The sequence below is a fragment of the Vombatus ursinus genome, unplaced genomic scaffold, assembly GCF_900497805.2.
Source record: "Vombatus ursinus unplaced genomic scaffold, bare-nosed wombat genome assembly UNPS02013931.1, whole genome shotgun sequence".
Classification (NCBI taxonomy): Eukaryota; Metazoa; Chordata; class Mammalia; order Diprotodontia; family Vombatidae; genus Vombatus; species Vombatus ursinus.
In genome coordinates this window covers 2,503,882-2,575,970 of record NW_020953709.1, presented here as the reverse complement: position 1 = coordinate 2,575,970, position 72,089 = coordinate 2,503,882, and the positions used below count along the sequence as shown (strand labels likewise).

Genomic DNA, 72,089 nt, shown 5'->3' with positions numbered 1-72,089 from the left:
GTTGGAATTCCTTCTCTGGGGACCTCTGGGGGAACTCAGAGAGGCTGCCTAACCTCGTTTTAGATTTAGATCCACACAGACTCACATCATCTACCGGGCTGTTAAAATCATTGTCTAGTTCACTTATCCTGCCATACGTCCTCAGGTCAAGATCAAAGAAATTATACCTATTTCTCTTTTCCGCAGATAAATCAGAAGCCCATGGATCCAGGACCCAGGTCCTTCCATTCATCCAACAATGAGTCTACTGCTGTTCCAGAAACCTGATGCCCACCTCAACTGGATCCCTTTTCTCATAGAACTTTCCTGAACTCAGATTTCCTGTGTTCTAAGCAAACATCATCCTGCTCAGATTCCCTGAGCTTGACCTGCTTTTGAAACATGTTCATCCTCGTCTGAACCCCCATGTTCCTCACAATGTCTCACACTTTTTCCACAAGTGTCATACACAGTGTCTGGCACATAGTAGGTGCTTAATAAATGTCAGTTGATTGATTGCTTAATTGATTAAACTTCTCTTTAGGAGACTTTAGAATGAACTCCTAGAAACCTACCCTTTTCTAACCTAACCCCAGGGGTTGCTCTAGAGCACAAGGGGGTCTGTGCTTTCCTCCCTTTTGCATCTAAACAGAAAGGGCTGGAGCTCACAGTATTCTGATTGTGCCCCTTGGGGCCAGTTTGGAACCAGGCTCTCTCTAGCACCCCTAACTTCCCCGTCCCTTCAGGTAGAAGGGGTGGAGTTTAGCCTCTGGGACAAGCACATCCCAGCTCCCAGCAACACCAGGGACAGCAATCAGCTCATTGTTCTAGGGGAAAATGAAGTAAGCTCCAAGTTCAAGTGCTAGGTTCTGCTTGGGAGAGTTATAAAATCTCTGGAAAAATAACCTGGGACTTGATAACACCCAGGGAGGTTTTGTCTTGCTTTGTTTTTTTTTTGTTGTTGTTGTTGTTTGTTTGTTTTTTTGTTCTGTTTTGTTTTTGTCAGTCCAGGTTTAGTGACTTGCCCAGGGTCATACAACTAATAAGTGTCTGAAGTCTGATTTGAACTCAGATCCTCCTGACTCCAGGAATGATTTTCTATCCACACACCATATAGCTGCCCTGCCCAGGAAGCTCTTTTACCTGCCCAGGGTCACATCTGCAGAGTCCTGAAGAGATCTTCTATGACATACAAAACCTCTCAGGGCCACCCTCCCATGCACTCTCTGATACAGATAGGAACATGCCAATAGACAAGAGGAGTAAACACATCTATAAAAAGAGAATCAAGCTTCCAAAATACCATCAGTAGTGGAGATAGAAAAAAAAACACTAGGTCTTTCTCATTCCTGTCTAGACAGAATTAGGGGCAGGAAGTGGCCAGGGTAATCCGGAAGTAGCAGACAGTGAAGGGCCCCAGCTAGGATAGAGGTAACAGAAAATTGGACATTAGGGCAGAGTCAAAGCCACAATGCTAGGACAGTGGAATGAACATCAGGCCAACAACGGGGCCATGTGGGAGAGTTCAGGGGAAGCCCAGGGAGGCGGATGGTTTCCAGGGCCTATACCCCATCAAGGGTACAACTTCAAAGACAAATAAGTTTAGGCGGGTTCTCAAAGTCCCTAGAAGTTTTACCTCAGAGTGGAGTCCTCATGTGTAAAATAAACTGGAGAAGGAAATGACAAACCACTCCAGTAACTTTGCCAAGAAAACCCCAAATAAGGTCACAGAAAGTCAGATGCAACTGAAAAATGACTGAATGAAAAGAATTGCCTCAGGTTGTCAGGCAGCATAGGCCAAGAGAGAGTAGAGGACGGGGAGCTGATGGAGCATCATCTCTCTCTTTTCCTTGCAGGCATACTTGGCCAAGGAGGCCAGTGGAGGGAGTACAGTTGAATGAATGCTTCTTTCTTTACAATAAGGCGGGGACAAGCTAGGCCAAGAGACAGGTGGAGGGAGCAGGATGGAGAGGCATCTTTCCCCACCCCTGCTTTTAGGACAAGGCCAGGCACAGAAACCAGAGCACAGTGGAATGTCATCTCTCTGTCCCCTGAAGGCAAGAAAGGATCCCTGCAAAGAGGAGGAGGCCAGCCTAGGAAACCACTTTTTTTTTTAAAGTATAGTTTGTAATCTAACAACATTGATATTATAAGAGAAATTGTTTTCTAACAACTCTGATACAATGGTTTACCACATTTCACAGTACAAGAATACAATACCATAAACAATATCATGTATCTGAAGCATGAAACAAAACCCATTACCAATCAAGTAGCCTCAATGCATTTGAATGCATTTCCAAATAACACAGAAAATCATTTACCTCATCAACATTGGTACTGTATACTGACCACATCTAAAACCTCATTTAAGTTATCAAGTTTGAAGCAATTACACCTAATTAAAAGAATAATAAAAACAGTTAACATTAATATAGTGTTTTCTCTATGCCAAGCACTGGGTTAAGTACTGTACAAGCGTGCTCTTCATAAAGATATGAGGACGTGTTATTATTATCCTGTTACAGAACAGCAAACTGCAGTAAACAGACATAAGGTATCTTGCTTGGGGTCAGAGAGTAATAAATTTCTTAGTGCCAAATATGACTTAAACGAAATCTGAAGTTATAATCACTGATTGTAGCATTTCAACCTCCAAGGCCCCAGCTACTGATAACTCAAAAGAAAAAATATTATCATTCATAAATCAACATATATGTGAATATAGGTACATATATGTATATACGTGTGTGTGTGTGTGTGTGTGTGTGTGTGTGTGTAAAGATATGTGGTGACATTTCCCAGCTCCAACTAATTGTCTCCTCCACTTCTTTGAAGAGCTGGATCAATTCTCAATCTTCTGCCCTCCTTTACCTATCTTTGAGACTTTTCCAGGTAAGAAGCTGACCTAGACATTTGCTTTCATTTCTCAATATAGACATATTCTTAGAAATACATATAAAGTTTTACAAACAATTTGAATTTCCATGTTTTATCATTAGGCTAAGTGTTTTTAAGGAGTTTAAATGATTTTAAAAATTGAATGAGAGTGATCATGGGGGAAATGCAGAAATGAATGTGAACTATGGAAAAAGTTGTTAGAAAGAGAATTTTCAACTCAGAATAAGAAGTACAAAACTTTGGTCAATTAAAAAAAATCTTTCAAAAATAGAATGGAAAGAAAAAATTACTCCATGAGACAAGAAGATATACAGTCTAAACAGGATTTACTTTATACATTAACAGCAGCTTTAAACTTCTATAAAAATTGCAGCTTATGCTATTGATGTTCATTTTAACCTGCTGAAGCTATAATAATATGGCATAGTGGATGTAGGTATTCAATTATTATTTTTTAAAAATGTCCCATGACACATTTACATAGTGGTACAAAAAATATAAAGCAAGTAATACAACTTCTGGAGTATTAGTTTTGACTGCAAATTGAGGCAATCAGGTGAAAAAATGGTATGAAGGGGTTTATTTAAAAAAATGAAACTATTTTACTGATTTTGCATGAGTTAGGTCATTCAATACTCAGGTTTGGGCAAACCAAGGAATTTCTGATTCTCTTTTAGAACGGAAGAATACATATATGCAATATTTAGAACTGATCATTGTTCTCCTGGCCAAACCTCTGAATTGGGTTTGGGTCTGAACGGCAAACTTGTGGCCTTGCCCCAAGTTGGAATTCCAGTAGACTGCTGTTGGATTAAACCTGTGTACAGAAGCTAGAAAACTATAGATTCAGTGTAATAGAACTGTAGGGTAACCTGTGGGTTCATTTCATACTCTGGTTTTTACACTATAGTTTTTAGACTAGACTGGATCCAGAAACTCAAACCTGCCCAACTCCTGAGGCCAGAGTCATACAGTTAATTCTTGCTTCAGAACTGGCTCCCTACTCGGTAGTTACTTAGCCAAAGGCCTAAGACTATGGCTTCCTTTAGAAGGACATGCTTAGACAAAAGTCTGTCCATTAGTCTCCCCTGAATGGAAAACTAGTGATAGAAAATAGGGCAGTAAGCAGCAGGGCTATCAGCTAGTAGAAGTTCCTTCTTAATTGCCAAAGCTGAATGCATCCTATGGGCCTGGGGCCTCTCCTTGCTCTGGTAGACAGCCTCAGGCCTTTATCAGTGGCTGCACTGAATGTTCCCAGTGGCATGACCAAGGGTGTAGCCCCAATTCTAAGAGCCACACACCCTTCTGTTTATCTTGTCCATAGATCCACTTTTTCTATCTCTTTCTGCCCAGCTGGGCTGAAAAAGTGCCTGACCCTGATCTGCTCAGGATTTGTTGATCAGGACAAGGTTCGTTGCATTTTCCAAATATTTAGGTGAAGGATTGTTGTGGGACCCTCGGCTGCAATTCCTCCTGCTGTTTTCCCCATTTTGTTGTATCCATTCCTCATACAAAGGCTGTTCCCACATTTTTTGTGTTCCACATGTTATCCCTCGTATCTCACGTGAGTCTTATATTCCATGCATTGTCACAATGTCTTGGTGCAAAGTTCGTTAAACCAAGACCCGGGGCAAACTTTTCTTGTTGCCTGTTTTTTATACATATGATCAGTTCAGAATGGCTTTTGTGTTTTAAAAGAATATTTTATTTCATTATTTTTAAATAGCCCAAATGCCATGAAAAGTGAGACAGAGAACAATATTTTGTGCATAGATCCATATCTGGACTCATGCTCTTGAGAGGAATCAGTCAACCAGCATTTGTGAATCAGTTATCATGTGCAAAGCCCTGTGCTAGGCACTGCGGATACAATGACATTCCATGGTCCGTTATGTCTGCAGCTAATCCCAGGCTCCAAATGAAATTGGTGCCAACTAGTTAATTCACATAGACTCACAACATTGATTGGGTTGACATAACATTAAAAGGTAAACTCCAACTACTTAATGAAAAGGGTGAGATGATTAAAAACATCTTTTTAAACAGGTGTTTCCAGATGTCAGTATACTATAATAAAAGACTCATGAAGAAAAAAAAATGAAAAGATCATCATTCATTAAGTGCATGGGTAAAACATAAGGTGCATAATCACATGGTAGGAGTAGTGGTGACTGATGAAGTGCTCGTTTGCTTCATTGGTATGTTTGTGATGCTGGGAGAAATTAGGGAAAAGCTACATGATGAGGAGAGGTGACCAGTGGGAAATTGATGGGAAGATAGAGACAGGAGTCTCCCAGGATGGGCATCTGAGGGCTGTGATCACAATCTATGGAGGGAAAACCCACAGGGGAGAGACCATTGAAAGACTGGGGTGTTGTCAGTCTTACCTTTAGTGACAGCAGTATCAGGAAATGATAAATATTTATTACAGAAAAATTATTTAACTGTGATGTTGGCTTAGTGAGGATGAGAGCAAAGAGTCTGACTTGACCCCAATTCAAGTGTGACAGTTGTGGTATGAGAAAAGTGATTAGTTTTCTATTATATTAATAACCAATTATTAATTGGGGATCCAGTTTTTTTCTTTTTCTTTTATTTCTTTTTCAAGGCCCACCCTACCCCCCTGTCTACTGTTTGATAAAATTGCCCCAAATCTTCCCCACCCATGTAGAAGACCTCATTTCTCTTTAAAGTGTAAGCAGAATTTGATCAAGGAGAATTCTAGCCATAAAGCACTAGACTTATGCCCTTGGAATCCCCCCATTGAAGTCTAGGGCAACTCAGTTCATGAAGGAGAATCTACCCAGAGTGTTCTGGGCTGTAGAGTGCAGTCACTGTAGAGATTTGGCTTGGGGAGAATGGAAATAGTTCTTTGGAAGGCCCAAGACACCTACCTTGACAGAGATCAGAGTCTTGTGGATATCTCATGGAAGGTGTGAAGCCTCCAGGGGCAGAAGGTGTGGAAGATTATTTCCAAACATCTCTTCCTATGCTTAAGTTTTGGAAGTTTCCAAGATGAAGGAAGCAGGTGCAGAGATTCTGGGCAGGACAGTCCCTAGAGACCCTCACTCTCAGACTCTGGTCAACCTATTTGCTCGACTTGCACCCAAGAGGCATGAAGATGGCCCTCCTTTCCTACTCCATCCACAGGGAACACAGAGAATAATAGCCAGGAGGCACAAATGCCCCATAAATATGCCCTGCTCTTACTAGCTTTTGCCTTTGTCTTAAACAAAGTCCTGCTTCATGTCTCACATTCTGCTTTTCCAAGTGAGAGGGACTGTTAAAAATCTGAGCATCCGTTAGGAAAGAAAAATCTTTAGCAACAGAGAACACGCCTACAAATGCATGAAAAACAACTCCCAATCAACTTACAGTGCCCTACTCCCTGGCTCTTTAGAGATATGGGATGTTGGCCGTGGGCCTGGGGAAACTGAGGCTCTTGTTCTCAAGTTTATTTGTGATCCTGTTTGCAGTTTTCTCATTTTGAGTATCACATGGAGAAGAGTCTTTGCCACATAGAAAGAGCCTATGGTCCCATATATAGAAAAGAAGGGGACCTAGTCATAGGGGGTTTCTTCTCCTTGTATTGGAAGTCAAAGCAAATATGTCATAAGATTTTCTTCCAAAGTCCTTCCCTCTGGACTGTTCCAGGACAACAGTAAATGGTTGTTTTTATTTTTCTGATTGATGAAATAGTCATCCATATTTCTGACCGACTGGTTTGTTGCTAGAGTCATGTTTATTTACCCTCACAGCACTGTTTGAAACAAAGACCTGAGTTTGACTATTTCTAGAAGCCTGGTCCTCAGGAAGCTGATTAAAGGTTTTATTAATGTGCAGAGCAGCAAGCAGACAAATAGGGACTATCCATACATACCCTGTATGGCATTTTAAATATTCAGAGATTCCTCCAACAGATGAAAAAACTCATCCATTACAAGAATGTGGGAGACATATCGGGGAGGAAATACACTCAAAGTTGGGGTCAGGTGGCAATACTATACTTCCTAAGAATGGGCTGGTTGACAACCAGTTATTGGTGCCAAATATGGGAGGAAATATTCCTTACTGGATCTATATGTGAAGAAGTTCTAGAGGACACTTACCACTGCTAGGCTTAAGTGAGGTTTGTGTAGAGGAAGTTTCTGCATCTTTATAGAATAAACTGGGGGAAGGATCTAATGATAACTATCTTGGGTACCAGGAAAGAGAACAAATTCAGAGTACTCCAGTCCATCCAGAGTTTCATCCAATCCAAAGCATCAAGCTTCATCTGCCTGACAGAGAGTTACCTGGGGAAAAGGCAAAATGCATATTTTTGCTTATAAACTTTGAGGAGTTTTCAGTCCACTTGATCAAAGTGACTCCATATTGGAGTTCTATCATTATAAGTATAACATTCAAATACATCTGAAACACCAAATAATATAAAGTTTACCATGACCACAAGAGCCATGTCTATCAGACCACTGACACAATTTATTAATTGTACTGAGTTTTCAATCCTTTTATGCCTATATAATATGAACTAGAGGGAAATTTCTCTCAAATATACACCATGTGCAGGCCATGAGCAAGGGATTAACAAATTAAAAATGACCCTGGAATCAAGAATTGTTTTATTTACTATCATTGCAATGTTGCCTATATTTGAGATGATCATTTCTGTAAATAATTTCTCCTTTGAGTAAAGAGATTGCTCCTTTTGAAGGTTTAGAGACTGGGATTCAATACAATCCTTTCAATCTTCATTATTGCTCCAAATCCCTTTACTTTGCTTTCTTTCCTTTCCTTTCCTACTATTTCTTAAACATGTTTTTCAAATTTTAGAGGGGTACATAGTGATTGGACCTGATTTGAGAATTGTCCTTTGGAGGGAATTACAATGAAGTCAGTGATGATTGCATAGGGCTCTCTTTCAGGATATCTCCAAAGTGAGGTATGTGAAATGTTCAATATTTCTGGTTCCTTCTGTGTGTCTTATGAAACCAGCAGGTGGAGTTTTGCTGAGACCTGGACATGGGAAATCTCTGACAACTATTTCCCTTACTCTCATTTTATTCTTTTCCAGTTTCCATGGCAAGTTATTCTTCCCTCAGAGTTCTCCTTCTCAATACTTCCTCTAATTCAATATTCTTGGTTATTTTCTTCTTTTCTGCCAGAATTTCTTCATCTTGTCTTTATTCTGATCACATACATACTCTGTGAATGGAGAAGGTACTGCAACTATCATATGAGTAAAATGTATCTTAAAAGTATTAACTTTGGGGGTTGTTCCTTTTTAAAAGCTAAAAAAAAAAATTCTGTGTGTAGAGTGATCTTTCAGTTTAGGATGAAAATTTGCATTCTTCCTGCTTCTGTGGCTGATTTGACGAAAAAAATAATGGGTTCCTTCAGAACAGAAATAAGTTACATATTAATTTATTTCTAAGAAATAAAATTTTATCAAGTGAATGTAAATGGCAATTAGTTCTGTTTCGGTCAGAAACCCTGACAATCTTCCCCTCTCAGATCTAATTTTTGTACTGGTAAAGAGGACATTCTCTGCCTCATTTCTCGCCTAACCTTAATCACTGAATGGGCATTTCCTCACTCCAACTGAGACCTGTGAAAGACCTTAGCCTGAAAAAGACAAAGTTCCTCCATTGCATCCATGGCTATCTCTAGTGGTCCTGATCTATACCTTGCCATTGGACCCAGGTGGCTCCCAAGAAGAAAGTGAGGCTAGTGATTTTGTACAGCTCTCCCTCACTTAGATCCAATTCACTTGCATGTCATGGAATCACTTCCCTGATGCCATGGTCCTCTCCCAGAACAAAGGACAAACAACAACTACACTTATGGTACACACTGGGCATACAGATATATTCATTATAGCTGCAGTTCTTGACCTCAAAAAACATATCCTAGTATGAGGGGAATAACATATCAAAAGAAGGCTTCAAGGTAGGGATTTTGCATAAGATGTATATATTTGTGAGAAGAGTGGTAGAGAAGAACTCAGGAAAGTTAGGTATAAGAGGTCTAGGAGGTTATGACCAACCAGTGAAAGTAGTTACAGAAGCAAAATGACCTTTCTGGATGAGAAGGCTCTTTAGTTATAGTGGGGCATTCCCTGTTTAGGTCAACAAAGAATTGGTTTGGGAGGATAAAAGAGGACAGCAACTATGAGCTCATTAGTGTTCTTGCCAAAATGCCAGGAAGGGTTGAGAGAGGGAAATACTGATCCTTGGTATGACTCACTTCCTAAGAAGTTCTGAATCATCAAGGCCCCAACTGTCCTCCAAAGTTTCACAGGTTGAAATGGTAGCTGGCAGAGAAAGTCTCCTTCATGCTTGATGGACCTGGTCTCATTGGCCACTCTGCTTCACCCTCCATTAAAGTCAGGGATACAAAGAAATCAGTTCTTGAAATTCTTGTGTTCTTAAAGGAAAAGGAGGAAGCCTATCTTGTACTTGGTTCTCAATTCTTCATGTACCTAAACATATTGCGCTGCTTTCTTTTTCTTTTCATCCTTTCTTTAGCATTTGTGAATATTTAGACGTAGGATACAATAGTTTTTGAACTTTTAAGTATTGAAAGATTGAAAGCTTCATCACTGGTCCCTTCATCCCTTAGAGGTGGTAGCAGAGACAAGAGAAGCAGCCAAGTCATATCTTGGAGGTAATCCAGCAGTGCCTTGACCTGTTAACCAAGAAGAGACCCACTTCAAAGAGTTAGCTGATCTAAATAAGGCAGTAACCAGTCCAAAAATGTTTTGTGTCTAAAAATAGTCTTTCTACTCTTCCCTTTAGAAGATTCCTTCTAACCACAAAGTGGCCTTTTGACGCTGGAACTTTCCACAACCATTAGAGTCCTTTTGGCCATTGGAGACTTCCTGACAGACCTGCACTTTGAGAAAGGTCTCCAGGTCAACCATCCTTCATTGTCTCAGCTCTGCTTCTGAATCTCTGGATTTCCACACTATGCCTAATACCCAAGAGGATCTTCTCCCTGCTCATCTCCTCATTTTTCTGTGCTTTTAGGGGTTGTATTCCTTCATAATATGATAAGCTACTTAAGGTCATTGATTCAATTTTTCTGTCTCTTGGACTTGTGTCCCAAGCTCTTGGCACAGGGCCAGGCGCAAAGTGAGCATTCTAACAAATGTCTGTTGACTTTTTAACAAGTCTACAGATTTAAATCTGGTTATTTGAACCAGAAATGGTAATTCTTCAAGTGGGTCCCCTTTCTTATGCTCTCATGCAGCAAAATGACCAAATGCTACACAAAAATATGTTCCAGTTGCCTTTATGTAATGTGATGCTGTGGGGAGAGGGCTGTTCATACACTATCTGCCTTCTAATGACCCAACTCTGGGAACTCTGGGAACTCTGGAAACAGACAGAATGATTTATTCATTCTTCTACAGGAAAAACTGAGGAGGTAGAAGTGGTTCTGCAAACAGAAGGCTAGTCATGGAGTCACTCCCTGGCTCATCTGAACTGGCTCTTCATAGGAGTTGGTGTTCTCAGGCATGGGGCAATTTTCTGCTTGTTTAGATCAAGCAGTTTGCTGACCTGGTGCTCTGGAGATATATTGGAATCATCTGTTGTGCCTCCAGACTTTGGTGTTCTCACTCAAAGACTGTGTTCCCAGGGGTCCTCTAAGGGTTCTTCTAATTATCTGAATCTCACCATGTTGTAATCTGCTCAATTCCATCTCTAGGTTCTCATTCAACTAAGATCAGAGTGACTTCAGGTACTGTATGCTCAGGCTCACATGGCAGGTTCGGGGTGAGGCAAAAAAGAACAGCCCTTTGTTCTTCCTCATGTCTTTAGTCTCTCAGCCCTTCTTCCCTAAATCAGCACCTGAGGTGGCGGGGGTGGGGGGAATTCTAAATGGCCGATGTAATCCATCTTATCATATCATCCTCATTTTAGGAGCCAATGAGTTATTCTATCCCAAATTTTCTTGCAAAGGTGCTGTCTTGCATGTGTCATATGAGCAGTAGAGAATATCTGTGCAGGCTTCAAAGAGCAGAACCTCAGTTGGCCACCCATTTTTCCTGTTTTCGAATGGGCACATCAGCAAATCAGTTCTCTAAAGTATTGAATTTTTCTTTTAGAGTGGAAAGATGAAGACTCCTGTGCAGTAGAGGGAAAGAAGGGCAGGAGATGAACATTGTTTGAATGTTACTCTTATCCAATCTGGCTCAAGGAGGGAATAACATACTCAGTTAGGTGTAGAAATCTAATTTGCCCTATAGGCAGTAGGAGGGGAAAGGGGAAAAGAAAAGGGAGTGAGGATAGAAGGGAGGGAAGAAGTAGTAAGAGAAAAGGGAAAGAAAAGGATGGGGGCTGATTGAAGGGAGGGCAGATTAAGGAAGAGGGTAATCAAAAGCAAAACACTGGAGAGGAGAGAAAGGGAGAAAGGAGGAAGAAAAGCATAAAGTAAGGGGGAGATACAGGATGGAATGAAAGACACAGAGAGTAATCATAACTGTGAATGTGAATGGGATGAACTCTCCCATAAAATGGAAGCTGATAGCAGAATGGATTGAAAATCATAATCCTACAATATGCTATCTACAAGAAACATATTTGAAACAGTGGGATACCCATAGGGTAAAGGTAAAAGGTTGGAGTAGAATCTATTATACTTCAGCTGAAGTAAGAAAGAAAAAAAAAAGCAGGGGTAGCTATCCTGATCTCAGACAAAGCAAAAGCAAAAATAGAGCTAGTTAAAAGAGATAAGGAAGGAAACTACATCCTGCTAAAAGGCACCATAGACAAAGAAGTAATATCATTGCTAAACATATATGCACCAAGTGGTACAGCATCCAAATTCTTAAAGGAGAAATTCAGGGAGTTAGAAGAAGAAATAGCAAAACTGTACTAGTGGGGACGGCAACCTCCCCCTTTCCGAACTAAATAAATCTAATCACAAAATAAATAAGAAAGAAGTTAAGGAGGTGAACAGAATTTTAGAAAGTTAGATATGATAGACCTCTGGAGAAAATGGAATAGGGATAGAAAGGAATATACCTTTATCTCAGTGGTATGTGGCACCTACACAAAAACTGACCATGTTCTAGGGCATAAAAACCTCACACTCTAATGCAGAAAGGCAAAAATATTGAACACATCCTTTTCTGAAAATGATGCAATAAAAATTAAATGTAATAAAAAGCCATGGGAAGATGGACTAAAAATTATTGGAAACTAAATAATTTAATTCTAAATAATGACTGGATAGGGGGCAGCTAGGTGGCGCAGTAGATACAGCACCAGCCTTAGAGTCAGGAGGACCTGAGTTCAAATCTGGCCTCAGACACATACTAGCTGTGTGACCCTGGGGAAGCCACTTAACCCCAACTGCCTCACCAAAAAAACAAAACAAAACAAAAAAAAAAACCAGAATGACTGGGTCAAACAACAAATCATAGAAATAATTAATAGCTTCATGCAAGAGAATGAATGAAAATAATGAGACAATATACCAAAACCTGTGGGATACAGCAGAAGCAGTTCTTAGTAGAAGTTTTATATCTCTAAATACTTACATGAATGAAACAGTGAAAGAGGAGATTAAGGAATTGGGCATGCAAATAAAAATACTAGAATAAGAAAAAATTAAAAATCCCCAATTAAATATCATATTAGAAATACTGAAACCCAAAGGAGAGACCAATAAAATTGAAATTAAGAAAATTATTGAACTAATAAAAAAAACTAAGAGCTGCTTTTATTTAAAAAAAAACAATAAAATAGATAAACCTTTAGTTAATTTGATTTTAAAACAAAAAAGGAAGCCAAGTTACTAGCATCAAAAGTGAAATGCATGAATTTATCACCAATGAAGAGGAAATTGAAACAATAATTGAGAGGTTTTTTTTCCCCAATGGATGAATATTTACAAAAATATAAATTGCCCAGATTAAAGGAAGAAGAAAAAAATATTTAAATAACCCCACTTCAGAAAAAGAAATTGAATAAGCCATAAATGAACTCCCCAGGAAAAAAATCTTCAGGGCCAAATGGATTTACAAGTGAATTCTATCAACCATTTAAAGAACAATTAATTCCAACACTATATAGACTATATGGGAAAATAGGCAAAGAAGGAGTCCTATGAAATTCTTTTTATGATACAAATATGGTACTGATACCTAATCTGGGAAAAGTCAAAACAGAGAAAGAAAATTATAGAACAATTTCCCTAATGAATATAGATGCAAAAATTTTAAACAAAATGTTAGCAAAAAGATTCCAGTGACTTATCATGAAAATAATACATTAGGACCAGGTAGGATTTATACCAGGAATGCAGAACTGGTTTAATATTAGGAAAACCATCAGCTCAGTTGACTATATCAACAACAAAACTTACAGAAACCATATGATTGTCTCAACAGATGCAGAAAAAAGCTTTTGACAAAATACAACATCCATTCCCATTTAGAAAAAAAACCTGGAGAACACAGTAATAAATGATGTCTTCCTTTAAATGATAAATAGCATCTACCTAAACCACCAGCAAGCATTATAAGTAATGAGGATAAGCTAGAAGCATATCCAATAAGATCAGAGATGAAACAAGAATGTCTATTACCACCACTGTTATTCAAAATTGTACTAGAAATGTTAGCTTTAGCAATAGGAGAAGAAAAATAAATTGAAGGAATTAGAGTAGGCAAAGAAAAACTCACTATTTGACAAAAACAGCTAGGAAAACTGGAAAATAGTATGGCAGAAACTAGGCATAGACCATCATTTGCACCATATGCCAAAATAAAATCAAAATGATACACAATTTAGATTAAAAAGCTGATAGTATAGCCAAACTGTGAGAGCAAAGAATCATTTTTTCTGTCAGATTTGTGGAGAAAGGAAGAATTTATAACCAAACAAGAGATAGTGAACATTATGAAATGCAAAATGGATCATTTTGATTACATTAAATTGAAAAAAATTTGCACAAAAAAAGCCAACGCAACTAAGATTGGGAGGGAAGGAGAAAACTGGGAAAGAATTTTTACAACCAGTGTCTCTGATAAAGGCCTCATTTCTAAAACATATAGAGAATTGAGTCAAATTTATAAGAATACGTGTCATTCCCCAATTGATAAATGATCAAAGGATAGGAACATGCAGTTTTCAGATGAAGACATTAAAGCTATCTATAATCATGTGAAAAGAATGCTCTAAATCACAATGGATCAGAGAAATGCAAATCAAAACAACTCTGAGGTACCACATCTCACCTATCAGATTGGCTAACATGACAAAATAGGAAAATGATAAATGTTGGAGAAGATGTGAAAAAAGTAGAAAACTAATGCACTGGTGGTGGAGTTGTGAACTGATCCAACCATTCTGGAGAACAATTTGGAACTATGCCAAAAGGTCTATAAAATTGTGCATACCCTTTGACCCATTAATACCACTTCTAGGTCTATATCCTAAAGAGATAATACAAATGGGAAAAGGACCCACATGTAATGGAATACTGTTGTGCTATAAGATATGATGAGCAGGCAGACTTCAGGAAAACCTGGAAAAACTTAAATGAACTGATGGTGACTGAAGTGAGCAGAACCAGTAGAACATTGTACACAGTAACAACCACAATATGCAATGATTAGCTTTGACAGGCTCATTTCCTCTCAGCAATGGCTCCAAGACAACTCAAAAGGACTCATGATGCAAAACACTGTCCATATCCAGAAAAAGAACTATGGAGTCTGAAGGGAGATTGACACACATTATTTAATCACTTTGTTTGTTTGTTGTTTGTTTTTTATTGTGCTTTCTCTCATTGGTTCTAATTCTTCTTTACAACATGGCTAACATGAAAATAGTTTCAGTATGAATGTGTATGTAGAACCTGTCTTCGGGTAGAAGGAAGGGAGAGATTGGGAGAAAATTTGGAACTCAAAATCTCAAGGAAGTGAATGTTGAAAACTAAAAAAATATATATATTTTTTTAATTAAAGGAAAAAAAGAAAAACACATATTAACATTAAAAAAAGAATATTCTACTTGAATCAACATGAAAGAAGTAGAACCAATGAGTCAATGTTTTAAAGAGGTTGATGTAATTACAAAGTTAAGAAAAAAGGTTCTAATCAGTAGTGTTGTCTAAAAGAGGGATGGTTTTTGGAGGGAACTGTGTTTTCCATCATTAAAATATTTCAAGCAGAGACTTAGTACTTGCTTGATGGAGACATTGGAGAAAGAATTCTTGATCAGTTACCATATTAGAATTTCCTTCACATTGTTACATTCCATAATAGTGTAATTTTGTGACCGGAAACTATAAATTAAAATTAACAAGTATTTATTCATTACCTGCTCTGGGTAAACCAGTGATAGTTACTTGATATACAAATGTAAAGGACAAATTCCTTCTCTGAAGGAGCTTAAATCACCGTTTCAGTCTTCTTTCTTTTTCATTTAGACCACCTATGGCTTATTTGATCTTCTCCTGACTGATAAGATCCAGTATCCATATGTCTTTCAGATGGGTGGAAGGGATTCCACTAATCACCACACATTCATCCAACTGATGCTCCATTTTGACTGGACTTGGGTGGGACTGGTTCTCTCAGATAATGTGAAAGGGGAAAATTTCTTCAGTGATCTTAAAGAGGAGATGGTCAGGAATGTTCTGTGTGTAGCTTTTAAAGAAAGAGTGCCCCCAAACTTTGACATTTATGAATATTATAAACTTTCTTCTAGGATCACTGTATCATCATCAAATGTGACTTTCATCTATAGAGATACAGACTCTCTTCAAAAACTTGCTAATTCATTTGTTGTTTATGTAGTTTATGGGAAGATATTTGTTGCCTCCACTGCTTGGGATTTTTCTTTTGATACTAGGTTGCAACTGCTTACTCATTTTCATGGTACCATACTATTTTCTCATTCTCAGATGAAGATTCCTGGTTTCACAGATTTTCTAAGTCTGAATCCCAGGGTTAACTGTGAGGACATTTTCCTAAAGACATTCTTTGAGTCAGTCTTTAATTGCAAATTTTTAGGAAAAAAGTCGTGTAGACATATCATATGCAATATGCCCAGAAGGTCTTTCCTCAAGAGATGTATTTTTTCAAGAATTTGACAAGATCATTATGGAACTGAGTTCTAATGTTTACAATGCAGTATATTTAGTGGCTCATGCTCTCCATCAAATGCTCCAGTCTGAGGCAAAAGAGACATCAAAAATTGGAAGAAACCCAGATCTTTCTTGGAAGGTAACATTTCTCTTCCACTTGGGATTACCACATGACACTTACCACATTCATTTGTTACATATCTATTCTACAGATGGTACAGCAATGACCTGAGACTTCAATACTACCTCTTACTCTCTTATTATTTTTTTTTTGTGATTACATTGAATTCTGGGTGAAAACAATGAAATTAGCTCAGATAATAGGCATTTATTTCAACTTTGCGATAGCAACCTTGGTGAGGTTGTTGATGTTCTTTCTTTTACACATCTCTTTGGGGATGAGTCTATGTGGCAGGAGAGTTTCATTAAATCTCTTCCAATTTAGAGCCCTTACAGTAGCCTGGGTCATGACATTGCAAACACCAAGGTGTTTTGTGGGATTTCTAATTCATCAATTTCAACTTCTATCAACATCTATAGTTGAGCAGCAGAATTGATATTTGCACATGGGTACACTTGCTTCAATGATGCATTCAGTTTTAAAATGCAGAGGAATCTGTTATTGGCAACTGTAACCTAGATGTGATTCTTAGTGTTTGAAGGAACTGGTTGCTGTGGTGGAAATGTTGGGAAACTGGGCACATAGGGAGAGATTGTAGCCTAGTAGAGTTTATATTACAACAGAGGACCTCTGATTACAGAATGATCAGGAGTCTAGATTTGGAAAGCATATTCCAAACCAGTTAATGAGAAAATGTCTATGATTTGAAGTTCTAGAAGATCATTCAACCTGGGATAGACAGGACGTTCCAAGATAGCAATTCAATAGTCAAAAAGAGAAATGATCCCAAAGAGGAAGAAAAAGAGGATTTACTTGTATATGGCAAGGATCAGTCCCCAAAAACTCAATCACCAAGTCAGATGTAGACATCATGTATACAGGAGAAGAAATAATAGGCATGTAACAGATTACCAAGACAAAACATGAAATACTCCTGTAGGGATAGTTCCAAGAGAACCAAATATCAGAATTATCTGACTTTGGTAAGGAAATGAGGTTAATAGAAAAGATTATTATTGTTACTTTATGCAGATTTTAGAATGTTTGAAAGACAGTAGTTGAAGAATAGACAAGAATGGAACTCTGGGTGAATGGAAAAATGATAATTGACAATAGAAAAATCTCTGTTCTAGGGGCAGCTAGGTGGCGCAGTGTATAGAGCTCCGGCCTTGAAGTCAGGAGGACATGAGTTCAAATCCAGTCTCAGACATATGACAATTACTAGCTGTGTGACCCTGGGCAAGTCATTTAACCCTGATTGCCTCACCAAAAAGCCAAAAAAAAAATTTCCGTTCAATTATTATTTCTTTGTTTTTTTCTTCCACTCTGAAAGACTTTGTCAATAGAATATAAAAAACAGATAAATAAAACACTAGATAAGTAGTTGTTTGGTCTGGGCGTGAATCAGATAATGAGATCCCTGTAACCAATCTCTCAGTTAGAAAATGAGCTCAATAAACAGACTGGTAGAGGAAAGTCAGACCAGAGCAAAGATAAATGTAGCCCAAGAACCAAGTGTATTTTCTGAGGGCCTTAGGAACTTCGGGTCTGTGCTCATAAATCCAAGGGAGAAGCACTAGCCTTCTGTGAACTGGCTGTTTTATTCATTTAAGATTTTGTTGTTGTTGTTTCTCTTTTAATAACCAGGCAACTCTGGTAATTGACTTAACGCTGGGTATAGAGTCAGGAAGACCTCAATTAAAATTTAGCCTCAGACACCTAAGAGCTATGTGATCTTGGGCAATTCATTTAAATCTATTTGTCTCAGCTTCCTCTACTATAATATGGTGACAATAACTATACCTACCTCTGAGGTTTGTTGTGAGGATAAAAGTAAATCATATTTGTGAATTACCTAGCACAGTGTCTGGTTCATATTAAGTATAAATGCTTATTTTACTAAACAAGACAATTATTTTTATACTTGTCATTTATAAAATAATTACTAATGGTGTCATATCATGTAATTATATTAGATTTATAATGTGAAATATAAGTCAAAATGTAGAATTACATAATAATAATATAAATACCAATATTTCTACTACTTCTATTCCTACTACTACTATTACCAAGGCAACTACTACAAGTACTACTCTGACAACTACTACTAATATTAACTATTGGTTAGCACACTCATCTTTGAATGCTGGTAAACTTCTAGAATAGATTCTTTTACTTAATTTTTTTTTGCTATAAATCAAGGCTTGTTTTATTGTATTGTTGGTTCTCTAGAAAGAAAAATGATCGTCAAGAAACAAAGAAATGGTAAAAAAAAAAAATGTGTCAATAACATTAAACTTAGGAGCCTGTCGTGGGTATTGACTTTTTGAGGAGAGCTGGTGGCTTGTGAAGGAATGGCCTTTTCTGCATTACACTCCCGCTCCAGTAAGACAGATCTTTCCTGCTAATATCTCAAGTTGTCTTGGGCTGGAAATTTGTTTCACTCACTCCTTTTTTTGGTTCTGCCACTCCAGAATTTGTTTTGAGGTATTGTTATTATGTTATTTTGAGGGGAATTTGGGATAGATCAGACAGTCCCCTGCCTGTACTCTGTCATCATGGTTTTGCTCCTAATTTTGTTTTAGAAGGTTATATATCTTTTATTATATTTTGTGCCCCTCTTGCCAAGCTGTTTTTCTTTTATCACACTCATTTTTTATCCAGGTTTTATTCTAAAACTCTTATGTCTTTCTCTACCTTTTGTTTTGTTACGTTATTCTTGTTATGACTGTGTCTAATTTGAATTTTCATTTGAGGCTTTGTTTGTAACTGTTTTGACATCGTTGTCTTCTTTTGAGTTTGTGTCTTGATATTTTCCGTCATTATAGGAGCTTTTTATAGTCAGATTCTTTTGTGTTGTTTGCTTCTTTTCCCAGACTATTTCTTGATTTTGAACTTTAATTCAAAATTGTATTGTGATCGTGGGTAGATGGAGAGGGGAAACTTTCTCAAGGACTAGGCCTTTTTATGCAGTTCTTTTAAGAGCTAGTTCTGAGGGTCTACATGTTATTGGTGCTTCTAAGGTGTTGTTCTCCAGGGAGAAGTGTAGTGACTGCTCTCTTTGTCTGGGATGTGAAAGCAACTCTGTTCTTCTGCAATGACAAGGAAAAACACTGCCCTCTCCTTTTGAACTGTGACCAGGTTTCCTGTTCCTCTCTACCCTGGAAAGCCTTTGGGCTGAGTCCTTGAAGCTACTGCAGCTGCCTCCAGGGCTTTTATTTTTACAATGTCCCTTTTGGTTTAGGCACCAAAAAGGTGTCACAGACCTCTCCTTCCAACCTTGTAAGCTGTTTTGGGCTGAGAAATTGCCTCCTCGTGACCTCTCATTGGCGATGCTGCTCCAGAATTTGATTTGATGCATGTTTCAGGAGAACACTGAGAGAATCCAGCTGGGTTGTTGCCTCTACTCTGCCCTCCTGCCTCTGCATGATAAATATTTCAATGACTTTCTTGTATTTATCCAGGAGACCTAAAGATTATCTGCTGTCCCCCTTTCCCCATTTTCTTCAATTTGTAATACTTATTTACAGGGCACACTAAATATTCCAAGCCATGCTTCCATCTTTTCTCTTCAAAGTTCTTTTTATTCTTTCCTGTAAGATATACTGATCAATTCTTTGTTTTTGTCTCTATATTTCTCTGGCACCTTAAAAGGAGCACAATAATTTTCCCCTTACAAAAGACTTGCTAATTCTTTGTTTGGACGCCTTCAAGAAAGTTAAAGTCACTTTGTCCCAGGAATGTCCAAGTTTTTTGGAAGCTCTGCTCCATTTTTTTGGAATTCCTGGACTTCTCAAGGTTTATATACTTTCATGTAGATGTATACACACACCCATACTACACAAGTTTGCCCAGATACTGACATAAATAGTCTGTCTAGCTAGGAAATATGGTATTAAAAGCTATGTTCATATGACTTTTCCTATATTATACTTTATTTACTTTTTTTATTTATTGTTCCAGGTTAGAAAATTTGTATAATCTAAGCTAGTTTTCTTATATGAATTTCTTCTTCATTTTTAACCATGATGCCAAATTTGCCTGTTATTCTAATTCTCTTTTGATTTCCTACTTTAGACTTCCTATCCCTTATGATGAATGTCATATCTTTTTTGTGTGTTAATTGTTAAAGATGCTGCAGGTCTCCATAGAACTGATAAACTTTATCCTCTTTGGCATCAGTGGTTGAGGCATAGACTTGTATTATTATGATGCTGAGAGCTTTGCCTTTTATTCCAATAGATGTTCTGTCATTTTTGAAATGATACCCTAGTATTGCTTTTCTCATCCTTGTATTTACTTTAGGGGTTATTCCACTTCTTCTAAGATATTCTTGCCCACAGTAGTGTATGTGATGAATACTGGAATTAAACTTTGCTGACAAAGGTCTGTGTAGTCAAAGTTACAATTTTTTCAGTAACAATGCATGGCTGTGAGATTTAGACTCTAAGGAAAGATGAGTGCTGCAGAAGTGATCCTTTTGAATGGTGGTGCTGGAGAAGACTTTTGAGAATCTCTTGGTCAGCAAGGAGATCAAATCAGTCAATACTCGAAGAAATTAATTCAGACTATTCACTGGAATATCAAATCTTGAAGCTGAAGCTTAAATGTTTTGGTTACTTAATGAGAAGATGGGACTCATTGGAAAAGACCTTGATGTTGAAAAAGATTGAAGGTAAATGGAAGAGTGGATGTCAGAGGATGAGATGGAAAAATAGTGTCATGGAAACCATCTTAGACAGACTTTGAGATACAGTTGAAAATAGAAGGGCCAGGCTTGCTATCGTCCATTGGGTCATGAGAGTTGGACAGGCCTCAATGATTTAAAACCAAACATTTTTCCCTGTAATAATGAAATGTTACCACAACGTTCCTCAGTGAAATGAATGTAGACTTTATTTCTCTTTTCAACCTTCTAATTCCACATTTTCAATCACTCTGGGAAATTTTTTTGGAGTATCTTCCATTGAATGATGACATCCAGATCCCATGTGTCCAAAATAATTTTCTAGCTTTTGTTGAAAGCTCTGATTCTCAGAGTTTCCTCAGATTGTGTAAATGTTTCATTTTCTTACAGTTTATCATTATGCCATTTCTTTCATGATTTCTTCCACTGAAATTATTCTCCTTTCTATTTATTTTGCATTACTGATTCTCCAAATTGTTTAGTCTCTTAATCATTTGCAATTGATTTTCCTTCTTTACCTTGAATTGCATCATTATCAATGCCAAATTGTCCTTTATACCTAGGTTTACCTTATCAACCACTTCAGAGACTTACATTGGATATGTTTTAAAAGAGATTTTTGTACAAGGAGTAAACATCAGCCCATCAGTACACATTTCTTAAGCACCCTCTATGTGCTTAGAAATGTGCTGAGATCTGGGAATGCAAATAAAGGAAAATAAAGTCCCAGTTTCTGAGGACCTCACTGTCTAATGGGGAATAAATGTTGAGTTTCTGCTTGTAGAAAGTACTGAGTTCCCTTTGACCGCAGGTTTTAGAAAAGGCCCTGGCATGCAAAACATCAGAGATATTTGGAAGAAATTCCTGATTTGGTGAAAGGAATAAAAAAATGGCTTTTGAGGTCATTTCAATATCTATAACACATAATTGTTTACTGGCTTTGTCATTCTTCCACTGTCCATGGCTTGCTATGGAAAAGGAGAAAAGAGTGCAGAGCTCTAAGAGGAATTTAAGAACAAGGATTTAAAGAAAAAAAAGACTGACAACTTTTGGAAACTCCAAATTCAGAGCCTATTTTGTGTTGATAGTAAAGCCTGGAGCATGGACATGAATCCTTCTTTCCCTGTGGATTAACAAATTCCCGTCCTTGCCTTTATCTCTACCACTTCCTAAAGTGCACCACTCCTGTCAATAGTGCCAGTGATGAGTTATGTGGGGATGGAGCCAGAAAGGCCATTGAGACATATGATATCCTGAATTACAAATACTTCTTTGATTGGAATGAGATACTGGTGAAAGTGGGTGAGGTAATCCCTCATGATCAGAGATTCAGTATTAATGAAGAAGACATAGATTGGCCAGATTTCCTTCAGGTGAGGGGCCAGTGAATAATATGAGCTCTCACTTTGCCTGTTAAGTATTCTGGAATATGTTGTTTCTTCATTGGCAGCAGGAACTTCCCCACAGACACTAGAAATGAGCATGACAGGGCTCTAGCATCCACTTACTCTTCATTTTTGCTCTGAGTAAGACAGGGCTCTGATTTCCTTTTTTCAATCTTATTTTCAAATTCTTTCCAACTAAGTTATATAATGATCTCAATTATTCATAATTAAGAGAATCTTGGAATATTCCAGATCAAATGGTGAAATTTGAATAATAACAATAGGATGGAGACAGGAGAATTCTTTTTTTTTACACAAAGGGACCTATCGATCGAACCAAAGAGTATCCATTATCTGGACTCCTACAGCTACGTAAAGAGGCCCTGAGTTTGTGTCCCCAAGAAAGACAATGGCATTTAGACATTTTTAATTTAAATCTTATGGTTATGTCGTCTGCTGATGGCAAACATATGAATCTATCCAGTTTCATTTGTCTGTGTGATCTGATAAATCCCACCTCACCCTTCACAGTGATCCTTACAAGAGGCTCCAAATGTCAGCCCAAGAATAAGATTGACCAATCAAATCGACTGATTCTTACTTAGATACAGCCAAGGTGAACTGTTTAATTAGTTCATTATGGTGTATACTCTCTAACATAATGATTCCCAGAAACATTCAGGATTCTTTATGAACACACAAAAAACAGGACTTGCGAGAAAATTAAAAAAAAAAATGTTGCGCTTTCTGTGGTAAATGAATTATTTCAGCATTACTTGTTCAAAAATGGAGTGAAATCTAGAGATATACTAATGACTTGACTGGAAATGGTCTGTTTCCTAGAAATGAGCTTTTTCCACCATGTTCTCCTCCCTCTTTAGTGGGTGGCAGAATCTTGAATTGAAGGCACTTTTTAGTGCTTTGTTGTAGAATATGGCTCTATGCCAGTAAGAAAAAGGAAAGAGAAAGGGAGAGAAGGAAAGAAAAAAGAAAGGCATGGGAGAAAGAAGAATGAAGAAGGAAGGAAAGAAGGAAGGAAGAAATATTTATTAAACAAACATTCATTACGTGCCAAGAACTGGTTTAAGCATCCTCAATTCAAATACAAAACCAAAGGCTTTCCCTAACCTCAAGGAATTTACATTTCAATGGAGGACACAATGAATAGGGTGGGGGAGATGTGGCAAAGGCCCTGATGGAAGAGGAGTAGATTGACACATTCCAATGGCCCACAGTAATGGATATCTCCTTGTCTTATGTAGTCATTATTTATTTTTTTTGCATCCAAATTTTCAAAGAATTTTTTTCAACTTTAGAATCTTCCTAAGACAAAAGTTTTCAAATTATCTTACACAGAAAATCATTCATCTCATTCACATTGGCATTATATATTGATCACATCTAAAAACCCATATAAAGTTATCAAGGATGAATCAATTACATCTAATTAAAGAAATAATAAAAACAGTTAACCTTAATATAGTATATTCCCTATGCCAAGCACTCTCTTAAGCACTTTATAATCACGTGATCCTCACAATGACCCAGGGCTGTGGGTGCTATTATTATCCCCTTACAGAAAAGCAAACTGAAGTTAAAGAGACATAAGGTAATTTGCCTGGGGTCACACACATAGCTAATAAGGTTTTTTTTAATGCCAAATAGTAAATGTCTTTTATATTAGGTTATATTACTTACTATAATTATCCTGATAGGAGAACACACAGACCACATTTCTGATTTCCTTTAACAGATTTTGACTTAATGAAATCTGAATTTATAATCACTAAGGGTAACATTTAAACCCCGAAGGCCCCAGCTACTGTTCACTCAAAAGAAAAAAGATTATCATCCATAAATACATCTATATGTGACTATATGTATATGAGTATATATATATGCATATGTATATGTATATGTAAATGTAAATGTATGTATTAAAGATATGTGGTGACATTTCCCAGCTCCATATAATTATTTCCTCTTCAAAAGCTAGATCAATTCTCAATCCCCTGCCTCCTTTACCTATTTTTGAGGTTTTTCCAGATAAGAAGCCAACCTAAGTATTTACCTTCATTTCTCAATATAGATGTATACTTAGAAATACATATAACATTTTACAAATAATTTGAATTGCCATGTGTTACCATTAGCTTAGTTTAAAGTATGATGGGCTAAGTCTTTTTAAGGAGTTAAAATGATTTTAAAAATTAAATGAGAGAGATCATGGGAGAATTGCAGAAATAAAGGTGAACTATGGGAAAAGGTATTAGAAAGAATTTTCAGCTTAGAATAGGAACTACAAAACTTTACTCAGTTGAAAAAAATTCTTCAAAATTAGAATGCAAAAAAAAAAAAGTTTACTCCACGCGACAAGAAGATATAGTCTAAACTGGATTTACTTCATACATTAACAGCAACTTTAAAAATTCTACAAAAATTGCAGCTTATGCTATTGATGTTCATTTTAACTTGCTGCAGTTATAACAGTATGTCTTAATGGATAGAGTTATAGAATTTTATTTTAAAAAAATGTTCCATGACACATTTAGGTGTTGGAACAAAAACACACACACACACACACACAAAGCAATTAATACAGCTTCTGGAGAATGGGTTTTGATGACTGCGATTTTCCAAAGTTGAGGTAGTCAGGGGAAAAAATGATATGAAGCACTGTGGTTAATGTTTTCAAGGCAAGGTAATGTAAAATTCATCTCAGCCTAGGAACTTGGTGGCCTGGGCCTTGTCACTATCATTCACAATCCCTGCCCTTGTCAGGTCACACTGTCCTCTGACTGATGAAACATCTAGCAATTTTGAGTCACTGCAGAGATTTGGCTTGGGGAGAACGGAAGTAGGCACTCTGGAAGGCCCAAGACACCGAGCTTGAGAGAGATCAGAGGGTCCAATGGGCATCTCAGAACCCATGGAAGCTGTGAAGGCTCCAGAGAGAAAGCAGTTAAGGAGATTCACGACCGTCTTTTTTTTTTTAATGCTTAAATTTTTGAAATTTCCAAGATGAAGGAAGCAGGTGCAGAGATTCTGGGCAGGACAGTCCCTAGAGACCCTCACTCTCAGACTCTGGTCAACATATTTGATTGATTTGCACCCAAGAGGCATGAAGATAACTCTCCTTTCCTAATCCATCTATAGGGAACAACAAGAATAATATCCAAGAGGCAAAAACGCCCCATAAATATGCCCTGCTCTTTCTAGCTTTTGCTTTCATCCTAAACAGAGGCCTGCTTCATGTCTCACATTCTGCTTTTCCAAGTGAGGCAGACTGTTCAAAGTTTGAGCATCCATTGGGAAAGACAAATCTTTAGCACCTGACAATGTGCTTATAGTTGCATGAACAACTCCCAGTCATTTCACAGTGCACTGGCTCTTTAGAGATCTGGGATGTTGGCCATAGACCTGGGGAAACTGGGGCTCTTGTTGTCCAGGCTATTTGTGATCCTGATTTTGCAGCTTTCTCTTTCTGAGTATCACATGGAGAAGAGCCCTTGTCATATAGAAAGAGCCTACAGTCCCACATACAGAAAAGAAGGGGACTTAGTCATAGGGGGCTTCTTCTCCTTGTATCTCAAGTTAGCCCAACTAAACGATAAGGCTTTCTTCCAACGTCCTCCTGTCTGGACTGCTCCAAGCTCACAGTAAGTGGTTGTTTTTACTTTTCTTATTGATGAAATTGTCAACCATATTTCTGAATAACTGTGTATTTCTAGGGTTATGTTTTATTTAGCATCACAGCATTGTTTAAAGCAAAGACCTGGATTTGAAAATTTCTAGAAGCCTGGTCCTCAGGAAGCTGATAAATTAAAGGTTTTATCAATGTGTAGTACAGCAAGCAGAGAATTAGAGACTCTCCATTCACACCATGTATGGCATTTTAAACAGTCAGAGATTTTTACCCACAGACGAAAAAATCCCCCAGTAGGAAGAGAGGGAAACACATCATGGAGAAAATACGCTGAAAATTGAGATGCAGGTGGCAAAACAGTATTTACTTAGAATGGGCTGGTTTACAACTGGTTATTGGTGCCAAATATGGGAGCAAATATTCCTTATTGGACCCAAATGTGAGGAAGAAGTTCTCGAGGTTACTTATCACTGCTAGGCTTGAGTGAGGTTTGGGTAGGGGGAGTTTCTGCATCTTTATACCATAAACTGGGGGAAGGATTTAGCATTAACTATCTTAGGCACCAGGAAAGAGAATGAATTCAGAGTACTCCAGTCCATCCAGAGATTCATCCAATCCAAAGCAGCAAGCCTCATCTGCCTGACAGAGTTACCAGGGAAAAGGCAAAATGTCTATCTTTGCTTATAAACTCTGAGGGACTTTATGACCATGTGATCTGTGACTCCATATTGGAGTTCTATCAATATAATATTAAAATATATCTAAAACACCAAATAATATAAAGTTTACAATGACCACAACTGACATATCTATCAGACCAGTGATTCATTAATTGCATGGAGATTTCAATCCTTTTCTGTCTACATAATGTAAACTATAGGGTAGTTTCTCTCAGATATACACCACGTGCGGACCATGAGCTTGGGATTAACAAATGGAAAATGACCCTGGAATCAAGACTTGTTTTATTTACTATCATTGCAATGTTGCCTATATTTGTGATGATGATTTGTGCAAATAATTCCTCCTCCGAGCAATGAGACAGCTCCTTTGAAAGGTTTAGAGGCTAAGATTCAATACAATCTTTTCAATCCTCATTATTATCCCCAAACCTTTTACTTTGCTTTCTTTCTTTTCCATTCCTACTATATCTTAAAAATGGTTTTGAAATTTTAGGAGGGGACACAGTGATTGGACCGGTTTGGGAATTGTCCCTAAGAGAGCATTACAATGAGGTCAGTGATAATAGCATAGGGCTCTCTTCATGGATATCTCCTAATGGTGGTATGTGAAATGTTCCACAGTTCTAGGTCCCTCTATGTGTCCTATGTACCCAATAGGTGGAGTTTTGCTAAGACCTGGGCATGGAAATTCTCTGATCGCTATTCCCCTTACTTTCATTTAATTCTTCTCCATTTTGCATGATAGATTATTCTTCCCTCAAAGTTCTCCTAAATATTCTTGGTTGTTTTCTTCTTTTCTGCCAGAATTTCTTCATCTTGACTTTCTTCTGGTCATACTCCTACTCTGTGAATGGGAAAGGCATTACAGCAATCACATGAGGAAAGTATATCTTAAAAGTATTAACTTTTAGGATTTTTTCTTTTTTAAAAGCTAAAAAAAAATGTTATTCCTCATTTTTTTGTGTACATTGGGAAGAACCCCAGTCATTTCAAATGAAATGATTCAAGCATCATCTTTTCCAAGGACTTGGTGAAGGACAAGAGAGGTTTGCCAAATTTGCAGATGACACAGAGCTAGGAGGGTTTGATAAAACATGCCATAAGAAACTCAGGACACTACACAATCTCGGAAGGCTCAAGGCTGGCACCGAACCAGTTTCTAAGGAGAAATTTAATAGGGATAAATTCACTCTTTATTCTGCCTTCAAAACCAGGAACGTAAAAATACCAATACTGAGGTGTGGTTACTATCAGAAAAATTATTTGAGAGTTCTAGTGAACTGTTCAGTGATTTAAAGAGAGGAATTTTCTTCTATTTTGATTGTTATGAATGTGATGGTCTTTCAGTACAAGACATTAGTCAGACCACATTTGATTTCTTATGTTATTTTCTGGGCATAACATTGCAGGAGATGATGGGAAAAGTTGAAGAGGAAGTGGAAAAGGGCAAGAAGTATGGCAATTGGGCCTTAAGTTAATGTCACCTGCAAATCAGTTTGAATGAATCAGAATGGTTTTAAAAAGCCCAGGGGAACACGATAACTCTTATCATTGCCCTAAGCCTATTGATTTGGAAGACTTTTTTTTTTTTATTAATTCTCCAGGTCATAACTAAGAGACGTGGTTAGACACATTTAGAGTTGATGGAAGGAAACACTTTCTAATAATTCAACTTATGCAAATCTTGAATGGGTTCCCCTTGGATATTGTGGGCTCTTCCTAAATGGAGATTTTAAATAAAAAGGCAGAAGACTCCTCATCATATATTTTATCGAGGTTAACCTTTGTGATGTATGATTTGAGTCTTCACAGAGCTGCCAGAGCAGCATTTTGAAAACTTTGGTGTGTGTGCCCATATCATTACTCTGCTTTAGGCCCAAAGAATACCACTGGGTACTCCATGTTTGTAAGAGGAAATAAGATCTCATTTGCTAAATTACAATAGCTTTTAGTCTCTGCCCCAGGCCTCATTACCCTTTGCAGGCTTATTGCACAACACTCCCCTTCAAGTAATCCACACTGAATCCAACCTGATATACTTGCTGCACCTCATACGTGAAATCAAACTTCCTTCCATGATATCTTTGCAGAGGTAATTGCCCGTGCTTGGAAGATGATTACACTTGTTACTTGGACACTCAAAATCCTTTGCTTCTTTTAAAGGTGATCTTGAGTACCACTTTCTACATGAAGTTTTCCCTTAGTTTTCCAGTTACTATAACAAAACCACAAAGATTTCACTGCATTATTTTTATGTACATAATGTATATTTTTTGTTTGTATGTGTATAGGTGACTTCTAGTCAATCAAATGGAAGGTAGAAACACACAAGATTTTAAAATCTTTTAGTTAAATCCCTAGTAGTTATAATGAACATAAAAGGTGATGTGTATATACACACACATGTATATATGTATCTGTGTGTATATACAGATATACATACGCATGCATACACACATATACATACATAAATACATAACCACACATATATGTGTGTGTATATATGTGTAGATACATATAAATACATACACATATATGTGGGGGAAGTATACACACACATACATGAACTTACAATGTAAATACATGAAAAAACCCTGAAAAAACCCTTTTTTCTATATTCAATGTACTAATAAAAGCCCATTCTCTCTCCATTTAATCTGGTGTCTGATGAAGATATGTATCCAATCATTTGTACACTCATAATGTCTATCAAAATGCAACCTTATATACTTGTCCCCCTTTTTCCCCTCACTCAATGACTTCCTGACAAGAATTGGTCACCTCTTCTATGAGCATTAAAATGACCCCCTAATGGCTCTTCTCCTCCACATCTTTTCTGGCATTTGCTGGTCTCCCCAATGAAGTCCAAGGTATTTTCAGAAAGTACAACACTTGGCATATCCCTTGCGTATTTGCTAAATTGGAATCACATTCTGGTACCTCTCTGGTGAAAGGTAAACTTCACAAGCATTTAACATCTTCATGTCTTGGGCCCCATCCAAATATCTATATTTATTATCCTTTACCATCTTTCATGATTTTTTTAATAAAGCCAAAGAGTGCACACCATTCTACATGCTCCACACTCCATCGCTTGGTTCTGTGCTTTGGGGAATACTGTCTCTCCTTCCAGGAATGCAATCTTTCCTCATTTCCATGCCACAGAATTCCGCTTTTCATTTGTCATTTGACATGAAGTCTTTATTATCCCCATCCTCCCCACCCCGAGCTGTTAGTGACATCCTCCAAATCATATTTTGTCATCTTTGTCTCTAATTTAATGTACTGCTTGCTATGTGGACATGTTTTCTCCGCTGGCTAGAATGTAATCTCTTTGAGGACTGTTTTTTTTTAAACTTTTTGTCTCTAAACTCACATGACTTGCAAATGCCTGAACTCTAGTAGAGGCCTCATAAATGCTTTTAAGCTGATTGAAATCACTTGTTAATCATTTCAGTTTTTGCTCATTGGGAACCCCAGTTTCTGTCTTTCAGTTTGTTCAGTTGTGAGTTTGAGAGCATCTATTTAACTTCTCTTCCTCATTCTCATTGTCTTCTCTGCAGCCTTTACTACTGTTTATCACGCTTTTCTCCTTGGTGCTCTGTTCTCTCTAGGTTTTGGGAACCAAGTTTCCCCTGTTCTCCTCCTTCTTTTCTTACTGCTCCTTCTCTGGATTCCCTTCAGCTCCTTTGCTGGATTCCCTTCAGATCACACTGTCTAACTGTAACTGGCCCTCAGGCATTCATCTCTACTCACTCTACGACTTTACTTGCTTATCTTAACAACTCCCATGATTTACATAGCATCTCTATGCTGGTGATTCTCAGATTTACCTATCTTTGCCCTGACTCGCTACTGACCTCACATCTCATATCACCAACTGCCTTTCAGATATCTTGAATTAAATGTCCACTGGACAGCTTAAGTTCTGTACATCCCAAATGGAAATCATTCTCTTTTGCCCCTTAACTGTCTTCCTACTACTATCCTCCAATGCCTTCTGGCTCCCAACCTTGGAGCAATCCTACATTCTTCTCCATTCCTCTCCCCTCATATCCAAGCTGTTGCCAAGGTCTGCTAATTTAAGCTTGGAAATATCTCATAAATATATAGTTTCCTGCCTGCCTGTATGTGTGTCCTTCTGTCTATCGCTTTCTCATCTCTTTTTCTGTCCCTGTCTCAGTCTCTCTCTCTCTCTGTCTCTCTCTCTCTCTGTCTCTCTCTCTCTCTGACTTTCTGTCTATCTGTGTGTGTATGTGTGTCTGTTTACATGCTGTCTTTCCCATTATGATGTTATCTCCTTGAGGACAGGACTTTCTCTTGTTGCTTTTTGTATCCTCATTGATTAGCACAGTACCTGGCACATAGTAGGTGCTTAGTAAGTGTTGACTGATTGATTCTCTGATTCTCAGTAATCCAGCTTCTAAGAGAGGAACATTATTTTCTTACCTGAATAAGATAGGAGGATGAACTGTAGGACCAATAAAATGCCCTGAAAATTCTAAATTTGGAAAATCTTCCTGGTTTAGCTTAAGGTAGTTATTTAAGAAAGGATGTGATGAGTACTTCACCTTGAATCCTAAAATGTTAGCCATTGCATTTTCATGAAAATTCTATATTTTAAATACATGTTTTCCATTTAAACCCCAACAGAAAATCTTGAAAATCATTACAATATATCTATAAGTTAAGGTTATAAATATATTTGTCTATTCCTATCTAATACACTTTGCATGGTCAAGGAGGCCATTAAAATATTTTCAAATTGCAAGTTCAGAATTAGAAGCCACTTTTTCTGTTTGCAGAAGACAAAAAATCAGAGTGCCTGCTTTCTTCATTTGCATTGCAAGACTAGACATATTCTAATGTCTAAAGCACATCATCATGTCTGTGTGTGTATGCATGCGTGTTCGAAAGGATTTTAGAAAATGATTAGTCCAAGTCTCTCATTTGACAGACGTGGACATTGACACTCAGGGTGACACGATGACTGACCCAGGACCACACTGTTAGTAAATGTTAGGGGGAAGATTTAAGACAAGAGTTCCTGACTCCATGTCAAATATATCATCCACTATGACACCTTGCTCTTTCTGCACATACAGAGTGCCTGCCTCTTTATATTTTTCCTCCCACTTTAGGGCATTGCGCAAACATTACCAACATTTTCTTGTTCTCCAATTTGCTGTGGATGAGATCAACAACAATCCCCATTTGCTGCCAAACATAACCTTGGGTTATCATTTGCTCAATAACTTCCACCATGACAGACTAGCAGTGGAGAGCGCCTTGATGTGGCTATCAGGGATGGGTCCAACTATTCCAAACTATAGCTGTGACAGTCATCCCAATTCAGTGGCTGTCATTGGAGGGATGTCGTCTACACTGTCCATGTCCATGGCCACCATTCTCAAACTTTATAAAGTTCCACAGGTAAGGGAACCCAATACTGTCACTCATTTTCTTCCAATGTGTTCTTTGTATTTAAAACAGCAAATCCTCTATAATCTGTTCTGGTGCAGTGTCAGTGAGTCAAAAAACAATTATCAAGAAGTTCTAGGCACTGTTCTGACAAAATTGGAGAAACGGTCCCTTCCATCAGTGAACCCACTCTGTCTTCTAGAAGAAGTGGTGCTATAATGGTTTAATTCTGATGCTTTTGAACAAAGCGAATATATGCCAAACTCATGGTCACTATATTCCTAGTTCATGTTTTATATTTGTATAGAACTACAAAGATTTTAGATGGAAGAAAGATTTCTCTGATCGTCATCTCAAAAAATTTCAAGGGAAAGTGATCTCTCCCTTTTTATTTTGAAATTGATTTGTGTATTTTCCCAAAAAGGATGAACCTCTAGTCCTTGCCTTTAGCAGTCTGTACTAACAAGCATCATCCAAATCTGTACTTAGAGTGATCTTCCAATTTGGGTGGTAAATGTGCCTCATTCCTGCATCTGTGCCTGATTTGTCAAATATGTGATGTGTCCCTTCAGAAAAGAAATAATTTATATACTCAATTTAAGTTATTTCTAAGAAATAAATTTTTATCAACTGAATGTAAGTAGCAATTGTTTCTGTTTTGACCAGAAACCATGAGGGTCTTCCCCTCCCAGATCTATTTTTTTGACTAGGTAAAGAGGTGATTCTCTGCCTCATTTCTTACCTAGCCCTAATCACTGATTGGCTTTTTCCTCAGTCAAACTGAGACCTGTTAAAGACCTTAGCTTAAAAAAGGTCGAGGTCTCCCACTGCATCCAGGGTCATCTCCAGTGGTCCTGATCTATATCCCTCACTTAACTCCAGTTCACTTCCATGTCCTGGAATTACCTCCCTGATGTCACGGTCCTCTTCTTGAACAAAAGACAAACAACAACAGCACAGTGGTACACACTGGGCATACAGATATATTCACTATAACTTAAGTTCTTGACCTCAAAAAACTTATGTCCAAGTATGTGGGGAAAACACATCAAAGGAGGCTTCAATGTGGGGATTTGGCATAACATGTAGGTAACTGTGAGAGGAATAGTGGAGGAGAATGCTGGAAAGTTAGGTGTTAGAGGTTCTAGGAGCAACTGACCAATTAATCAGTGGAGGTGGTGACAGAGGCAAACTGGCCTTCCAGGATGAAAAGGCTCTTCAGTGGGAGGTCTCCTGTTTAGGGCCACAAAGTATCCAGTTGGGTGAATAAAGAGGACAGTAGCTATGAGTTCACTAGTGTTCTTGCCAAAATGCCAGGAAGGGCTGAGAAAGGGAAATATTGATCCGTGGTAGGAATCACTACCTAGGAAGTTCTGAATCATCACGGCCCAAACTGTCTTCTGAAGTTTCACAGGTTGAAGTGCTGGCAGGCAGAGAAATTCTCCTCCTGCTTGATGGACCCAGTTTCACTGGCCACTTCACGTCACCCTCCATTAAAGTCAGGCACACAGAAAGATGTTTTTGAAATTTTTGTGTTCTTAAACAAGAACCAGGAAGCCTGCCTTGTACTTTGTTCTCAATTCTCCATGTACCTAACCATATTGCCCTTCTTTCTTTTGCTTTTTGTTCTTTCTTCAGCATTTTTTAATAAATATGTAGATATAGAAGAGAATATTTTTTGAACTTTGAAGTACCAAAGTGTTGAAAGTTTCATCATAGGTCACTTGATCACTTAGGGTTAAGAGCAGAAACAATAGTAGTAGCCAAGCCACATCTTAGAATGAATCCAGGAGTAGTTTGACCCGTTAACCAAGAAGAGACCCACTTTAAAGAACTAACTGATCTAAGAAGGGAGTCACCAGTCCAAAAGTGTTTTGTTTCCAAAAATATTCTTTCTCCTCACCCCTTCAGAAGATTCCTTCTAACCACAAACTGACCATTTTAGCCTGGAACCTCCCACAACCTTTAGAGTCCTCTTGGCCATTGGAGAGTTCCTACCAGACCCTCACTTTGAGAGAGGTCTCCAGATCAACCATCCTTCATTGTCTCAGTTCTGCTTCTGAATCTCTGGATTTCCATACTATGCCCAACACCCAAGAGGACCTTTTCCCTGAACCTCTCCTCATTTTCTGTGCTTTTTAGGGGATGTCTTCCCCCACTATACATTAAGCTCCTTAAGGGCATTGATTCCATTTTTCTGTTTCTTGTACTTGTGTCCCAAGCTCTTGGCAAAGTGCCAGGCACAAAGTGAACATTTTAACAAATGTCTGTTGACTTTTTAACAAGTCTACAGATTGAAACCTGGTTGTTTGAACAAGAAATTGTAGTTCTTCATGTAAGTCCCCTTTCTTAGGCTCTCACGTAGCAAGATGACCAAATGCTACACAAAAATATATTCCAGTTGCCTTTATGTAATGTTATGTTATGGGGAGAGGGATGTTTATACACTGTCTGCCTTCTAACAATCCAGAACTTTGAACTTTGGAAACAGACAGGGGAATTTATTCACTCTTCTAAAGAAAGGACTGAGGAGGCAGAAATGATGCTGCAAACAGAAGGTTTGTCATGGAGTCACTCCCTGGCTCCAGGAGTTGGAGCTACTCTCTTGCCAAGATATTATAGGAGTTATCATCCTGGTATTCCACAGTCATGTTCCTGGTAAAAGTATATCTCCCACTTTTCTCTGTCTTCCTTTTCCATCCTTCTTATTCATGAAACCTCTCACTCTGTTTTCTCTGTCACAAAATTGTTTTCTTTTCCTTTTTGCACTTTTCATACTTTAGGTATCAAAACAGTGTTTGTCTAATACATGTATTTTGATAGTGTCTTTTTTTCCCTAGTTTTCCAAATGAATTATTATGTATTAGAATTAATTGTTCTTCAAACAGTTGGTAGAATTAACTTATGAATCAATTTTGTCCTGCTAATTTTTTCTTAGATAATTCATTGATGGCCTATTCAGTATATACATATACATACACATATATATTAATATACAGTTATTTAAGTATACTACTTCCTCTTTTTTAAATGTTGAGAATTTATATTTTTGTGAATATTCACCCATTTCAGTTAGCTTGTCAGATTTTTTGGCATATATTTTAGGGAAATTATCTTCTAATACTTACTTTAATTTTCACTTATTTGGTATTGATTTGACTCTCTTCATTTTTGATACTGATACTTTGGCTTCCTTTTTTTAAAAATAAAATTAACCAATGGTTATTCATTTTATTTTTTACATAAAACTAGTCTTTTTATTTATTAATTTAATGGTGTTCTTAATTTCAATTTTATTAATCTCTCTTTTGTTTTTCAGGATTTCCAATTTGATATTTAATTGGTCATTTTCAATTTGTTGTTTTTCTAGTTCGTTTTTTGTTTTTAGTTCATTTATAGGCTAAGCACTATAGGAGCAATTTCAGAAAAAAAGAGGGGGCAAGAGAGGATGTCACTTAAATCTCAAGAAACATTGGCAATTACCTCATCAGTGATTCATAGCAGCAGTGGACATTATGGATGTGCAGGACCTCATATATGTGATTAAAAAGTGAGAATGTATATTGCATTGCTGTCCTAAACTGTGGTCTCTTGTCCAAGTGACCATGAAAATCCAGTCATTGTATGGGAAATCTTTAAAGCAAACTCCCATATAGACTCTTATTGGTTTTGGCCTTAAAGTACTGACAAATATCATATGTAGGATATATTAAAGTGAGCTTGGAATTGTGTCAATAAATTGCTGCTGAAAATGAAGTAAAGGGTATTTAGATCTTGTTTTTTTCCAGAATCTTTATGTGTCAGAGGAGTGTCAGCTCCAATCAGAGTCAATACTAGCCTGGGAGAATATTCCCTTCAACGATATGGAACTCAATATCTGCATGTTTGATCCTTCTGAAACTTTGGAGGAGAATTAGGGCAAAACAGATTTAGGTGGTGAGTATAATTCTTTGAAAAACATGCTTCCCTTCCATTACTAGAGTGATCCCTAGACATATTTTACCTACCAGGCTAGGTGATGAGAAAGAGAAGTTGGGGCAGAATCTCAATAAGAAAACAGATAAGTTCTTACAGCATGATGATGACATGTGATGTGTTCAAGGAGCAGCCCACAAAATCCAGCTTTCTAAATCATGGCCAATATTTTGCTTAGTTGAGGGAGAAGTTGAAAAAAAACTTAGTACTTGGCTCCATCATCGTACAAGAAAAATACAAAAATAAATTAATGATATTCTGCTTATGTTTCCTATCAGCATGTTTCACAAGGTGAAAGAGCCATAGTAAGAAATTTTGGTGGTAATGGAACAGGGAAGTTAGCAGAAAAAGGGGAAACTACTCTGCACCTAGATGTGGAGAGGCATGACAACTTGTCTGTTTACGCTGTAGTTGTTGGGATTGAAAGAGATCTAGTGAATACAATTCGTTACATCTTACCATGAATTGACGACTTATTCTGGCTCCTGGTTGTGCAGATTGACCGTAGAAGTCACTAATTTCAATTTACTCTAAGGAAGGAAAGCATTCATATCCAGTCAGGCAAAAACTATATCATTTAGACAAAGGTTCATGAAAATATGTATTATGTGAAGAAAATCCTAGTTACTATGTCCAAATAACCAATTAAAACAAGGAGAGTTGGTGTTGATGGTGCAATATACAAACTCTCAGCTAAGCTCTCTTAGATTCCTCTCCAGTCAACTCTAAAATAAGATTTCACATCAAATTCTAGATTGTAAAACCAACAAATGTTTCAGTAAACAATTTTCCAGCTTAAGATAACTTAAGTGGTCTGTAATAAAGGCCATTCTCCTTAAAGTGATCAGAGTGGAGCACAGCACAGACTACTTAGGTGGCAGCAGCTGGCCTTGTAGACACCTGCATTCTTGGCTGTAGCAGCATTGTGAGTTTCCAGCCCACAGATTGTTGGGGGATCATTGTTAGAAAGCTGATTAGGAGGAGATTCCAGGGCACCCTTTGCTGGTGCTAAGTTTAGGACATTGTTTCATTGCCCCTTAATAGTTCCCAGTCTTAGTCCCAAAAAGGAGAAAAGATATGCTCTTGCTAGTTAGCAGGGGTCGTGGTCAAAGTTCAAGCATGGAGAGGAATGCTTGTGGTCATACATGTTGGAGTATGGTCCCTGGTCTCAATGTCAAGACACAGAGAAGCAATAGCACTTATAGCTACAAGAAAGCAGGGGCTGGTTCACGGTCCAAAGGCCAGGAGAAGTACTAGCATTGGTGGCTAATGGGGAACAAGGACCTCAATCTTCCTTTCTCAGAACTAGATAAATCTAATCATAAAATAAATAAAAAGGACTAAAGGAGACCAATAGAATTTTACAAAAGTTAAATAACATAGATGTTTGGGGAAAACTGATTGGAAATAGAAAGGAGTATACCTCTTCTCATATGTACATGGCATCATCACAAAAATTGACTATGTATTAGGACATAATAACTGCATACCCAAATGCAGAAAACCAAGATAGTAAATGCATCCTTTTCATATAATAATGCAGTAAAATTATATTCAATAAAGATCTGTGGGGAAATGGATTAAAATTAATTGGAAACTACAGAATTTGATCCTAAAGCATTGGTGAGTCAAAGAACAAATCATATAAACAACCAATAATATCATTAAAGACAATGATAACAATGACATGACATACCAAAATTTATGGGACACAACCAAGGCAGTACTTAGGGGGAAATTTATATCTCTAAATGCTTACATCAGTAAAATACAAAAAGAGGAGATCAATGAATTGGTCATGGGAGAAAAAAAAACTAGAAAGAGAAGAAATAAAAAATGTCCAATTAAATAACAAAGGAGAGATTTATATATTTGAAAGAAAACCATTGAACTTCTATATTAAACTAAGAAATGGTTTTATGGGAAAAAAACAAAGAAAAAGATAAACCATTCATTCATTTGATTAAAAAATAAGAAAGAAGACAACTAAATTATCATTATGAAATATAAAAAGTTGAACTCAGCACAAATGAAGATGAAATTGAATCAATTATTAGGATCTCTTTGGGCCAATTATGTTTTATTAAATCCAAAAATCTAGATAAAATGGCTGATTCAACCATTCTGGAGAACAATTCTGAATTATGTCACAATGGATTACAAAACTGTGCCTCGCCGTTGACACAGCAATACAACTACTAAGTCTGTATCCCAAAGAGATCAAAGCAAAAGGAAAAAGACCTGTATGTCCAAAAACATTTTAGTAGCTTTTTAGGGGTTGGCACGGAATTGGATATTGAGGGGATGTCCTTCAGTTGAACAATAATTGAACAAATTGTGTTATATGATTGTGATTGAATACTGTTTTGCTACGAGAGAAATAATGAGGTGGATGCTTCCAGAAAAAACTGGAAAGATATACATGAATTTATGCAAAGTGAAATGAGCAATAGCAGTAGAACATTAAACAGTAACAGCAGCAATATGCAATGATCAACTGTGATTAACTTAGCTATACTCAGCAATATAATGATTGAAGATAATTTCTAAGGATTTATGATAAGTGCTATCAGTCTCCAGAAAACGACGTGATAGAGTCTAAATGCAGACTGAGACATTCTTTTTTGTTTCTACTTTATTATTCTTGGTTTTTGTTTTGTTTTGTTTTGGGCCTACATTTTATTTTTATTTTGTAATATGGCTAATATGCAAACATTGTGCATGACTGCCCAGGTATATAATCTATATAAAATTGCTTGTGATCTCAAGGAAGGAAGCAGGGAGTCAGACAATTTGGACCAAAATATTATAAGAAAATAAATATTAACTCTCTGTGTTTATATATAATTCAAAAAAAAATAAAATAAAAATTAAATGCAACCCTCTACTCCAAAAAACAAATCAAGATGAATTGAATTAATCCAGTGGAAATATCACTTCAACATAATACTTCAGACATAGAAATCTTCATGGATAGACAATTCCCTCAGAACCCAGAAAGAGAACTACTCAGTGAGGTCTCTTACCATGGCAGATTTGGGTCTTAGAGATTATCATTGTGAGGAAGACTATGATCATTCTATATCAGTGACTAACACAGGTTATAGGGACAGAAAAATATGTAAGTATATATGCATGTATGTCCGTATAAGAAAAATTTGTATGTCACATGATGGTTAGAATTATCTGCCCAATTTCTAGTCTAACCAATGATATCCATGGTAATGTGTACCTTTTGTATAACTGAATATATTCATAAAACATACGTATTAAAAGAATCCTTAATTTTCATGCTAAGTGTCTGCTTTGTATTGGCATTATATCTGTTTTGTAGTGCCTTTTCTGCACCTTGCTTATTTCACTATCTGGTCTATTAAGTGGTTTAGAAGGTCTTCCATTGTTATGATTTCTATCCATATTAGTTTTTATTTAATGAATTTTCATGTGCCACAGAGAAATGTGCATGTGGTATATGCTTTAGGTTATTTGAACTGATAGTCATTGACAATCTATCAAATGTGGCTTGGCTTTGTATTATTTCTGTTGAAAGGAATTTTTTCTGTTGTCATAGTTCTTAAACACTCATTTCCTCCATTAATTATTATTTCTCATGAGCACTTGATGCTGTTCCAGTGTCCTCTTGTTTACAGTATAAGTTCTCAGATAATCTCAGGAACCAACGCATAAGAGGGAATGCTTTATTTTTTCAAAATTTTAATTATTGATTTGTTACATTTTGAGTTCCTAGTTCTATCTCTCCTTTCCTCCCCAGTCTTCTTTCTTTAAGGCCAATATTTGAGATAGATTTACATGTGGAATAATACAATACATAGTTCCAGATATCAGTTCTTTCTCTGGAGGTGGATAGCATTTTCTTTCATAAGCCTTTCATAGTTGATTTCAATGTTTATATCAATCAGAATATCTTAGTCATTCATAGATAATATTTGAATCATATTGCTGGTATTGTGTTCAATGTTCTCTTGGTTTTGTTCATTATGCAATGCATGTTTCATGTGAGTCTTTCCATGTTTTTCTAAAATCAATCTGTTTGTCATTTCTTAAAGCACAGTAGTATTTCTTTACAATCATATACCACAACTTATCCAGTCATTCCTCAATTGATAGACATCCACTCAATTTCAATTCTTTGCCACCCCTACGAGAGGTGCTACGAATATTTTAGAAATTATAGGTTTGTTTATTTTTTTCATAATTACTTGGGAAATAGAGCTAATAGTGGTACTAGGGTCAAATTGTACAGATAGTTTGATACCCTTTTGAGTGTAATTCCAAATTGCTCTTCAAAAAACTGGATCAGTTCACAATTCCACCAATAGTATATTAGTATTCCAATTTTTCCACATTCCGTCCTGTATTTATCCTTTACCCCTTCTCTCCTTTCAGACATTTTGGTTGGTTTGGGATAGTATCTCATAGTTGTTTTAAATTGCATTTCTCTAATCAATAAGAGAGAGGGGTCAGCTAGGTGGTGCAGTGGATAAAGCTCTAGCCTTGGAGTCAGGAGGACCTGAGTTCAAATCCGGCCTCAGACACTTGACACTTACTTGCTATGTGACCTTGGGCAAGTCATTTAACCCTGATTGCCTCACCAAAAAAAAAAAAATAATTAAATAAAGTAATTATCTCCACTTTGGGGGCAACTAGGTGGTGCAGTGGATAGAGCACTGGCCCTGAAGTCAGGAGGACCTGAGTTCAAATCTGGTCTCAGACACATAACACTTATGAGCTGTGTGACCCTGGGCAAGTCACTTAACCCTGACTCTGAGTGAATAAATTATTTTCCATTAATTGGGGAATGGCTGAACAAGTTGTGGTATATGAATGTAATGGAATACTATTGTGCTATAAGAAATGATGAACAGGCTGACTTCAGAAAAACCTGGAAAGACTTGTATGGTCTGATGCTGAGTGAAATGAGCAAAACCAGCAGAATGCTGTACACAGTAACAACCATGTTGTTTGATGACTAATATTGATAGACTTAACCCTTCTCAACAAATACAAGGTTGTAAGACATCTCCAAAGGCCTCATGATGGAAAATGCTATCCACATCCAAAGAAAGAACTTTGGAGTTTGAATGCAGATCGAAGCATACTATTTGCTATTTTTTTTCTTCTGTTTTGTTTTTTTTCCTCTTTCTGGTGGTTCTTCCTATTGGTTCTAATTCTTATCTATAACATCACTAATGTGAAAATACGTTTAATAGGAATATATATGTATAGCCTATATCAGATTGTGTGCCATCTTGGGAAGGGAGGTGGGGAGGAAGGGGGAGAAAAATATAAAACTCAAAAGCTTATGGAAGTGATTGTTGATAATTCAAAATAAATTAATTAAAAATTAAAAAAATGAGAGGATACTTTCTTAGCATATGGCAGGTAGAACAGACCCCAACTCATTGGAAAAGATATTGTTATCTAAATAGGGTATATGAGAGAACCATTTCAAAATTTTTCCTTTTAGAACAAATTGTGGGATATAATTCTTGATATCAGGGAAATACCATTCTCCCTAGAATCATGAGAGGAGTGCAACGTATGCCATAGAAAGGCTGGGTAAAGGAATTGTTGATGTTTGGGTTGAAGAAGAGATGAGATGAGTTAGAGAGGACGTGTAACTATCCTCAAATATTTACATAACAGCTTCATGCAGGAGACACTAAGAATGTTCTATTTCAATCAACATGAAAGACATGGGATCAATGAGTCAATGATTAAAAGAGGCTGACTAATTTACAAAGTTAAGAAAAAAGGTTCTAATCTGTAGAGTTGTCTAAAAGAGGAATGCTCGTTTTGGAGGGAACTTAATTTTTCCTCTTTGGAATGTTTCAAGCACAGACTGAATATTTGCTTGATGGAGACATTGGAGAAAAGACTCTTGATCAGGTACAGGTTTAGAATTTCCTTCAAATTGTTACATTCCATAATAGTAAAATTTTGTGACCTGAAACTATAAATTAAAATTGACAAGCATGTATTCATCATCTGCTCTGTGCAAGCCACTGATAGCTGCTTGATATGCAAAAGTAAAGGAGGACAAATTCCTACTCTGAAGGAACTTAAATCACCATGCCATCCTTCTTTCTTTTTCATTTAGGTCACCTATGGCCTCTTTGATCTTCTCCTGGCTGGTAAGGTCCAGTATCCATATGTCTATCAGATAGGCAGCAAGGAATCCACTCTTCACCTTGCATTCATCCAACTGATGCTCCATTTTGACTGGACTTGGGTGAGACTAGTTCTCTCAGATAATGTGAAAGGGGAAAATTTCTTCAGTGATCTGAAAGAGGAGATGGACAGGAATGGTCTGTGTGTGGCCTTTAAGGAAAGTGTGCCCCCAAACTTTAAAGGTGATGAAGATTATAAACTCTCTTCTAGGATCATTGCATCTTCATCAAATGTGATTTTCATCTATGGAGATACAGACTCCCTTCAAGAACTGGCTTTTGCATTCATCTCTTACGTACTTTATGGGAAAATGTTGGTGGCCACCACTGCTTGGGATTTTTCTTTTGATAGCAATTTGGAAATGCTTACCTATTTTCATGGTACAATACTATTTTCTCATTCCCAGATGGAGATTCTTGGTTTCACAGATTTTGTAAGAAGCCTGAATCCCAGTGTGAACTCTGAGGACATGTTCCTAAGGACTTTCTTTGAGTCAGTCTTTAATTGCAGACTTTCAGAAAAAAGTCATGTAGAAATGTCATATACTATGTGCCCAGAAGGTGTTTCCTTGACAGATTTACCTTTTATAAATTTTGACAAGATCATTATGGAACTGAGTTCAAATGTTTACAATGCAGTATATTTAGTGGCCCATGCCCTCCATCAAATGCTCCAGTCTGAGGCAAAAGAGACATCAGATCTTGGAAGAAACCCATATCTTTCTTGGAAGGTAACATTTCTTTTCCACTCCTGGGCTTACCACAGGGTACTCTCAACATTCAACTGTTAGTTATCTGTTCTATAGATGGATGATATAGCAATGATCTGAGTCTTCAATACTACCTCTTTTTCCCTAATTTTTTTGTTTGTTTGTTTTCCTTTGTAATTAGATTGAATTCTCGGTGAAAACAATGAAATTACGTTAAATTTCTTTCAACTCTGATACAACAACCTTGGTGAAATGGTTGATGTTCTTCCTTTTACATATCTCTCTGGGTATGAGTCTATGTGGCAGGAGAGTTTCATTAATTGGTTCCAATTTAACACCATTACAGTGGTGTGGGTCATGACATTGCAAAGACCAAGGTGCTTTGAGGGATTTCTAATTGATCAATTTTTAACTTCAATCAACATCTATAGCTGGGCAGCAGAGTTGATATTTGTGCATGGGTCCACTTGCTGCAATAATGTATTATTTTTTTTAAATGTAAGGAATCCATCATTGGCAACTATATTCTAGATATAATTTTTAGTGATTCAAGGAACTGGTTACTGTGGTGGAAATGTTAGAAATAGGACACAAAGGGAGTAATCATAGCCTAGTAGAATTTATGACACGAGAGGATATCTGGGTATAGAATGATCAGCAGTCTAGATTTGTAGAGTATATTCCAAACCAGTCAATGAGAAAATTTCTATGGTTTGAAGTTCTATAAGATCAGTCATCTCAGGATAGATAGGAAGTTCTAAGATGGTAATTCAGTAGTCAAAAAGAGAAATGATACCAATGAGGAAGAAAAAGAGAAGTTGCTTGTATAGAGCAATGATGAAGCATGAAAAACTCAACCAACAACTCAGATGTATACATGATTAGCACAGGAGAAAGAAGAAAGTGCGTGGAAGAGATTACCATGAGAAAACAAGAAATAACCCTGTACAGATAGTGCCACGAGAACCAAAGATGAGAATTATCTGACTCTGGTGAGGAAATGAGGTTAATAGAAAAAATATTTTTTTCTTTTACTTTTTGCAGATTTTAGATTGCTTGAAAGAGGATGATTGAAGAATAGATGAGAACACAGTTTGATTGAATGGAAAAATGATAATTGACAGTTAAAAAGTGACTACTTAATTATCATTTCCTTTTTTTACCATCCACTCAAAATAAGTTTTTCAATAGAAAAAATAATAAAACACTTCATAAGGAATTATTTGGTCTGGATGTGAATCAGATAATGAGATCCCCATAACCATTCTCTCAATTAGCAAATGAACTTAGTAAATGAGCTCTTAGAGAAAAGTCAGACCAGAGCAAGGTTAATATAACCCAAGGACCAAGCATCACATCAACTGAATGCTTTCTGAGAGAATTTTAAAGCTTTGGATCTGTGCTCATAAATCAGAAGGAGAAGCTCCAGCCTTCTGTGAACTGTCTATTTTATTCTTTCATATTTTTTTTTTGGTTATTTATTTGTTTTCTCTTTTAAGAACTAGATGACTCTGGTAATTAACTTAATACTTGGTCTAGAGTCAGTAAGATCACACTTAAAATCTAGCCTCAGATACATAATAGCTATGTGATCTTGAGCAAGTCATTATTTGTTTCAGTTTCCTCTATGATACTATGGTGACAATAACTGTACCTACCTCTAAGGTTTGTGAAGAGGATAAAAGAAAATTTTATTTGTAAATTACTTAGCACAAAGTCTGGCTCATAATAAGTACTCTATAAATGTTTATTTTTCTAAAAGAAGATAATTATTCTTATAGTTATCATTAATAAAGTAATTACTAATTGTACAATATCATGTAATTATATAATGTATATAATGTAAAATACATGTTAAAATGTACAATTATATAACAATAATATTTTCTCCTACTTCTAGTGATTTCTTCTTTTTCTTCTACTACTACTACAACAACTACTACTACTACTACTATTGCTGCTGCTACTACTACTACTACTACTACTACTACTACTACCACCACCATGGCACCTACTATAATTATTACTATGATGACTACCATTAATATTAACTGTAGCATAGCACACTCATCTTTGAATCCTGGAACACTTCTGGAATACATTCTTTTTTATTGCTATAAATCAAGGCTTGATTTATTTGGTGATTGTCTAGGGGGAAAAAAGACCAGCTGGAAACAAAGTGATTGTTAATAAAATGTTAATAATGCAAATTAAACTTAGGAGTGTATTGTGGGTATTAACTTTTTGGGGAGAGTCGCTGGCTTGTGTAGGTATGGCCTTTTCTGGACTACACTACACACCTACTCTACTGAGACAGACCTTTACTGCTGATCTTTTAAATTGTCTTGGGCTGGAAAATTGTTTAACTCTCTCCTTTTTTTAGTTCTATCACACTAGAATTTTTTTTGAGGCATTATTTTCTTTCTTTTTAAATTTTTTTGGGGGGCAATTGGGGTTACGTGACTTGCCCGGGGTCACACAGCTAGTAAGTGTCAAGTGTTTGGTCTGAGACTGGATTTGAACGCAGGTCCTCCTGACTCTCAGGATTCTATCCCCTGCACCACCTAGCTGCCCCTTGGGGCATTATTTTCATGTTGTTTTAAGGTGATTTGGTGGTAGTTGAGACAATCTCCTGCTTTTACTCTGTCATCTTGGCTCTGCTCTTAATTTTGTTTTCTAAGGTGATATATTCTTCATTATATTTTGTGCCTCTTTTCCTAAGCTGTTTTTCTTGCATCACACTCATTTCTTTCCCCAAATTTTCCTCACACACTATTATCTTTTTCTTTCAGTTTTTCTGGAATTCTTGTTATGGTTATGTCTAATTTGCATGTATATTTGTGGCTTTGCTTGTTGCTGTTTTTACATTATTGTCTTATTTTGAGTTTGTGTCTTGATCTTTTCTGCCACCATCAGATACTTTTCTGTTGTTTGCTCATTTTCCCAGACTCTTTCTTTATTTTGAACTTTACCTTAACATTGTGCTGTGATCTTGGGTGGGTGTAGGGGGCACTGTCTCAAGCATTAGGCCTTTTGACGCAGTTCTTTTAAGAGCCGGTTCTGGGGATCTACAGGTTATTGGTGCTTCTGAGGTGTTGCTCTCCAAGGAGAAGTGTAGTCATGGCTCTTGCTGTCTGGGATCTGGTCTTCACCCAGACAGCAACTCTACTCTTCTGTAATTGCAAGCAGAAACACTATCTTCTGCTTTTGAACTGTGGCCAGGTTTCCTGCTCCTCTACAGTTCCAAGAGAGGCTTGTGCTCCTCTCTGCCCTGGAAAGTCTTTGGGCTGAGTTCCTGAAGCCACTACAGCTGCTGCTGCAGTTGCTTCCAATCCCCACTGCTTTTCTTTTCACAATGTCACCTCTGGTTTAGGCCCCAACAAGGCATCACAGATCTATTCTTTGAAACTTGTAAGTTCTTTTCAGCTAAGAAAATGCCTCATCTTGACCTTTTATTGGCTATGCTGCTCCAGAATTTAATTGGATGTATGTTTGAAGGAGAACATTGAGAGAATTCAGCTGGGTTGCTGCCTCTTGTCTGCCATCCTGGCTCTGCCTTATAAATACTTTTTAATGAGCTAATTTCAAGGACTTTCTTTTATTTGGCCTGGAGACTTAAAGATTATCTACTGTACCCATTCCCCCATTTTCTTCATTAACTTTGACTTTATTGTGATACTCATTTACAGGTTATGCTAAATATTTCTAGCCATGTCTCCTTCTTTCCTGTTCAAGGTTCTTTTTATTCCTTGCTGTAAGATGTTGTTTTCTTTGTTGTTGTCTCTTTATATTTCTCTAATACCTTATAGAGAATGCAATAATTTTCCCCTACTAATGACTTGTTAATGCTTTGATTGTTCACCTTCAAGAAAGTTAAGGACACTTTGTCTTGGTAATGCCCAAGTTTTTGGAAGCTTTGCCCATTATCGGGAACTTTTTGAATTCTCAGGGTTCATATACTAATGTAGAGAAGCATACACACACACACACACTACATGAGTGCACAAATATACTGCTATACATAATTTGGCTAGCTAGGAAATTTGATGCTAAAAGCTATGTTCATCTGATTTTTCCTATATATTTTGTTTGCTTTTCTTATTTATTGCTCTGGATTAGTAAATTTGTATGATATAAAATGACTTTCTTATATGTATTTCTTCTTCCTTTTGAACATTTCCAAACTTGCCTGTTATTCTAATTTAATTTTGATTTCATACTTTAGCTTTACGATCCACTATGATGAATGTGCTATTTGTGTGTGTGTGTGTGTGTGTGTGTGTGTGTGTGAATTGTTACAGATGCTGCAGGTATTTATAGAACTAATACCTTTGACCTCTTTGGCATCAGTCATTGGAGTATAGACTTGTGTTATGATGTTCAGCAGTTTGCCTTGGATTCCAATAGGTATCATTCTGTCATTTTTTAGACAATACCCTAGTATTGCTTTTCTCACCCTTTTATTTACTCTAAGGGCTACTCTATTTCTTCTATAGTCAAAGCTATGGTTCTTTCTTAGTAGCAATGTACGGCTGCAAGATTTGGACTGTAAGGAGAGATGAGTGCTACAGAAAGGATCCTTTTCAATTGTGGTGCTGGAGAAGACTTATGACAGTCTTTTGGGCAGCAAGGAGATCAAATCTGCCAATATTTAATTTTATCCAGACTTATTTTCCATTGAATGATGACATTTAGATCCTATGTATCCAAAAGAATTTTCTAGCCTTTGTTGAAAATTCTGCTTCTTGGGAGCAGAGCCAAGATGCAGAGTAAAAGCAGGGACTTGCTTTGAGCTCTCCCCCAAACCTCTCCAAATACCTGTAAAAATGACTCTAAACAAATCCTAGAGCAGCAGAATCCACAAAAATAGAAAGTGAAACAAATTTCCAACCCAAGACAGCCTGGATGGTTGATGAGAAAGATCTGTTCTATCAGACTGAGAGGGGAGCACAGTTCAGTGTGGGCCATGCCAGCAAAGCCAGGGCCCCCGTGAACCTGGAGCAGGCCTCAGGGGACTGAATCACTTACAGCTGTGGTGGTTTCCAGACTTCTCAACCCACAAATGCCAAAGACAACTTAGAAAACCAATAGGAAAAGTCCATCAAATATGAGTGACAGAAAAGCATGTTCCCATCCCAGCCCTGGTGCAGCCCTGGGGCAGCAGCAACGCAGTTGCTTCTAGAGCTCTTGGCCCATAGACAGTGAGGGGATTGAGTGGCTGACCAGAAGGGGATTTCAGCAGTCTCTTTGCTGGCACTGAGACAGAATTCTCTTGCTTTGCCCGTGCTTGGATCTGGATCTCAGTCTGAGTGGCGGTCCTGGGGTGAGGAGGATCACTATGAGGCAGAGCTTGTGGCTACGGTGGAGAGGGAATATGCCTCACAGTTCCAAGACAGAAAAGAGTGCTTGTGGTCACTCATAGACCAGAACACAGGCCAGGAGAGAAATAAACACCTCACCCCTGATCATACCACCTTGGAAGAACTGAAAATTTACAGTTCCCTAGAAATGTCTCCGAAAAAAGCTACACAAAACCCCCAAAGCTTGGGATAGTACACCCTCCACACTGGAGCCCTACCTTCACAGAGTCAAGAAGTTGAGTAATTGCCTGGGAACATGAGCAAACAGTGGAAAAAACTCAGACTATAGAACTTTGCTTTGGTGACAAAGAAGATAAAAACATACAAGCTTCAAATTCAGAGCCTATTTTGTGTTGATAGTGCAGACTGGGACATGGGCATGAATCCTACTTTCCCCATGGATTAACAAATTTCTCTCCTTGCCTTCAGCTTCACCACTTCCTGAAGTGCACCGGTCCTGTCAATAGTGCCAGTGACAAGTCATGTGGGGAAGGATCCAGGGTGGCTGTTGAGACATATGATATCCTGAATTTTAAATACTTCTCTTTTCAAACTGAGACACTGGTGAAAGTGGGTGAAGTGACTCCTCATGATCAGGGATTCAGCATTAATGAAGAAGACACGGATTGGCCAGAAGATTTCTCTCAGGTAAGGGGCCAGTAAATCAACTGAGCCTTATCACTTTGCCTGTCCAATACCCAGGACGATGTTGTTTCTTTTTTTTTCTTTCTTTTTAAAATTAATTTTTAGTTTCCAACATTCACTTACATAATATTTTGAGTTTTAAATTTTCTCCCCCTCCTTCACCACTCCACTCACCAAGATGGTGTGCAATCTGATATGGGCTCTACATATGCATTCACATTAAATATATTTTCACATTAATCATGTTGTAAAAAAGAATTAGAACCAATGGGAGGGAGCACAAGAAAGAAGAAAGAAACAAAAAGAGAGGGCAAATAGGCAAATAGTACGCTTTGATCTGCTTTCAGTTTTCATCGTTCTTTCTCTTGATGTGGATAGCTTTTTCCATCATGAGTATTTTTGAGTTGTCTTAGATCTTTGCATTGCTGAAATGAGCTAAGTCTATCAAAGTTAGTCATTTCAGAATGTGCCTGTAAGGGTGTACAATGTTCTCCTGGTTCTGCTCTCTTCACTCAGCATCGGTTCATGTAAGTCATTCCAGGTTTTGCTGAAGTTCACCTGTTCATCATTTCTTACAGCACAATAACATTCTATTACATTCATAGACCATGTGTTCAGCCATTCCCTAATTCATGGGCATCCCCTCTATTTCCAATTCTTTGCCAGTACAAAAAAAAATAGCTGCAATAATATTTTTTGTACATCTGGGTCCTTTTCCCATTTTTATGATCTCTTTGGGATAGAGACATTAAAAATAAGTTAAATAAATCAGTTAATTCAAAATAATGAAAAAACAGAAGAAAATGTAAAACACTTCACTGGAAAAACAATTAACCTGGAAAATAGATCCAAGAGACATAATTTAAGAATTATTGATCTAACTGAAACCCGTGTTCAGAAAAAGAGCCTGGACAGCGGCATTCAGGAAATCATCGGAGAAAACTGCCCTGACGTCATAGAATCAGAAGGTAAAATAGTCATCACAAGAATCCACCAATCACCTCCTGAAAGAAATCTCAAACTGAAACTTCCAGGAAATATTGTAGACAAATTTCAGAATTATTAGGTAAAGGAGGAAATACTGCAAGCAGCCAGAAGGAAACAATTTAAATACCATCGAACTTGCAGCTTCTACATTAAAAGATTGGAGGACTTGGAATGTGATATTCCATAAGGCAAAGGAGCTTGGATTACAACCAAGGATCACTTACCCAGCAAAACTGTGCATAATCTATCAGGGGAGAAGATGGACATTCAATGAAATAGGGGACTCCCAAACCTTCCTGATGAAAAGACCAGAGCTCAACAGAAAATTTGATCTTCAAATGCAAAGAATTTAGAGAGACATAAAAAAGCAAACAGGAAAGGAAAAAATATCCAATCAGGGCAAACTGTTTACATCCCTACAAGGAAAGATGATACTTGGACCTCTTGAGAACTATATCATTATTATGACATTTAGAAGGGGTATACATAGACAGAGGGCATAGGCATAAGTTGACTTTGACGTGATGATAAAAATCTTAATAAGTGGTATAAAGGGATTATACTGGGAGAAGAGGAAAGTAGGAGGCAGAAAAGGGTAAATTCCTTTACATGAAAAGGCACAAAGATAATGTTGTTTCTTAATTGCACCAGGACATTCCCTAGAGACACTGGAAATGACTGTGGCAAGGCTCTAGCATCCACTTACTCTTCTTTTTTGCTCAAAGACAGAGCTCTGATTTCCTTTTTTTCAACACTACTTTCAAATTCTTTCTAGCTAAGTTACATAATAATGTGAATTGTTCATAGGAAGAGAAACTTGAAATATCCCAGATCAAGTGGTCAAGTTTGAAGAATAGTAATAGGGTGGAGAAGAGGGAAAAAATTTTCCCCAAAGGATCTTATTGCACCAAAGACTATCAAATATCTGGAATCCTGCAGCTACATAAATAAGTTATTCTGAGTTTGTGTCCCCAAGAAAGACAATGGCTTTTAGAGATTCTTAATATAAATATTGTGGTTATATCTTTTGCAACTGTCAAATATATATATACATATATATGTGTGTGTGTTTGTGTGTGTGTCTCTGTAAGTATATGTATATGTTTATGTGTATAAAGCAGTTTCACTTGTCTATGTGATTTGACAAATCCCACCCCACCCTTCACAGTGGTCTCCAAAAGAGACTCTAAATATCAGCCCAAGAATAAGATTGGCCAATCAAGTCATCTGCTTCTTACTTAGATTCAATCAAGATGAACAGTATATACTCTTTAAAGTCATGATTCCCAGAACCATTCAAGATACCTTATGAAAACACAAAAAACAAGACTTTTTTGTGAAAAAAAATGAAGAATATTCCCCGTTGCATGGTTAATTAATTATTTCAGCACTACTCTTTCAAAAAATGGAGGGCACTAGTATGAAGTAATTGGGGGAAAATGTGCTAGCAACAGATTACAGTTAAAAAAAATCAAAGAGCTTAATTGTGTCTACTGGAGAATCTGTGCAGATTCATTGGGGGAAAGATGACATGGAGCACAAGATGGTAACAAAGGGGAAAAGTTTCCATTGAGAAGTAAATCATTCTTGACCTGTAGATTGCAAATACTTTATTCTAAATGTCTTCCAAAAGAAAGATCTGAAATCATCATCCACTTAGTGCATCTATCTTTCAGCAGTCATTCTTAAAGTCACATTTTTTCCCTTTCTATGGTGGAAACACAGACTCCAACTTCCATGTGCAGTCTATACTGTGGCCCTGGATTTAAGAAGACAAAACATGAGAGCCAACCTATCTGCTGTTTTGATTGTACCCCATGCCCTGAAGGGAAGATTTCCAACCAGACAGGTGGGTTCCTAAAGAAAAAGTCTTTTTCTCAAAGTAATAGATACTGTATTTTTTTTTAATCTTAGTGACTTTTGCTTACCAAAATAATATTTTCTGACTTAAAATATTTTTTAAAATTTTCATATCAGTCATATTGTAAAGAAGAATTAGAACCAATGGGAGGAACTACGAGAAAGAAGAAACAAAACAAAACAAAACTGAGAGAGAAAGAGAGAGACAGAGAGACAGACACATTGACACAGAAACAGAGAGAGAGAGAGGGAGAGAGAGAGAGAGAGAGAGAGAGAGAGAGAGAGAGCAAATAGTATGCTTCCATCTGAATTCAGACTCCAAAGTTCTTTCTCTGGATGTGGATAGAATGTTTCATCCTGAGTCTTTTGAAGTTGTCTTAGATCCTTGCATTGCTGAGAAGAGCTAAGTCTATCAAAGTTAGTCATTGCACAATGTGGCTGTTAGTGTGTACAACGTTCTCTTGGTTCTGCTCACTTCACTCAGCATCAGTTCAGGTAAGTCTTTCCAGGTTTTTCTGAAGTCCACAGACTTCAGAACATCATTTCTTATGGAACAATACTACTCCATTACATTCATACACCACAACTTGTTCAGTCATTCCCCAATTGATGGGCATCCCCTCAATTTCCAATTCTTGGCCACAACAAAAAGAGCTGCTATAAATACTTCTGCACATCTGGGTCCTTTTCCCATTTTTATGATCTCTTTGGGATACAGACCTAGCAGTGGTATTGTTGGGTCAAAGGGTATGCACCATTGTGTAACCCTTTGGGCATAGTTCCAAATTGTTTTCCAGAGTCATTGGATTAGTTCACAACTCCACCAAAAATGCATTAGTGTTCCAGTTTTCCCATATCTTCTCCAACATTTATCATTTTCCTGTTTTGTCATGTGAGCCAATCTGTTCAGTATGATGTGGTACCATAGAGTTGTCTTGACTTGCATTTCTTTAATCAATATTTAGAGCATTTTCATATGACTATAGATAGCTTTAATTTCATCATCTGAGAACTACCTGTTCATATCCTTTGACCATTTATCAATTGGGGAATGACTTGTGTTCTTATAAATCTAATTCAGTTCTCTACATATTTTAGAAATGAGGCCTTTAACAGAGACATTGACTGTAAAAATTGTTTCCCAGTATTTCTGCTTCCCTTCTAATCTTGATTGCATTAGTTGTGTTTATGCAAAAGCTTTTCAATTTAATGTAATCAAAATCATCCATTTTGCATTCCATAATGTTCTCTATCTCATTTGGTCATGCATTCTCCCCTTATCCAAAAATCTGACAGGTAAGATATTCCTTTTTCTCCTAGTTTGCTTATAATATTTTTATATCTAAATCGTGTAACTATTTTAACTTTATTTTGGTATATGGTGTAAGATGTGGGTCTATGCCTAGTTTCTGCTTACTATTTTCCAGTTTTCCTAGCAGTTTTTGTTAAATAGTGAGTTCTTATCCCAGAAGCTGGAGTCTTTGGGTGTGCCGGCCGCACCATGCACTCTCCTCCTAACAGGAGCAGGCTGCCAGGGTCACACTTACCAGTCTTTGGAGCCCACCCGGATAAACATAGAGACAAGCCAATCAGGAGGTGCAAATACTCGAACTTTACTCGGAGACCATCACAGCAAGGCCAAGCAGGAAAGCAAGAGCAGGAGCAAGAGAGCAGGAGCAAGCGAGCGCTCCGATCCCTACCCACCTTATACACCTTCCTAGCCCCTCCTCGCCACAACCCCCATGTGGCACGTAGCCAACATCAGACAATCCCTCACACCTCCCCCTTTTTGTTTAATCAAGGAGGCGGAGACGGGGTCTCAAGACTAGGGCCTCGGTTTTGAGTGCCTCTAATGAACCTCTAAGAATCCTAAGGAAACACCCTAATATAGTGGGTAGTAACAATAACAGTATAAATGCAAAAAGATCTATAAATGCCCAATGGGCCACCAGGGAGGGGATAGGGAAAGAGGTATGCCCAATCCAATCGCCAAGGTGATGAACAACACCATCAGTCTCGTGCCGGTGCCAAGTGTCAGATATGTTCCACGCCAGTCTAATTAACACCCGCAAAGCCTGGAGTTCAGAGGAAAGATCTGTAGCTTGAATCATTTATGCTTTGTGAAAGGGCGTCGCAAGTGGCGTTATGGTTTAAGGGTGTTACACAAATGGATCAATATCGGCCATCGCATGGCAACTGCTGTCTCAATTCCAGCCACATAAGTTCATTCCCAATGTCCTGGGTAGCCAATGCTATTTTATGAATCTGCTCCTCCAGCTGCTGATCAATATCAGCCTGCACTTGGAGGGCGTGGGCGAATTTATTGGCCAGCTCCTCTATTTGTGAGGCAAGCAATTGCTGTCCGCTATATAAGTCCTGTATCTGGAACTCCTCGAAGATGGATGCCGCCAACGCAAGTGCCCCCAGCCATTCTCTCTTGTGTCGACAATAATTGATTGCTTTACCTATCTCCTCCCACCTGGCATCTTCAGCAGTGAGGAACCAATTGGCAGGGCTCTTAGCTTTTGTCAGTGTAAGGTGGCGAATGCCGAGGAGGTACAATGTGGAGTTCAGGGTCCAGCTGCCCTGTAAGATGATCTCAGGAGTAGCCTCTTCCCACGTCAGGATTTGTCTTTGAGCACCTTCTACCAGGATCCATCTCTCCACTCCCGCCTCCTCCTGTTGCTGCAGTGTGGCCTTGGACAGGGGTGCCCAGGGCACTGGAGCTGACGCAACCTGTGGCAAAGTCCTGATTGCGCAAAAAAGTGAAAACAGTTTACTCAGTTTAGTCATCCTAACTGTCTTTTCCTTCTGCTCTCTCTGAATTTTCTGTCATCTGTGTTCCTTCTCCCATCCTTGTTGTCTCTCCTGGGGCTTCTTAAACTCGTTTTGTTCTTCTTTCTGATACCCAGAGGCTCCAGCCATCAGGATCTGTAAGACTTAAATACCCCGGACCTTTCTCCTCAAAAGGGAAGTCTGGAGGAGGGGGCCACCCCTCCGTGGGATAGGCAGAGCTTTCTTTGCTTTGCTCTTCCTTTCTCTCCCCCCACCTACTCTCCCATTTCCTGTTTCCGGTGTCCTCTGCCTCACTCCCTGATTCTTCCTCACCACTGATTTCTGCTTCTTTCACTATTTTATATACTTCTCCCCCTAGCACCTCCCAATCCAGGACTTTAACAAACGTCTGTCCCATCTTCCTTCCCCCACCCTGTAGGCTACAGGTCTCGTCTCTCTTCCCGCGACCAGACCAGCTGATCCGCGGGGCCCCTGGTCTATTTCCTCGAGCCCCACGTTGGGTGCCACTTGTGCCGGCCATGCTGTGCACTCTCCTCCTAACAGGAGCAGGCTGCCAGGGTCACACCTACCAGTCTTCGGAGCCCACCCGGATAAACATAGAGATGAGCCGATCAGGAGGTGCAAGCACTCGAACTTTACTCGGAGATCATCACAGCAAGGCCAAGCAGGAAAGCAAGAGCAGGACAAGAGAGCAAGCTCCGATCCCTACTGCCCCTTATATACCTTCCTAGCCCCTCCTCACCACAACCCCAACGTGGCATGTAGCTAACATCAGACAATCCCTCACATTTGGGTTTATTAAACAGTAGATTACTATAGTCATTGACTACTGTGTCCTGCATACCTAACCTATTCCACTGATCCACCACTCTTTCTTAGCCAGTATCAAGCAGTTTTAATGATTGCTGCTTTATAACACAATTTACGACCTGGTATGGCTAGGCAACCTTCCTTTGCATTTCTTTTCATTATTTCCCTTGACATTCTGAACTTTTTTCTTCTTTCATATGAATTTTATTCTTTTTTCTAGCTCTATAAAATAAATTTTGGTAGTTTGATTGGTATAGCACTGAATAAGTAAATTAATTTAGAAAGAATTGTCATTGTTATTATATTAGCTCAGCCTATGCGTGAGCAACTCATATTTTTCCAATTATTTAGATCCAATTTTATTTGTGTGAAGAGTGTTTTGGAATTATGTTCATATAGTTTTGGGTTTTGTTTTGGCAGCTAGACTCCCAAACCTTTTATAATGTCTACAGGTACTTTAAATGGAATTTCCCTTTCTATCTCTTGCTGTTGGGCTTTGTCAGTAATATATAGAAATGCCAATGATTTATGTGGGTTCATTTTATATCCCACAACTTTGTGAAATTTGTTTATTTGAAGTAATTTTTTCCTTGATTCTCTCAGATTCTCTAAGTATACCATCATATCATCTGTAGAATGATAGCTTTCTTTCTTCTTTGCCTATTCTACTTCTATCAATTTCTTTTTCTTCTCTTATTGCTAATGCTAATATTTCTACTACAATATTGAAAAACAATAGGGATAATGGACATCCTTGTTTCACCTTTGATCTTATTGGAAATGCTTCCCCATTACATATAATGCTTCCTGATGGTTTTAGATAGATGCTAATTATCATTTTAAGGAACATTAAATTCATTCCTATGCTCTCTCATGTTCTTAATAGGAATGGGTGTTGTATTTTGTCAAATGCTTTTTCTGTATTTATTGAGATAATCATATGATTTCTGTTAGTTTTGTTGTTCATACGGTCAATTATACTGATAGTTTTCCTAATATTGAACCGGCACTGCATTCCTGGTATAAATTATACCTGGTCATAGTGTATTATCCTCAAGATAAATTGCTACCATCTCTTTGCTAGTATTTTATCTAAAGTTTTTGCATCTATATTCATTAGGGAAATTGGTCTATAATTTTGTTTCTGTTTTGGTTCTTTCCAGTTTAGGTATCAGCACCATATTTGTATCATAAAAAGAATTTGGTAGGACTCGTTCTTCACCTGTTTTCCCAAATAGTTTATACAGTATTGGAATTAATTTTTCTTTAAGTGTTTGATAAAATCCACTTGTCAATCCATTTGGCCCTGCAGATTTTTTCCTTAGGGAGTTCATTGATGGCTTCTTCAATTTATTTTTTCAGAAATGGAGTTATTTAAGTATTTTATGTTCTCTTCCTTTAATCTAGGCAGTTTATGTATTTGTAAATATTCATCCATTTTACTAAGATTGTCAAATTTATTGGCAAAATAGCTCTTAATTATTGTTTTAATTTCATCTTCATTAATGGTGAATTCACTCTTTTCATTTTTGATACTGGTAATTTGGTTTTCTTCTTTCTTTTTTAAATCAAATTAACCAAAGATTTATCTCTTTTATTTTTTTTTCATAAAACCATCTCTTAGTGTCATTTATTAGTTTTCTAAATAGTTTTCTTTATTATAATAATTATATATTGTATGTTATATAACATATGGTAATAATAGTTTTTTTAATAGTTTTCTTAATTTCAATTTTATTAATTTCTCCTTTGGTTTTCAAAATTTCTAATTTGGTATTCAATTTGGGATTTTTAATTCGTCCTTTTTCTAGTTTTTTAAGTTGCATTCCTAATTCATTGATTTCCTCTTTTCCTATTTTATTCATGTAAGCATTTAGAGATACAAAACTTCCCCTAAGATTCACTTTCACTGAATACCATAAATTTTGATATGTTGTCTCATTATTCATTCTCTTGGATGAAGTAATAGATTATTTCTGTCATCTGTTGTTTGACCAAGTCATTCTTTAATATTAGATTATTTGGATCCCAATTAATTTTTAGTCTATCTTTCTATGACCCTTCATTACATGTAATTTTTATTACATCATGATTTGAAAAAGATGCATTTAATATTTCTACCTTTTTTTCATTGGATTGTGAGGTTTTTATGCCCTTATACATGGTCAACATTTGTGTAGGTGCCATGTACCACTAAGAAAAAAATATATTCCTTATCCCAATTCAATTTTCTCCAGAGGTATACCATATCTAACTTTTCCAAAATTCTATTTAGCTCCTTAACTTCTTTCTTGTTTATTTTGTGGTTAGATTTATCTAGTTCTGAGAGGGTAAAGGTGAGGTCCCCTGCTAGTATAGTTTTGCTGTCTATTTCTTCCTGTGTCTCCTTTAACTTCTCCTCTAAGAATTTGGATGCTATAACACTTGGTGCATATATGTTTAGTAATGATATTACTTCATTGTCTATGGTGCCTTTTAGCAGGATGTAGTTTGCTTCCTTATCACTTTAATTAGATGCATTTTTATTTTGCTTTGTCTGAGATTGGGATTGATACCCCTGAATTTTTTTTTTATTTCAGCTCAAGCATAATATATTCTACTCCAGCCTTTCACCTTTCCTCTGTGTGTATCCCTCTACTTCGAATGTGTTTCTTGTAAACACCATATTGTAGAATTATGGTTTTTAATCCACTCTGCTATCTTCTTCCATTCTATGGGAGAGTTAATCCCATTCACATTCATAGTTATGATTACTATCTGTGTGTTTCTCTCCATCCTATTCCCCAACCCCATTAATGCTTTTTTCTCTCCTTTCTCTTTCTCCCTCTTCACTAGAGTTTTGCTTTTGACCACCAAGTCCCTCAATTTGCCCTCCTTTCTACCCACCCCCTCCCTTTTTTTCCCCTTTCTCATCCTACTTCCTATAGGTAAGTTGGATTTCTGTACCTGAGTATGTTATTCCCTCTTTGAGCCAAATCTGTGAGAGTAAGGTTCAAATAATCCTCATCTCCCTCTCTTCTTTCCCTCTATGGTAATGAGTCTTTATGCATCTTCATGTGAGGGAATTTACCCTTTTCTGCTTCCTCCTTTCCTCTTCTCCCAGTACAATCCTTTTTCACCACTTAATTAGATGTTTTTATCATTATATCAAAGTCAACTTATACCCCCACCCTCTGTCTATGTACACCCCTTATAAATGTCATAATAAAGATACAGTTCTCAAGAGTTACAAGTATTATCTTCCTTTGTAAGGAGGTAAACAGTTTGCCTTTATTGAATAACGTGGTTTTTTGTCTTCTCTGTTTACCTTATATTTTTTGTCTCTCTTGATTCTTGTATTTGAAGATCAAATCTCCTGCTGAGCTCTGGTCTTTTCATCGGAAGGTTTAGAAGTCCCCTATTTCTTTGAATGTCCATCTCTTCTCCTGAACGATTATGCTTAATTTCACTAGGTAGTTGACCCTGGGTTGTAATCCAAGTTTCTTTGCCTTACAGAATATCACATTCCATGCCCTCCAATCTTTTAGTGTAGAAGCTGCAAAATCCTTCATAATCCTGACTGTGGTTCAATATTTAAATTGTTTCTTTCTGGCTGTTTATAGTATTTTCCCCTTAACCTGATAATTCTGGAATTTGTCTACAATATTCCTTGGCAATCTGGGATCTCTTTCAGGAGGTGATTGGTGTTCTTTTGATGACTATTTTACCCTCTGATTCTAGGATCTAGAGCAATTTTCCTTGATAATTTCCTGAACAATGCTATCCAGGCTCCTTTTTTTTTTCATCATGGCTTTTAGGTAGACCAATAATTGTTAAGTTATCTCTCTTGAATCTATTTTCTAGTTCAGATTTTTTTTGCAGTGAGGTACTTTATGATTTCTTCTATTTCTTCATTCTTTTGATTTTGTTTGACTGATTCTTGATTTCTTATATTGTCATTAGCTTCCACTTGCCCTGTTCTAATTTTTAATGAATTATTTTCTTCAATTAGCATTTTTACCTCCTTTTCCATTTGGCCCATTTTACCTGTTAAGGAGTTCTTCTATTCAGTGAGTTTTTGTGCCTCCTTTTCCATTTGTCCAATTCTACTTTTTAAGGAGTTGTTTTCTACAGTCAATACTTTTCATTCCTTTTCCAAGCTATTGACTTTCTCTTGCATACCTCTAGTGTCTTTTCCCAATTTTTCTTCTACCTCTCTTATTTGACTCTTAAAATCCTTATTAAGTGCTTCCAAGAAGGCTTTTTGGACTTCAGACCAGTTCATATTCCCTTTTGAGGTTTCAGATGTGGTATATTGACAATGTTGTCCTCTTTTGAGTTTGTGTTTTCATCTTCCTTGTCCTCATAGTAAGAATCTATGGTGATTGTCTGTTTCTGCTTTTTGCTCATAATGTTTGCCTATTTAGGGACTTTTAAAGTTGATCTCTCTTGCTGGAGTACAAGGGCCACTTTCCCAAGCTTCTGGTGCTGTGGGCCAGGGACCTGGCCACTGGCTTTGTGTGCTAGGGCCTCAAGTGCTAGCAGCTGGAGCTGTAGGAGTCTGGAAGCTTACCTGGTGCTGAACTGGCTTCAGCAACACTGAAGCTCTTGAAGTGGAGGGGCATCTGGCCCCTGAAGGACAACTGATTTGAAGCACCAGAAGATTTGTCTACTTGAAGACACCGGCCCAGCTGGAGTTGTGCTTCCTGGAGTTGTGCTTCCTGGATTTGTGCTGAAGCACCAGGAGGTTTAGCTGTTTGAATGTACCGGTTCCCCTGCTTGTGCCAAGACACTTGGAGGGGTGGGGGGAGGGTCCTGGTTTTGCTGCTTGCCTACTCAACCACCTTGGGACTCAGGATATCACACTGGTTTGTTGAGCTGGGACTTGCTGCTAGCTTACTGGGACAACTCTTGTCCTGTACTGCTCCCCTTCCACCATGGTGAGAGAGACATTTCCTGTTAATCCCCTAAACTCCCCAGGTTAAAAGACTGCTACACCCCATCTTTCTGCTGAGTCAGCTGTTCCAGGGTTTTTCCTGGGGCAATATTTTCTGGGTTTTTAGAGGTCAATAAGGGAGAGTGAGAGTGACTTACTTCTTACTCTACCATCTTGGCTCCCAGAAGTCTAACTTAAAATAATATTGTGACTTATTCAATCACTTTTATTCAATGGGCTTTTTGGTCTGTCCTGTAACTATCAAGAGCATCCTTTGGTTCAAGATATCAAAAATCTATCCAAAGAAAACCCACCAGTATTTTACTACTACTGGAATCCATAATGCTTCCCTGCCTTTATCACCCATTTGTAAACTTCCCCATTCCTGTGGGAAAGCTTAATATAAAACCTAATCTTAAACTTCTCCACTCCAAAGGGAAATTTTAATAACCTAAATCTTAAAATCTAGACATTACCTCAGTATAGATGAATTTGGGATTGAGAGTAGGAATCTGGCCTCTGGAGGTAGTCTGCATGAAAACATTCCTGGGTGAAAGAGTAACCAGAGTACTCTAGAGAGTATTTTTTTTGAAAAGCTGTTTTCCTGGGTGTTGTAGTAGTGACTCAACCAAACTTGGCTCACAAAATATTGTATAAAAATCTGACATTTCCACACTCCCAGTGTATTTGAGGTCCAATGTCAAAGCTGCGAAGGCCTATTTCTGATTTGTTATGTAATTGCCCTTTGCAGTTATTTGGAATGGCATTTCTTTTTCTTTTATAACCTCTTGGATTTTTCATTTTATAAAAATATAGACTTTTAAAGGGTTTATGATGCAGTTTATACCTGATTATTGTGTTAACTTTCTCAGTTTATATTTTTGCTGATTCCCTAGGATTTTCTAAGTAAACCATCATGTTATTGAAAACAGTGACAGTTTTACCTTTTCTTTTCTTATCTGAAAGTTTTAATTTCTCTCATCTTAATATCATTTATGGAAGTATTCTAATTAATAAGGAGGAGATTTGTCATCACTTTATTTTTATGCTTATTGAGAAAGATACTAGTATATGTTTTTACACACAATGTTTTCTATTTAAAGATATATTATGATATAAAAAGTCCCTCTTTACATTTTTCTTTATGTAGTATTTTCAGAATAAGTATTTGCTTTATTTTGTTAAAAGGTTATTTTATGTGATGATATATTTTTTTAATTTTTGATATTTTAAATTTAATGTCATTTTTTTCAAAGGACTATTCTTGTATGCCTAATATAAACTCATATGGCAAAGGAGGAATTATATCTTGGAGGAATCACTGTAGACTACCTGGCAGGAGTTTATTTAAAATTTTTGACCACATGTTTATTAATCATATTAAAAGATATCTCCTGCATTTTATCCTTCTCTATTTTAGGTATTGGGCTTCATTTGCCCCATAAAATGTATCTTGTCATACCCTTTGTATAGTTCCTCATCCATAAAATGAGATGGAGAGACTTCCGGAAGCCAAGATGGCAGAGTAAACAGTAAATCACAGTAGCTCTCCCATAGTCACCTCCAAAAGACCAACCAAATATAAAATAGCACCCCAGAATAAATCCTGTTACACTGGAGCCAGCAGAAAGACAGGACACAGTGATCTTTTAGCCCAGGAGACTTGGAGGATTGCTAAGAAAGGTCCTTCTCACTCAGGCAAAAGGAGAGCGCATTCCAGGATAGGAAGCGTCCCAGCAAGTCAGCAACAAGCCCCACCTCAGCAAACCAGCGGAATATCCTGAGCCCCGGTGTGGTGGAGCAAGCAAACACCACACTAGGACCTTAGCATAGCCAGGGGAACTGCCAGACTCCAGCTCTGAGAACCACCATCTGCTTTGCCACAGCCCTGGGCAGGCAGGTGTCCTACTGTTGCCAAACCTCCAAGTACTTCAGTGTTGCCCTGGGTTGGCAGTCCTATGGGAACTGGACATTCATGTGCTTCAGCACAGCCCAGAGCAAATAGGCATCCTCCAGTGGCCAGACTTCCACGTGCTTCAGTGTAGCTCTAGGGAAATGCAGAAAAACCACACCACACATCAGCTCATGCCAGTATGTAGTACCCCAGCTCAGCACCAGGTCATCTGCCAGTCCCATGGCTTCCAGGACCAGCCAACCCCTACCCTACCCCATAGTACAGCACCAGACAAGAGGGCCTAAGGGCAAGACCAGGGCAGCACCAGGTAAACAGTCAGGGCCTACAGCCACTAGAACAACAAGCCACAGACAGAGCCCCTTCCATCCTGAGAGCAGAGCTCAAGTTTAAAACAAAGGAAAAAATCCAAAAACAAAAGGGGGAGGGGAAGAACAGAAAACAACAAAAAAAGAATCTGACCATGGAAAGTTATTATGGTGACAGGTAAGACCAAGACACAAACTCAGAAGAGGATAACAATGTCAAAACACCTATGGGCAAAAGCCCCCCAAAAATGGGAAGTCATCTCAAGCTCAGAAAGAACTCATGGAAGAGCTCAAAAGGAAGCTTAAAAAATCACATAAGAGAGGTAGAAGAAAAATGGGGAAAAAGAAATGAGGGTAATGCAAGAGAATTATGAAAAAAAGACTCAACAGCTTGGAAAACTGCTTAAAAAGTAGAATTGACCAAGAGGAAAAGGATACACAAAAAATCCACTGAAGAAAACAACTCCTTAAAGAGTACAATTTGGCCAAATGGAAAAGAAAGTACAAAAGCAAATTGGGGAAAATAACAATTTAAAAGTTAGAATTAGGCGACTGGAAGTTAATAACTCTATGAGACATCATGAATCAATCAAACAAATTCAAAAGAATGAAAAAATGGAAGAAAATGTGAAATACCTCATGGGAAAAACAACTGACCTGCAAAATGGATCTAGGAGAGACAATATCAAAATCATTGGACTAACTGAAAGCCATATTGAAAAGAAGGACCTAGACAGCATCTTTCAAGAAATTATCAAGGGAAACTTCCCTGATGTTCTGGAATCAAAGGGCAAAATATGCATTGAAAGAATCCATTGATCACCTCAGGAAAGAGATTTCAAAATAAAAACCCCAAGGAATATTATAGCCAAATTTCAGAACTATCAATTCAAGGAAAAAATCCTGCAAGTGCCCAGAAAGAAACAATTCGGATATCAGGGAGTCACAATCAGGATTACACAGGACTTAGCACCCGCAACATTAAAAGATCAGAGGTCACAGAACATGATATTCCAGAGGGCAAAGGAGCTAGGAATACAACCAAGAATCAATAACCTGGCAAAATTAAGCATAATATATCAAGGGGGAAAATGGTCATTCAATGAAAAAAGATTTCAAGCCTTCATAAGGAGAAGACCAGAAGCAAAATAAAAATTTGACCTCCAACATCAAAACCCAAGAGAAGCATAAACAGGTAAAAAGGGAAAAGAAAACAGAAGGGATACAATAGATCTGAACTGTTTACATCTCTACATGGGATGATAACACTTGTAACTTAAAAATTGCTTCACTAACAGTACAGATAGAAAGAATAAACATAAACAGAGGGTATGGGTATAAGGTATATTGGAGGGAATGACATTAAAAAAATAAGGAATGAGAAAGAGAAGTAAAATGGGAGCAGAAGAAAGGGAGAGGCAGAATGGGATAAATTATCTCACACGAAGTTGGGAGAAAGTCCTATTAAAGTGGAGGGGAAGATGGGGGAAGGGTCGGTAATGGACATTGCTTTAACCTAACTCACATCAGCATTGGCTCAAAGAGGGAATGATGTACACAATCAGATGAATGTAGACATCTATCTTACCTGACAGGAAAGTAGAAGGGGAGGATATTAAATAAACAAGGGGGTGGGGAATGACTGAAGGTAGGGCAGATTAGTGGAAGTGCTATACAGAAGCAAAACATTGCTGATGTGGGAAAGGGTGAAAGGAGAGAGAGGAGACAAACAGGAGGAAGAATAGGATGGAGGAAAATACACAGGTAATAATCATAATAGTGAATGTGAATGGGTTGAATTCTCCCATAAAACAGAAGTGGATAACTGCGTGGATCAAAAACCAGTATCCTACAATATGATGCTTACAAGAAACACACCCGAAGCAGAGAAACACATAGAGAGTAATGGAAAACTTGGAAAGACTTCCATGAACAGATGCAAAATGAAATGAGCAAAACCAGGAAAACACTGAAATGAGTATTACAACATCATGTAATGATCAACTATGAATGACTCAGCTTTTCTCAGCAACACAATGATACAGGGATTCATGAAGGAAAATGCTATCCATATCCAGAAAAAGAAATGATGGACTCTGAATGCAGATTGAAGTGTATTTTTTCACTTACTTTATTCTTTCTTGTGGTCTTTTTTTTTTTTACTTTTAATCTGTTTCTTCATACGCAACCATGATGAATATAAAAATATTTTTACATAACAGTATATGTATAAACTATCAAACTGACTACCATTTTCAGAAGAAGGGAGAAGAGGGAGGGAGGGAGAAAAAATTGGAACTCAGAGTCTTCTAAAAATGAATGCTAAAGTTTAATTTATTTGTAATTGGGGAAAATAAAATACTATTCAAAGCAAAAAAATAAGTAATATCTTTTATAAATTCTTGAGAATAATGATTGTAGTATTGGTACTAAGTTCATACAGTTCTGTTGCTAAACCATCAGAAGCAGGAGCTATTGCCTCCTTTACCATTATTTCAATCTCCTCATCTGATACTGATTTAAGATCTTTATTTCATCTTCTGGTAGTCTGTGTATTTAAGACATACACTTTATATTTCACAAGCTCTGTGTAACTGTGTAACTCCTGGGTGTGGCTAAAATCTTCAGTCTATCTTAGACTCTAAAATAGATGAAACTGCTCTCAGTTCATCAAATCCAACAAATTTTAATCTTAAAGGTAAATTTTTGGAACATCTTTCCATTTAGTTTCATCTTTCCTTTTTTCATGTTTCATATATCAAGAATTTCAATATTTATATCATTCAGGCCTTCATGCAATATGTCAACTTATTGGTCACCTGATCAGGTTTTTATATTGGGAATATAGAGGGAATAAAAAATTACTCAATATTTATGTAAGATATAAACTGTTTGGTTCACACAAAACTATTTAACGCTTCCACAGTTCTGCTATTTATGAAACATGTTTTAGGGAAAGTACATAAGTTTGAAGACCATATTTTAGAATGTTTGCTTTTCATAATTTTTTTCTTCATTGATTGCCGCAGTTGATTAAAATCTTCAGGGGCTTACGTGGTGAAAACCCAGGGCTGGTTCATTCCCTGTTGGGACATAGGAGTAGGATAACATAAAATTTTATGGTGCTAATATACAAATGAAATGAGGATACTGAGCAGATGATCCTATGTATAGATTGTGTCGATTGACTGGCCATCTTTTTTTCTACCTGCTACTAATTAATTTTACTCATATATTCTTACCCCAACATCTATTGGAAAGTATTTTTCTCCTAATGTTTCCACAGTAATGACTAAATTTGCTATATCGCTCTTATTGACTAATGAATAATCTCCAAGTTATGTTACCATTTGATTAAATGCTATTATTTAAATAATTCAGAGAAACATCTGTTTTCATGTGCTTTCAATTGTATCCCTCTGTATTTCACTCTTGGCTCAATTTCATATACATAAGTTAATGATTGTACAATTTATTAATAATTCAGGAAAAAAACAAAAATAAATATATGTATATACATTATATAAGAAACAGACTTTGTGAGAGTAATAGTCCTTGAGGCTGGAATAATGTATATATACACAATAAAATTAAAACAATGATGATTAGAAAACATAAAGGAGAGAAGTTTGACATCCTCACTAAGAATAGAAACTAGAGAACCATAGTCATGTGTGCACAATATACTTTCTGATTTTAAAAAAAAACAAAAACATTATGGAAATTACTTTATTTAAAAAATATTTGATTTGGAAAACAATAATCATGCACAATAAAAACCCAGAAGATTTGGAATTATGGCCTTGCCTTAAAAGAAACACATTTTAAAAGTTTTTTTCTTCTAATTTATTATTAATACGTGGCCTTTGTCTATGAAAAAAATGACAGAAGAAATGGTTTCAATGTCTCATTTCTATTCTGAAAAGATAAGATTATCTATAAACTGATGTCTTAAGGGTCATCATAGGTGGTTTATTATTGGAATGGACTATGGACAAATTAAATTTTTGTTCAGTAGACATATGATAAGGAAGCAATACTTTCAGCACATTATTCTATCCATATGTGGAGATATGAAGATACTGAAAAAGGTGTTTATCTGATTCAGCTTCTAGAATTCTTGTCCTTCAGACTAGAAGGAGAACTCCATTAAGCTGAGCTCAAGGTGGAATGACTAAATCTGTGCTTTATTAAAGATAGAAAACTATGATCTACATGAGATACAGGGAGATTCTTCTGTTGTTGTTCACAGATGCAGAGGAGTGTTTGCAGTGCCCTGAAGATGAGTACCCAAGCAGGGAGAGATCGATGCCTCCCCAAGATTGTGACCTTCCTGGCCTATGAAGAACCCCTTGGAATGACCCTGGCCTGTGCAGCCCTCTGCTTCTCGCTCCTCACTGCTCTGGTCCTTGGAGTCTTTATGAAGCACAGAGACACCCCCATAGTCAAAGCTAATAACCGCAGTCTCAGCTACACTCTTCTGGTCTCCCTCAGTCTCTGCTTCCTCTGCTCCTTGCTCTTCATTGGCCATCCTAACACCACCACTTGCCTCTTGCAACAAACCACATTTGCAGTTGTGTTCACAGTGGCCATTGCCTCTATCTTGGCCAAAAATATCACTGTGATTCTTGCTTTTAGGGCCACAAAACCAGGAAGCAAGCTCAGGAGGTGGCTGGGCTCCACAACATCTTATTCTCTTATTTTGATCCAAAAGTGTCTCTGTGGAATCTGGCTTGGGGCCTATCCTGCATTCCTGGAGATGGACGTACATGCTGAGCCTGGTTTCGTTATCATTCAGTGTAATGAGGGCTCCATCATTACCTTCTACTGTGTCCTGGGCTATATGGCTTTGCTGGCCCTGGGGAGCTTTACCATGGCTTTCTTGGCCAGGAATCTGCCAGACACTTTCAATGAAGCGAAGTTCCTGACATTCAGCATGCTTGTATTCTGCAATGTCTGGATATCCTTCCTGCCCGCATATCAGAGCACCAAAGGCAAGGCCATGGTGGCCGTGGAGGTCTTCTCCATCTTGGCCTCCAGTGCTGGGATTCTCACTTGCATCTTTGCTCCCAAGTGCTATGTGATCCTTCTGAGGCCAGACAGAAATACCCTGGAGATACTGAAAATCAAAGCCAATCTCTGAGAAGTCAGGTCTCTTTAAACTCTTCCTTACTAATAATAGCAAGATAGCTCCTGGTATAGTATCAATAAATTACTTTTAATGTATTATTAATTGATGATTTATTATTAATAAAATTATTTGAACTATTAATAAATTAATTGTTAGTAAAATATTTTAAATGGATCTACCTTATGTGCCTTCAATTTTCTGTTAAGGTCATCTTTTTGTTTAATTTGAATCTAATAGCATTTTGACTGGAGTCATATTGCCTGATTTCTGAATAGAAGTAGAATTAGATTAGTTGTTGTGTTCAAGTATCTTACATAAAACAGATATTTAGTATATGAATGATGATTTAAAATAATAGTGGGAAAAAACTATGAATCTAAGGATATGAGTTCCTGGTTTCCAATTCTAACCTTGTATAAGTCCCTCCACCATTCTGAGTCACTGATTTCTTATTTACCAAATTGAAAGTATCATTTTCCCCAGTTTGTCTATCTGTGTTTTATCAGTCATTACATTTATCAAATATTGTTGGATGAATTGAACATATCCATTCAAGAAGATTTGTTGAAGCATGTAGAAGACTCAATCAACAGCTGTCTGTGATTCAGTCTCTTGAGACCTGCTCCAGGTTTGCTGGGGCCCAATCTGTGCTGGCACATTTTGCACTGGACAGAACTCCTCTCTCAGAATTGTGCAACTGACTTTTCCTGTTGACCTTCCAGATTGTCTTGGGCTGGATATTTGTTTCACTCTGTCATTTTGTGGGTTCTGATGCTCTAGAATTTGTTTAGAGTCATTTTTACAGGTATTTGGAGGGATATGGGGGAGAGCTCAAGCAAGTCCCTCCTTTTATTCCACCATCTTGGCTCCACTCCCCTGTTTTTTTAAAGGACTTTCAGTCCTGAGACAAGAGGAGAAGATCCAGGGTCATAACACATGATAGTAGTAATACTTTAAGGGCAGCTTTCTTCCAGAAAAATTAATATAAAGAATAAGTAAAAAAAATCCAAATACAAGTTGGACAAAAAGTCAAGTACTGACCACTAGGTAATTCTAAAACATAATGTATCTGAAGCTACTGTCACTAATTCAGCACTCCAGACAGTCTCAGCCTCCCTCTGCTCTCACGGTGCATTTACAAGTATGCCAGGAGCCTACAACCCCTTTGGCTTCTAGAAATATAGAAACCTTGGAGCTCAGTTCTTTGCAATTTCTTTTGCAGGGCCTGAGTGTGTGGTGACAAAATCAAGAATACCCAGGGAATCAATGAAAACAAAATGTGGGAGTAGGAGGTTTTGCAACAGCAGATTAGAAACTGTATGACCAAGTGGTACTGGTTAAGAAATAAAGTAGTGGATCAGTGGAATGGATTAGGTACACAATACACAGCGATAAATGATCACAGTAATTCAGAGTTTGATAAACCCAGAAATACAAGTTTTTCAGGTAAAAACTCACCATTTTACAAAAATTGTTGACAAAACTGCAAAACAGTTTGACAGAAATGAAGTATAGACCAACATTGCACATTGAATGCTAAGATAAGGTTGAAAAAGATAAATGATTTAGTTATAAAGGGTGATATCATACATAAATTGGAGGAGCATGGAAAAATGGACGTATCAAATCTATAGATAAGGGAAGAGTTCATGACCAACAAGAGAGGAAGTAATATGAATAACTTTGCATAAAATCAAAAATGTTTTAGCCAAACAAAACTAATGTAGCCAAAATTAAAAGGAAAGCAGGAAAGAAAAATTTTGTTTTTATAACAAATGTCTTTGATAAACATCCCACTTCACAAATACCTAGGGAACTGAGTCAAATTTAGAAAAAAATACAAGCTATTCCTCAACTTATAAATTGTCTAAGGTTATGAACAGGTTATTTTCAGAAGAAGAAATTAAAAAATGCTCTTAATCACTACGGATTCAAGAAATACATGTTAAAAGAACTCTGAGATACCACTTCCCAGCTATCAGATTGGCAAAGATGACAGAAAAGGAAAATGACAAATGCTTGATGGAATGTGAAAAAGTTAGGAAATGAACATACTACTCATTGGGCAGCTAGTTGGCACAGTGTATAGATTGCTGGGCCCAGATTCAGGAAAAATCATCTTTGTGAGGGCAAATATCATCTCACACATACCAAAGAAGGGAACCTATTTCTACAGGAGCTTCTTCTCCTTGTTTCTGATATTGAACAACAAATTGACAAGGCATTCTTCAAACGTTCTCCTATTTAGAGTGGTGCAGAACCAAAGTTTTTATTTTTGTTTTTTCCTGATTGATGAAATAGTCATTCATATTTCTGACTGACTGTTTTGTTGATAGAATTGCGTTTTATTTAGCCTCACAGCTTTGATTAAACAATGACCTAGGCTTGAATATTTCTAGAAACCTGGTACTCAAGAAGCAATAAATCAATTATTATTTAATGTACAGTGCAGCAAGCCAAGAAATAGAGACTCTCCATATTCGCCGTATATGACTTCATAAACAGGCAGAGATTCATCCACACAGATTAAAAAAAAAAGAAATTCACCCAGTACCAGGATGAGGGAGACACATTAGGGAGGAAATAAACTCAAAGGCAGGGTTCAGGTGGCAAAACTATGTTTGGCTTCTGAATTTGGCACCACTGAAACTTACAGCACTCCAGAGGAGACAGCTCTCTTCTGAGCTAGGGCATTAGAACCAGACGCTCTGAATGAAGACCTTGGCACTGTTGGCTTCAGTCTGCTTTCAGAGTGGGCCTAGGTCTGTGAAACACCAAATCTGGTAGTAGCCAAACAAAATCATTCACTTCGTTCTAGGTTTTGGACTAACGTTCGACCTCATCGTTTCATTTCTCAACTGGTAGCTCCTGGTTTAATATAAAGATGCACTTACATATGACCTGTGCAAACCTTCTAGAAACCCAGGGCCATGCAAGTGGTTTAATGGCAGTGCATTATGTTACTAAAGTGGACTCCAACTTTTTCCTGAGGCAGGGTAGGGGTTAGGAACGCTAAGGGAGACTGGACTTTGGTCCACAGGGAAGAGAATTGCTGCCAGGCTTGCCCCTTGGCCAGCACACAGAGCAAAACTGTGGAGGCATGCCTCATTCCTTTGGTAGGAAAGAGAAATACCCCTAAATGTGAAACTGGTGAGGAGAAGAGGAAGTCACACCAAGCTCCTGAAAGTGCAGACTTCATAAAGAGAACCTTACTGCACTACACTACACTTATGAAATGTGAATATAAACCACATTAAAGTAGAGGAAAGCAGCAGGGGGAGGGGAAGCTGAAAGCCAAAAAGCAAACTCAAGGAGAGACAGCCTTGATTTCACCTTCACCAATGTCACAGCGCCATGAACAGTAAGATGGTCAGAGGCCAAATAAAGACATTGCCTCTGATCAGACCACGACTTCCTTTGCTTATTTTGCTGAAAAACTCACCTTTGGGATGGGAGAGCAACAGAAGGAAAAATGACCCAACATCCCCAACATTCATTTCAGAGACAGGTCATTGTCCTTACCAGAGAAAACATCTCCATGCTGCACAGACTGATAGAATGAATCTATCACTCATAAATAAAAAAGTTAAACCAAAGGAGAAAGTGGATACATCAGATGGAGTCACAGCTACCCAAGCCTGCAGGCACACCTCCTGTTTACATGTCCTCACAGACCCTGAAATACCAGCCCAGACCTCCTTCCAGCAGCACAGTCACATGAATCCCATAAATGAGCAGCTCATTCCCCAAGCTCAAATCCAATCACCTTTGCCCCAGCAGAAAAAGGACGGACAGCTTGCACCAGAAACACAGAAAAGATGAGGATGCCAAGGTCTTAGAGGCAGAACAGGGTGGAGTGTGCCCCCCAGAGGATGCAGGCAGACAGGCTGCAGCTGCAGCAGAGCAGGAAACAGGTCATCAGGACTTCAGACACATGTCCAAGGTGATGCACTCGGTGTATACGGAGTGGTTCTCACAAGCCCAAGGCAGTTGGGGGCCATGGAAGGACTGGACATTCCGAGGCACCCCACGGCTCCCTGGGTTCTAGAGGAATGCACTCTTCAATCAGCAATTACATCTGATTGAAGAAATAATAAAACAGTCAATATTAAAATAACATTTGCCAGTGCCAAGCACTGTGTTAAGCACTATACAAACATGTGATACTCACAATGACCCAGGTATGTGGGTGCTATTATTATCCTGTTTCAGAACAGTAAACGGAGGTAAACACAGATAAGGTATGTTGCTTGGGGGTCATACAGCTAATAGATTTCTTAATTCCAGACAGTAAATGTCTTTTATATGAGGTACGGATTTACCATAATCATCCTTATGAGAGAAGACACAGACCACATTCTGATTTCCTTCAGGACAGATTGTGACTTAAATCAAATCTGAATTTATAATCACTAATTATAATATTCAAACCTTCAAGGTCCCAGCTACTATTAACAAATCAAGAGAAAAAAGATTATCACCCATAAATCCATATATAGGTCTATATATGTATGTACATATAGGCATGTGGGGGCTGTGATGACAGTCTAGGGAGGGAA

General features: G+C 37.5%; 2 protein-coding genes across 2 annotated transcripts in view; both read left to right on the top strand.

Annotated features, from left to right (window-relative positions):
• Positions 1-507, top strand: part of LOC114040743 (membrane-spanning 4-domains subfamily A member 4A-like) — a 14,823-nt gene extending 14,316 nt beyond the window's left edge. The window contains exon 8 of the mRNA XM_027858921.1: positions 187-507. The gene's annotated coding sequence lies outside the window, so the exon portion shown is untranslated. The remainder of the gene's footprint in view (positions 1-186) is intronic.
• A 25,078-nt stretch (positions 508-25,585) lies between these two features.
• LOC114040716 (vomeronasal type-2 receptor 26-like) lies at positions 25,586-67,542 on the top strand. The gene is given in 7 exon segments (XM_027858862.1): positions 25,586-25,839; positions 31,651-31,942; positions 42,027-42,827; positions 48,596-48,814; positions 51,524-51,647; positions 66,652-66,700; positions 66,702-67,542. Coding segments are annotated over 7 exon segments (2,580 nt in total).
• The last annotated feature ends 4,547 nt before the right edge of the window (positions 67,543-72,089 follow it).